General features: G+C 40.9%; 2 protein-coding genes and 1 non-coding gene across 4 annotated transcripts in view; 2 read left to right on the top strand and 1 right to left on the bottom strand.

Annotated features, from left to right (window-relative positions):
• Window positions 1-3,075: 3,075 nt before the first annotated feature.
• Window positions 3,076-41,349, top strand: Cops4 (COP9 signalosome subunit 4). Of its 2 annotated transcripts, XM_070012246.1 has the most exons (10): window positions 3,093-3,308; window positions 13,436-13,515; window positions 16,584-16,735; window positions 17,636-17,739; window positions 22,385-22,538; window positions 22,713-22,863; window positions 32,160-32,330; window positions 33,936-34,051; window positions 37,172-37,256; window positions 40,861-41,349. In XM_070012246.1, exons 1-10 carry the CDS (start codon window positions 3,235-3,237, stop codon window positions 40,992-40,994), a joined length of 1,221 nt encoding a protein of 406 aa, XP_069868347.1. In that variant the 5' UTR covers window positions 3,093-3,234; the 3' UTR covers window positions 40,995-41,349. The 2 variants fall into 2 exon arrangements, with proteins under 2 accessions (XP_069868348.1, XP_069868347.1); XM_070012247.1 differs by lacking the exon at window positions 37,172-37,256 and having other exon boundaries at window positions 3,076-3,308.
• On the top strand, window positions 23,474-23,554 carry Trnaa-ugc (transfer RNA alanine (anticodon UGC)). Its single transcript has one exon. It is a non-coding gene; the product is annotated as a tRNA-Ala (tRNA).
• Window positions 41,350-44,482: 3,133 nt separating the features above from the next.
• The window catches only part of Plac8 (placenta associated 8), a 21,739-nt gene continuing 5,273 nt past the window's right edge, over window positions 44,483-60,948 (bottom strand). The window contains exons 2-5 of the mRNA XM_070012909.1: window positions 52,012-52,155; window positions 49,115-49,239; window positions 46,276-46,392; window positions 44,483-44,747 (exon numbers count right to left, since the gene is read on the bottom strand). Of these exons, the coding sequence (XP_069869010.1) occupies window positions 46,288-46,392; window positions 49,115-49,239; window positions 52,012-52,126 (345 nt within the window). The 5' untranslated portion in view covers window positions 52,127-52,155 and the 3' untranslated portion in view covers window positions 44,483-44,747; window positions 46,276-46,287. The remainder of the gene's footprint in view (window positions 44,748-46,275; window positions 46,393-49,114; window positions 49,240-52,011; window positions 52,156-60,948) is intronic.

Below are 60,948 nucleotides of genomic sequence, written 5' to 3'. Positions count from 1 at the left end.
CAAAGCCAGCCTGGGCAGGAAAGTCAGTGAGACTCTTATCTCCAATAAATCACCAGAAAACCAGAAGTGACACTGTGGCTTAAGTGGTAAAAAGCTAGCCTTGAGCTGAAGAGCTCAGGGCTGAAGAGCTCTGCGCCCAGGCCCAGAGTTCAAGCCCCACAAACGACTGAAAAAAAAAAAGGAAGAAAGTATCTGGGCATGAAGGAGCACATCTGTAACCTCAGCACTCTGGACGCTGAGACAGGAAGATTGCAAGGTCAAAGCTAGCCTGGGATAATGAGACACTGTGTCAAAAAGCAGAAGGTATAATTCATAGTAGCTGTAATGTGCACATAATATCAGTGTAGTATAATCATAAAAAAATGGGAAAGCTAAGTGTGGTGGTAAATATCTGTAGTCCAGTACAGAATGGGGGTGGGGGAAGGTAAGTGACAGGAGGAAAGAGATTATCAGAACATATTTCCTCTTTTTACAGTAATTACACTGGTGGTAGTAGTATATTTATATTGTTATTCTGAGGCTGTTGTGTATGTGATAATGTGGGATGAATGATTAATTATGAGATATTCTGATTTTATAATTCCTTACATATTTGTGAGCCAAAGTACCTAGTGGGGAAATAAGAAAATACAAGTGGCCGGGCGCTGGTGGCTCATGCCTGTAATCCTAGCTACTCAAGAGGCTGAGACCTGAGGATCACAGTTCAAAGCCAGCCGGGGCAGGAAAGTCCGTGAGACTCTTATCTCCAATAAACCACTAGAAAACTGGAAGTGGCACTGTGGCTCAAACGGTAGAGCGCTCGCCTTGACCTGAAAAGCACAGGGACAGCGCCCAAGTCCATAGCTCAAGACCGACAAAAAAAAAAAAAAAAAAAAAAAAAGCTTTGGTGGCTCTCTAGAAGTATCATTTCCCACTAAAAGGAACAAGGGTTTCCTGAGAAGTGACTGATTCTGGTTCCAGGCTAGAAAATACACTTGGTAAGTCTTGAATAGACTTAAAAAAATAACAGTAGCAGCATTTGAAATCAGTGTAGAGTAAGGATAAATGTATAGAAAACAGCTGAATTAGTAATTACATTATTTTTCCTTCTATAGCAAGGTGCATTTCAGTTGGCACAGTAGACATAGAGTATGTACTAGAAAAGAGGTTTCTTTGCCTATTTATAGGGAAGCTGTAAGGATAGAAAACATCTACTAATAATTGGAGGGTCCTGGGCAAGGAAATTATTTTATTGGACTAGAGTTTAGTGAGCAAATTTATAGTCCAAATAGACAACTGTGACATGCTTATTAATTTCTTGTGTACAAGAATGAGTTGGGGGTTTATTAACATGATGATTTTGATTTAGTAGGTCTGGGTTAGGAGTGACAGTTTTACATACTTAAAAAAAAGTGCAGGTAACAGTGGCTCAACACTGTAATCCTAGCTATTCTGGAGACTTAGATCTGAAAATCTCAGTTCCAAGCAGACCAGGCAGGAAAATCCATGAAATTCTTATCTCCAATTACTGTTAGATGTGGAGCTGTAGCTCTAATGGTAGAGTGCTGCTAGCCTTGAGGGAAAAAAAGCTCAGGGACAGTGTTTGAGCCATGAGTTCAAGCCCCAGTACTGGCACCAAAAATAAATTTAAAAAATAAAAAATAAAAAGATAAGATTTGTTCACTTCTTTTTCTTTAACTTTTTTATTAGTGTATACTGATCATACAAAAGGGTTCACCATGTTATCTCACACAGGCATATATTTTACTTTCATTAGATTAACATCCTTAATTGTTCTTTCTTTTCCCCAATCCCTCCAACCACCACCTATTTTTCCATTTTCTTTTTTTGGTTGTTGTTGGGAATTGAACTCTGGGCCTGTAATCTTAGCTATTCAGGGCAGATAAATTCAAGAGATTAATCTCCAATTAACCAGGAAAAGGCTGGAAATCGAGACGTGTCTAAATCAGTAGAGCACCAACTTTGAGTAAGGGAGTCAATTGAGAGTGTAAGTCTCTTGAGTCCAAGCCCTAGAAGCAATGCATACACATACACACAAAAATCCCTACCAGGGCCTGGGAAGGTGGCTCAGTGGTGGAGTGCTTGCTTTGTATGCATGAGGCCCTGGGTTTGATTCCTCAGCACCACAGAAGCAGAAAAAAGCCAGAAGTGGCGCTGTGGCTCAAGTGGTAGGGTGCCAGCCTTGAGCTGAAGAGCTGAGGGACAGCGCCCAGGCCCAGAGTTCAGGCCCCCCCAACTGACAAAAACCCAAACCAAAACCCTACCATGATTCTCCCACTCCTGTCTAAACCCATCCTACCCACTTCAAGTTTACTTGTTCAAGTTTCAGGTATGTATATATACATATGTATATATATATATATATATGTATATATACATACACACACACATCCTGCTCTGGCAGGAAGATCCATGAGACTCATTTCCAATTAACCACCAAAACCCCGGAAGTAGAGCTGTGGCTCAAGTGGTAGGGCACCAGCCTTGAACAAAATGTTCAGGGGCAGCGCCCAGGCCCCGAGTTCAAGCTCCCAGGACCTGCACACACACACACACACACACACACACAGCCAAAAACCCCAACTCTATTCTAGAAAAGGAACAACAACAACAACAAAAGGCTACTCCTGAAGGGTACAGGAGTAATGAATACAACCAAGTATAAGGGTAACATGATTTTTTACTTTGTCATTTAAATAAACCTAAGGACCACATATTGTAAACAGCTGGACAAAATGGAATGTATGATTAGCCCTTAAAAGGGCATATCCGGCATTAACAAAAGGAAATGGATTGTGGTGAACTGGAAATAAGAACAACGGGTTCTCCACCATCGGTCGTCTGTACAGTGCTTTGAAAGAACCAAGAACAGGGTACCGCAGACCTAGGACCCGGAACTTAAGTCAACGCAGTAGTTTGCCCCACCCGGCCTTCATTGAAGTTGCACGCGTGGCGCACTACCTCGAAGTTCTTCACCCAATCACAAGTCGGAGCGTGAGAGCGCAGCCTGCGGGAGAGACGAGGGCGGGCCCGGGCTGTGAAGCGAGGAATTTCCCGTCACTCAGCCTTGGGGGAGGAGCTCGCTCCAGCTTCCTCCCCCGGCGCTCTGGCCCACAAAGACGGTACTCTCTGGTATCTCGGGTTCCCTCTGGCTGCGCTCCGGAGGACCACACGCCACTCGTTTTCTTTGGGGCTGCCAGAGGCCCCCGCAGCCGTGGCTGAGCTGGAAGAAAGATGGCGGCAGCCGTGCGGCAGGATTTGGCCCAGCTCATGAATTCCAGCGGCTCTCATAAAGATCTGGCGGGCAAGTGAGTATGTTTCCCGGGAGCACACGAGGTAGCGAGGTGGGCCGAGAGGCGGCAGCTGTGTTCTCCTTGCGGTGACCGAGGTTTCGGCCGGGAGGCTGGGAACGGGCCCGGCGACCCGAGGGGGCGGGCCTGAAATCGACAGCCGTGCCTAATGGGGAGCCGCGGAAAATGAGAGGGGGCCGAGTGCGGGGCCCCGGAAGGCCTGGGAAGATGTCAGCGTGTCTAGTCCTTGAGAACATCCTTCCTGGTTCCTTTGGCTGCTGGAAGCGTGGCCAAGAGAGACGTTTGCTCCTTGGGGCCTTCGCCGCCCTCCCCAGTGTCTCTTCTCATCGCTGGTCAGTCTCTCACATCGAATCTGATCCCTCTTTATCCCGGACTCCTCCGCCTTGGATGGAGGGAGATGGATATTATGAAACCTTAGTGCAGAGGGTGCATCAAGAGCTGATGGCTTCTCAGGGTTAACAGGGGCTGAGGAGGTATGACTCCTGTCAGGTTGTCCAGAACTGTTCGTACATCTTCATCTGTGGGGTCCTTGTGTTTTGGACATTCTCACTCCAGCACCAACTCTAAAGTAGGATGTATGGGCAGAATGTCTTCATATCATGGATCAGAATGTCTAGAACAGTGATGTTTGCAGGAATCAGAACTGCTTAGGAATTTTGTTGAAGTCTGTGTAGAACGCTTAGGTAGACTCCCAAGTTAAAATTAGGACACAAACCTGTCCACCAAGCCGTTGTTGAGCTGTTTTAACCTTAGGCAGGTGGATGGAGAGATATTGTCCATTTTCTCTTTGTAGATTTCGCAGCATTGCTCTTTTGTAATGACATGCTTAAATGACCTGTTTAAAGTGTGTCTCTCAAGTTAATCCTGATATTTACATCCTAACATTTAAGATCACTTTGAACAAATTGAGGGGACACACTTGCTCTAACCTGAACATTTAAATCGTGAATGTGCTGTATATAGGTTGTGCTCCCTTTTCTCTGGTGATAAATGTCTATTTTTATTGTATCTAAATTATCAGTATGTATTGTCTTTTTTCAGTGTTTTTCTGCTCAGCAAAATGGAGATAACAATAGGACTTTCTTATAATTGTCTGAGGACAAAAATCAGTGTGTGTGTACTTACCACACTTGCATCAGTACCATTCTTGGCATGTAGAAAATGCCATAAAATTGTTATTACTATTAGTCAGTAAATACTTATTCCATAGGTTGGCAGTAAGTTGAATTTGTCTTCATAGCTCAGTCCTTTCTGCATGTATTTTTTATAGATTCGGGTGTAAATAAAAATAGCTTATGTAGGGGCTGGGAAGGTGGCTCAGTGGTAGAGCTCTTGCCTTGCATGCATGATGCCCTGGGTTTGATTCCTCAGCACCACATAAGCAAACAGCAAAAAGCCGGAAGTGGCGCTGTGGCTCAAGTGGTAGAGTGCTAGCCTTGAGCTGAAGAGCTGAGGGACAGCGCCCAGGCCTAGGGTTCAGGCCCCACGACCGGACACCCCCCCCCAAAAAAAAAAAAGCTTATGTATTTCCCCATATATTTTTATTACGTTGAAGAAAATTAAGGGCATTAGTTATCAGAAGAGATACAACTTTTCAAGCCTTTGCAGCATTCTGAAACTTCAGCTGCTATTTACTTTTCAACTCTGAATTAGAAATGGACAATGGTATGTACAAACAGTCATCCCCTGCTATACTGCGGTTCACTTATTGCCGCTTCACAGTATCGAGGGTTAAAAGAAAAAAAAAAACCAAAAATGCAAATACTGATGCCTCCCCTATCATGGAAGTTATGTTCTAGAGACCCATCATAGATGAAAACCTGCGAAGTAGTAGTGTTAGGTATTTGTCCCTTGCCATATCGCGGTTCGCTTATTGATACTTTGGGGGTTTTCACTTGTCTCGGAGGTCTCTACAGGTGAGGGATCACTGTATTTTTCTGTAATTGTTTGCTAAACAAAATACCTAATGGTTTAAAACTACTACTATTAGGATTTTATAAGTTGACTGGGCTGTTTTGCTGATCTTGTCTGGATTCAGTCATGGCAGCTCACCTGGGAACTGGGGCTCTGTTCATATCTGGCTGTTGGCTCAATCTCCTAGTTGTTGTCTCTGTTTCCTACTCTCTCTTTAGTGGCAAAGTGACATTGTAAAGGCACACAGAGGAAGGTGTGTTCATTGGATGCCATTACTGTAACAGTTTGCCCCATGGGTTTTTGTTACAATTAAATAAAATGGTTTGCTTGGTAACTGATAGCCAGTGCAATGTTAGCTAGTAACTCCCGCAAAGATGGCTTTCTTTCAAGTCTCAGTTTTGCCTTCAGGTATTTCTATTTGTATCTGTATGAAAATGAGTTGTCTTACAAATGTATTTGTCTTACATTTGAACCCAGACGGGACTACTCTAAAAAAGCCCTTTCTTTTGTTGGTTGTGGGGCTCCTGGGTGCTGTCTCTGTGCTCTTCACCTCAAGGCAAGCACTCTACCATTTGAGCCACAGTGCTACTTCAGTTTTGTGGTGGTTAATTGGGGATAAGAATCTCACAGAATTTCCTCTCTGGGCTGGCTTTGAACCACAATCCTCACTTCTCAGCCTCCTGAGTAGCTATGATTACAGGCATAAGCCACCTGTGCCTGGCTTAAAAAGCTCATTTTGAACCCATCAGATTACATTATTAGTCTTGTTAAAACTGAATTGGGGCTAGGGGCCTGTGGTTTATGCCTCTAATCCAAGCTACTTAGGAGACTGAGATCTGAGGATTGTCAAAAGCCAGCCCAGGCAGGAAAGTCTGTGAGCCTTTTTTTTTTTTTTTGGTCGGTGGTGGGGCTTGAACTCTGGCCTTGGGAGCTGTCCTTTCGCTCTACCGCTTAAGCCACACCGCCACTTCTGGTTTTCTAGTGCTTCATTGGAGATGAGAGTTTCACGGAGGGCTGGGAAGGTGGCTCAGTGGTAGAGCGCTTGCCTTGCATGCATGAGGCCCTGGGTTCGATTCCTCAGCGCCACGTAAACAAAAAGAAAAAAATCCGGAAGTGGCGCTGTGGCTTAAGTGGTAGAGCGCTAGCCTTGAGCTGAAGAGCTGAGGGACAGTGCCCAGGCCCAGAGTTCAGGCCCCATGACCGGACCCCCCTCCCCCCCCCAAAAAAAAAAGAGTCTCACGGACTTTCTGCCCGGGCTGGCTTTGAACCACGATCCTCAGGTCTCAGCCTCCTGAGTAGCTAGGATTACAGGTGTGAGCCACTGGCGCCCAGCTGTGAGACTCTTATCTCCACTAAACTACCAAAAAAGCTAGGAGTGGAGCTGTGGCTGGAGCTCTAGCTTTGAGCTTAAAGAAGCTTAGGGACAGTGCCCAGGCTCCGAGTTCAAACTCCAGGACCAGCACACACATACAAAAAGAAATGAATTGGGCAGGAGGCTCTAACTTGGGATCACAGTTTGAAGCCAGCAGAAGCAGAAAAGTCTATGAGACTCTTTATCTCCTAAAGCCAGAAGAGGAGCTGTGGCTCAGGTGATAGAGCACAACCTTTGAGGGAAAAAACCTGTTGAGAGAGTTAGGCCCTGAGTTTTATCCTTGGTACCAACACAAAAAACCAAATCAGAACAAACAAGCAAAAAACTAAAATAATCCCCCCCCCCAAAATCTGAATTGGAAGTGCTTTCCAATAGCTGAATTAATACTGATGTATAAAATTGGTAAGAAATTGTCCATTAAGCTTGTTGCCAGGGGCTTACAACTGTAATCTAGCTACCCAGAAGGTTGAGATATGATAATTGAGGTTTAAAGTCTGAAAGACCCCATCTCTAATTGACCAGCAAAAGCTGGGCTGGAGATGTGTCTTAAGTAGTAGAGCACCTGCTGTGAGCAAAAAAGCTGGGCCAGAGCACGGGACCCTAACTTCAAGGTATACTGTAATATTCCACCCCCCCAAAAGGAAAAAAATTGTGTAAAATACATTTTTTTTGCAAATTTGGTGGGCTGTTTTTTTGCCTATAACATGCATTAGGTTTATTATTTTATGTAAGGCTTATGAAGAGAATGAGAACCTTGAGAAAGGTTGTTGTGATTAACTGTTGTGATAGCCTGTCTTACTTAGCTAAAACCTTTTTTGTTTTTCAAGATCAGTTAAGATTTTACTTCCTCCAGGAAGCTATTTCACACCCTCATTCATGCCCATTCATACATAGGACCTGGTTAATTGCCCTTCCTATGCCCAATGGTATTCTAAATTTACCTGCACATATACTTGATTATTTTGCCTGTTTGTTTATGACCTTGACTAGAATGTGAATTTTTTTCCCCCTTAAGAATTTCTTTGAGGGAAGATGTAAAACAATGAATTATAGATGTTTGTTTAGTTAATCATAGGGAAATATGACCTTTTCCCACATCTTCCCAGTTCTGTGGTATGAGGAGTACTATAAGCCTTCACAATATAAACATTTCATTTTACAAGAAGCTGTTAGTAATGATAAACTTCTGAGATGTCTTTGCTTGTTAAGAGAGCTGTTTTTAGCTGGGCACCTGTAATTCTAGCTACTCGAAGTGGAAATCTTGAGGATCACAGTTCAAAGCCAGTCCAGGCAAATCTGAGAGACTTATCTCCAATTAACCATCAAAAAGCCAAAAATGGAGCTGTGGCTCAAGTGGTAAAGCATTAGTTTTGCCCACAAAAGCTCAGGGACAGTGCCCAGGTCCTGAATTCAAGCCTCAGGATTGGCATGCGTACACACACACACATGTACACAAATTTAAGGAACAGCTTCCAGGACCAGAATTCAAGCCTCAGTACTAGAACAAGAAATAAAAAAGCTGCTTTTCAAAAAAAAAAAAAACCAAACAAAAAAACAAACAAAAAATAGAATACACCATTCAACAGAGGTAGAGTTTAGATTTTAATTTTCTAGTAATACAGTGAAACAGAACTGTCACAAATGGAGACTACACACCCATCTATAATGGAAGATCAGACTGTACAACTTTGGGGCTGGGGGTTTAGCTCAGCAGAAGGGTGCCCGCCTGGCAAGCGCAAGGCCCTGGGTTCGGTCCTTAGCCCTGGAAAAAAAGACTGTACAACTTCAAACTTCCTTTATAACCCAGTATCTCTGGTTCATACTCATCTCTGTTAATACTCGTATCTACATTTGTAGAGTAAATGTTGATAACACTTAGAGTTTCCTGTGAGCCAAGCACATTACTTATATTTTAGGGTACTTAACAAGTAGATACTATTTACATTGCATATGAAAAAACTGTAATACTAAGATATTTGCTGACACCATATATGCCTGTCTCAAGGCCCCAAACTGTAAACATAATTACCTTTTAGCCTCACCTTATTTTCACTAAACTGAACTACATATTGCTTGCAAAGTTCCTTTTCCCAATCTTTCTCATTGCCTCTAAATTGAAATATTTAGAATCTTTAATGATCAAGAAATTACTTGAGAAAGTGGTGCTATGGCTCAAGTGGTAGACTGGCAGCCTTGAGTCAAAGATTTTGAGAATTCAAGCTGTAGTACTGGCATAGACAGACAGACAGACAGACAGACACACACACACACACACACACACAGAACTCTTTCAATAGCACTTGTTTTTAATTTTTGGCAGCTTTATTCTGATGTGTATAGATGGGTTATCTGTCAGTTAGCTTTCTGCTGTGAAGTAAACTACTCCAAAACCTAGCAGCTTGAAACAGTAGTCATTTATTTAGTGCACAAATCTGGAGGTTGGCAGTTTGGATTGAACTCAAATGGATTATTCTCTGCCTCTAATGGTCATGTTTCCTCATGGACTTCCATATGTATCTGTAGTCAGCTGCAAGCCAGATGGACAGTTTTGCTTTAGTAGGTTGGCTGGCTAGGTGGTTGGGCTATATGGTTCAGTCATTAAGTGCCAGGATTTTCCCCCCCCCACAACAAGATCCCAAAGAAAAGACATATTCTATGCCTCTTGGAGGTCTAGGCTCAGAATTGGTACTTTACTTCTGTTGTATTCTATTTGTCAAACAAACTTTGAGCTAAAGAGTAAGAGAAATATACTCTTTATGTGAAGAGCCAGAAAGTCACATCTCAAAAGAGACAAAAAACTTTGGCCTCTTTTTGTAATTATTCTACCAAGTTAACCCAGTTAGGTAGGCTTCATTGAGTTTCTTGGGTCAAAGGATTTTTTTTTTTTTTTTTTTGCTGGTCATGTGGCATTAACTCTGGGCCTGGGTGCTATTCAGCTCAAGGCTAGCACCCTAGCACTTGAACCACAGTGCTACTTCTGGCTTTTTCTGCTTATGTGGTGCTGAGAAATCAAACCCTGGGCCTCATGCATGCAAGGCAAGCACTCTACCACTGAGCCATCTTCCCAGCCCAGGTCAAAGGATTTTTATTCTTTCAATGATCCTGAGAAATGTTCAGCTACATATTTTAAAATACTGCCTCTGTCTCGTTCGTTCTTCTCTAGGTTCCAACTAAATCTCCGTTATGTCTTTTGTTCTGTCTTGTAATATTTTTTCACTTCAGTGCTTTACTCCAGAGAGGTTTTCCCATACTGGCTTTCTAGTTTATTCTCTCATTAACTTTGTCTAATCTGCTGTCAAGTACTCAGTTGAGTTTGTAAGTTTGGTTATATTTATTTGGTTCTTTCATTTATTTCTGATGGTTCTTTTTCCCAAAGAAGCTCTTGATGAAACATAAAGGCTTGTGTGAACACAACAAGCATAATTTTCACATATAGTGTTTTTGATAATAGTAGCATCTGAAGGCCTGGTTGTTGCTATTGTCTGTTGCTTTTGTTGATTCTGCCTCATGTTGTCATGTACCTGTTAACCTTTAGTGCGCAAATGATTAAAAAAGAAATTATTTCTAGAAGTAATTGGAGACCTAAGATTCTATGATTCAAAGAGAATTTTTATTTCCTTCTACCAGGCACCTAAGGATGCTCAGGCTAGGACAAAGGTTTCAATGCTTATTTGATTGTTTAGATATCCTTGGACAGAATGTGTAACCTTTCAAAGTGCTTGTTTCCTGCTTTGGCAGGTAAGGAACTCCTACTGATCCAGCTCTAGTAGTCTTCCAGAAATTCTACTTTTCTTTCAGTGCTTCCAGCTAGCTCTTCCCCAGAGAGCCCCAAAACAGCTCTGCTCCTTTCCTCACCACAAGTGCCACTCAATCTTTCAGGTGTCTTGGACCATCAGTAGATGTCTTCAGGCAGAAGAGAGAGTATGCAATATTTCACCTAAAGGAATTTTCTGATTTAACCCTAGAAAAGAAAAAGGAAAGATGAGAGCCAGGCTCCGGTGGCTCACACCTGTAATCCTAGTTACTCAGGAGGCTGAGATCTGGGAATCATGGTTCAATGCCAGCCTAGACAAGAAAGTCTGTGACACTCTTCCTTCCAATCAACCCCCAGGAAACTGGATGTGGCGCTATGCCTCAAAGTGTTAAGAGTGCTTGCATTGAGTGAAAAAGCTCAAGGAGGGGCTGGGAAGATGGCTCAGTGGTAGAGCGCTTGCCTTGCATGCTCGAGGCCCTGGGTTCTATTCCTCAGCACCACATAAGCAAAAAGAAAAAGCCGGAAGTGGCGCTGTGGCTCAAGTGGTAGAGTGCTAGCCTTGAGCTGAAGAGCTGAGGGACAGCGCCCAGGCCCAGAGTTCAGGCCCCACGACCGGACCCCACCCCCCCCCCAAAAAAAAAGCTCAAGGACAGTGCCCCAGACCCTGACCAAAAAATTAAAAAAAAGATGAGAGAAGCCAGGCGCTGGTGGCTCACGCCTGTAATCCTAGCTATTCAGGAGGCTGAGATCTGAGGATTGCGGTTCAAAGCCAGCCCGGGCAGGAGAGACCGTGAGTCTCCTATCTCCAATAAACCACCAGAAAACCGGAAGTGGTGCTGTAGCTCAAGTAGTAGAGCGCTCACCTTGAGCTGAAGAGCTGAGGGACAGCGCCCAGGCCCAGAGTTCAAGCCCCACGACTGAAAAAAAAAAAAGATGAGAGAAAACTTTCCAGTTTTATCCCTTTTAAGACTGTCACATTTGTCAATATTAATAGTTTAAAAGTTTAATATTAACTTGCTTTCTGAGAATCATTTGTGTCTTTTGGAATTTGCTATCTTTTCTGTCAGCATACTTGCTTCATTGTTACTTTGCAAACATATATAATGAAGATGGTGAGAATTTTGGATGAATTGAGAATAACTGTTGAATGGTGGTAGCTTGGGGTATATGCCCTACAAAATACATAATTCTGAATGAGCTCAGAATTTTATTTTGTATAATTTTTTTCTTGGTTAAATCCAAATGCCTTTCTGTAATATCAGTGCTATTAGCATTATCAAGTGCATCTCATTGATGTTTTTTTTTTTTTGCAATTTTTTATTGTGATTAAGTGATTACATAAATTTCACAGTATTGTGGGATAGTGATAGTTAAAGTCACAATCACATTTTAACCTTCACAAGGCAAATTGTCTTTATCGTGGTCTATAAAGTTTATGAGTTCTATGAGCTTTGACAATACAGTTATTTCTTCCACAACCGGTGATATGTACATTTCTTCCCTTTTGCTTAGTGTCAGCTGTTCCCACTTTCCTGCTCATTCCCTCCCTCCCATCACTGCCATGGGGTTGCTTAGTTCCTTTTGATCAATGTCCATTGCAGCTGATGGGTCCTGTTGTTGTATATTTTCCTATTTCTTTCTGTTTCTCTGTCCTCTTCTAGTTTCCCTCTGATGTGCATATATATATACCATATATGGGGTCAGCAGCATAGGGTCATTTAGTAATGATTTGACCAGATGAGTGGAGATCCTTTGTGTCTGGAGTCGTTTACTTTGTTGTATCACCTTACATTTTGGATTTAACATCCACTTATCAGGGAGACCATGTGCCCTTTATCTCTTTGTTCTTGGCTTACCTCACTCAATATGATTTCTTCTAGTTCCATCCATTTCCCTGCGAATGCCATTATTTTGTCCTTTCTAATGGCTGCATAATATTCCATTGTGTATGGATAACACAATTTTTGGATCCATTCATCTGTGGTGGGGCATCTTGGTTGTTTCCATATTCTTGGCTATTGTGAACAGTGCTGCAATAAGGATGGAGGTACACGTATCCTTGTATATTGATTCCTGTTGTTCAGGATAGATGCCTAGGAGTGGTATGGCTGGGAATAGGGACTCATTGATGTTTTTAAAAAGCGTGCTTAAAACCAGAAGAGATGAAGCATAAAATGTTTTAACTCTCATGTATTGACTCAATGTAAGAAATAAGTTGTTACCTGTGTTAACCAATATTGTTGAATATTTTCATGCTTATGATGGGCTGACTGCTGTTTGAGGTATTGTATATATCACAGAGACAAAACAGACAATAAACCTCTGTCTTGTAGTAGCTTGTGTTTTAGGAAGGAATTTGCTGTGGCTTGGTAATTGTTGCTCATCCTTTTCAGAATACTAGTTTGAATCTTCTGCAGCTATGGCTATTAGGTAGAATAGTGATTAGAACTGAGTACAAATAAAGAATAAATAGTTGCTGTCAAATAACATCAAGAGTGCTCTATCAGTGTGTTTGGCTTGGTGAGTTTATTATGTACGCATGAGACAAGCTCTGTCTCTGTAGCCTAATGAACAGCATCTTATTGTGGATGACCCTAGAATCATTTAGCCTGCAAGGAGAAAAGGCTTTTGGATCACCTCAAATAACATTCTTGTGCATCTTAAATCTTGTGCATCTCAGTTGAAGGGAAATGTAATTTATCTCTTAAGACACATGAAAGAAAATAGACTCTTTAGTTCAAATTTCAAACTAAAACTTTTAAGAAGTAGCACCTGAGATTTAGATATGTAGAGATACAGATTTACTTATGATGGACGTAAAAAGTTAAGTTGAACATACCATACTAAAAACTATTAAATAGCATGTTTCTTAGGATTATAGTCCATGTGGTGAACTAGAAACTTAAAAAAAAAATGATCTCCCATAAAGAAAACCACAGACTACTAGAGCAGTATGAGAGAAATCAGGGCAAAGGAAAGTTCATAAGTATACATCAAAATTAGCATTAGGAATGAGTAAATAAAATTCAGAATTTACATTAGGAATTGTACTCTCTGTAAATGATTTTATTTGTATTATTTTAGGTATCGTCAGATCCTAGAAAAAGCCATTCAGTTATCTGGAGCAGAACAACTAGAAGCTTTGAAAGCTTTTGTGGAAGCAAGTAAGTAGAATGAAATTCTATGTTTGTACTCTAAGCCTGAGCCAGTACATGCAAATTTTCCTAAGCCTCGTTTTACATCAAATTATCAGTGTGAAATGTTTGTTGAGATTGATTCTAGAATTTAAACTGCATCACTTGGTTATTTTTCAATAAATTGTCTTCAGGATTATTGTTCTTTATAAATGAATCCTAGGATTTTTGTAAGGTTTTGATGTAGTAACTGATGAACAGCAAAATAGCATAATTTAAAGAGAATGATCCTGATATGCTATTTTGTGATGTTATTTAATAAGCCCATTGTGCCTCCTTTTCTCATCTCCCAAAATAGGCATTTGATATTTATCATGTAGAATTGTTGGGACATTAAATGTTAAAAACATAATGAAGTACTTAGAATAGCACCTAGCATAAAGTGAGTGCTGTGTGTTTGCTGATTTTTTTTTTTTTTTGTTTTGGTCATGGGGCTTGAACTCTGGGCCTAGGTGCTGTCTTTGAGCTCTTCAGCTTAAGGCAAGCGCTCTACCACGTGAGCCACAGTGCCACTTCTGGTTTTCTGGTGGTTTATTGGAGATAAGAGTCTCAAGGACTTTCCTACCAGGGCTGGCTTTGAACTGCAGTCCTCACATCTCAGCCTCCTGAGTAGCTCGGATTACAGGCATGAGCCACTGGTGCCTGGCATGCTTGCTGATGTTAATGTTAAGAATGGGCTTTTGAATGGGGAACCAAAAGTTTTCATTCAAGAAACTTTTCTTCCTAACTTCAAATATTTCTAGTTATTTTGAAAATTATTCAGAATTTAGGCTGTGATATTGACACTTGATGGTGTCTTGCAGTTGAGTATATTCTCATGTACATTTCTTTGTCACATAGACTCCTTTTTATAATCCTGTGACTAGACAATATAGTTATAAATATCCCTGTGTACATTGTAAAATGTACCTAGGGATTAAGTAATCTCTCTGCCCTTTAAGAGTATGTAGCTAAGCTGGGTGCCGGTGGCTCATGCCTATAATCTTAGCTACTCAGGAGGCTGAGATCTGTGGATCACAGTTCAAAGCCAGCCCGGGCAGGAAAGTCCATGAGACTCTTATCTCCAATAAACCACCAGAAAACCAGAAGTGGCGCTGTGGCTCAAGGGGTAGAGTGCTCGCCTGGAGCTGAAGAGCTAAGGGACAGCACCTAAGCCCAGAGTTCAAGCCCTAGGACTGACCAAAAAAAGAGTATGTAGCTGGTTATTGGCAGAGCCGAGACTCTGATTTTTTGTCCTTAACTTTCTTTTCTTTTCTTTTTTTTTTTTTGGGGGGGGGGTCCAGTCATGGGGCCTGAACTCTGGGCCTGGGCGCTGTCCCTCAGCTCTACCACTTGAGCCACAGTGCCACTTCTGGCTTTTTTCTTTTTGCTTATGTGGTACTGAGGAATTGAACCCAGGGCCTCATGCATGCAAGGCAAGCGCTCTACCACTGAGCCACCTTCCCAGCCCTTTCTTTTCTAGTACTAAATGTGTAGTAATTTCTTTCTGTTAGCAGTGCTTACTAGCAAATGTAACGAAACTTTTCTTAGTCACATCCAATATTATTCAGTAATAAATGCCCATTAGTATATTGTAAACTAATTAATTATAAGAACTAAATTATTGCCTAAAGAATCAGGGCCAGGGGCTGGAAAGGATTCAGTGGTAGAGTGCTTGCCTTGCGTGCATGAGCCCCTGGATTCGATTTCTCAGCACCACATAAGCAGAAAAAGCCAGAAGTGTCACTGTGGCTCAAGTGGTAGAGCACTGGCCTTGAGCTGAAGAACTGAGGGACAGCTCTCAGGCCCAGAATTCAGGCCCCACGAACAACAAAAATAAATAAATAAATAAAAGAATCAGGGCCAGCAATATAAGATAATCAAGCAGTGGTTTCAGAAAAACAGGTTGGAATTACTTTATTAAGAATATTATCCTGTTGTACGAAGAAAATAATGTTTTTTGTAATCTTTATATAAAATTTAAGTACAATGACGCTCCAAGAGAAGCAGTCTGCTTTGAAAATTGGTTCAGTCTACTGAGCAACTTTTGAATCAGTTATTTGCAGCATAACTTCTGCTTTAAAACTTGAAAATTTTATTTAAGCAGTACTTCACAATCACGATGCATTTAAAAAGGTCTAGGAGGGCTGGGGATGTAGCTTATTTGAGTCCTTAGGTTTACTCTTCAGCACTATTAAAAAATACAATTACAGTATTACTAATAAGTGATGTTTGTTAAGTGTAACATGCCAGGTATTGTTCAAAATACTTTGTGCATATTACTGCATTTCTTCACAACATTTTTAGGAGGTAAGTGATAATATCCTCATCCTTACAGATAAACTAACAAGAACACAGAAAGCTCTGAGGTCATATAATAAGACAGGCTTTAGAGCTTTCTTTGTTAATCATGTACAGTGATAAAGTTGATATATCTAGTACTGACTTGAATTTTTTCTGTATATTTGTGCCAGTACTGGAGTTTGAACTAGGGCCTTTAAACTCTTGCTTAGCATTTCCTCTCAAGGCTGGCCACTCTACTATTTGAGCCATACCTCCACTTTCAGCTTTTTACTGGTTAGAGCTAAGAATCTGAAGAAATTGTCTGCCCAGGTTGGCTAGTGATAAAGGCATAAGCCACCAGTGCCTGACTGAAATTGTTTTTATTAAGAAATACAAATGGCATACCTATGCTGGTAATATTTTAATTTAGCTCTTTTAACTTTTTTTCTTCTTCAGGTTCATCTTGAAGCTGTATGATACATAAACACATAAAAATATAGGTGTTTCTGTGTCTTAGTAGAAAAATGGAGAGAAAGGAAAAGTATATACTATTCATTTTTTTCCCAACCATTTCTCTTTGGTATTTTTTATCATTTTGTTGTAGTACTTAAGAGCCTAAGGAAACTATAACATAAAATGATAATATATAGAAATCCCTGAATAATGCTTTGAAGACTGTCCTAATATGGATTGGCTTTAGTATTAATTTCAAATAAAGATTGATTGCTTAATGAAAATTTATGTTACTCATGTTTTCTTCTTTCTTTTAAAACAAGTGGTAAATGAGAATGTCAGTCTTGTCATCTCGCGACAGTTGCTAACTGATTTCTGCACACATCTCCCTAACCTGCCTGACAGCACAGCCAAAGAAATCTATCATTTCACCTTGGAAAAGATCCAGCCTAGAGTCATTTCATTTGAGGAGCAGGTAAAAATTTAGAGCAGTGGATTTTAATTGAAATTGTAGAAATTATTTTTAGAGTCTGATGTTACTAAATTCTTAAAGGCGATGATACAATTTTTCTTTTTATTAATATATTTTTTATTATTTTTAGTTGTACAAAGGAGTTGCTATTCAACAAAGCAGTTTATGAATCAGTGCATTTTGATCAGTGTCACTCCTTTTATCATTCTCCCTATCCCTTCCAACCCTACTCCTTTCCTCAATTTTTTTTAATTCTGTAGGATATAAATTGAATTTTATAATTGCATTCTCCCAAATTTCACTATAAAACAGTATGCCCAACCGTATTCTATGTTGTAAAATCAAATAAATATTGGATGTTGCAACTCAGGCTATTATGTTTGTTTATGTATTAAAATTTGATTTTTTTGGGCTGGAAAGGTGGCTCAGTGGTAGAGCGCTTGCCTTGCATGCATGAGGCCCTGGGTTCGATTCCTCAGTACCACATAAGCAAAAAAGAAAAAAGCCGGAAGTGGCGCTGTGGCCCAAGTGGTAGAGTGCTAGCCTTGAGCTGAATAGCTGAGGGACAGTGCCCAGGCCCAGAGTTCAAGCCCCATGACCGGACCCCCCCCCCAAAAAAAAAAAAAAGAAAATTGGATTTTATCAACCAAGTATTATTCATTAGATGAGTAAAATTGTTAATGAGGCTGACAACATAGGAAGTGGCATCATAATCTCTGAAGTAATATTAAAGAAAATTAACATTTAAACTAAAGTGTTGGCATTATTCATATTGCAGAAACATTGTTTTGATATTCTGTGAAAGCAAAATTCATTGCCACAGTAATTTAACTTATCATGTAATTATTGTAATTAGTTACTATGTCAGTTAAAATAACTTAAAATATATACCTACTATTCCAGGTTGCTTCCATAAGACAGCATCTTGCATCTATATATGAGAAAGAAGAAGACTGGAGAAATGCGGCCCAAGTGTTGGTGGGAATTCCTTTGGAAACAGGACAAAAGTATAGTAAATAGTGGATATTTGACGAATATATATATATATATATATATATATATATATAATTGTTCATTTTTACTTTTCCTTATTCTAATCTAGCAAGTAGATGATTTAGTAAGTACATTTTATGATATGTTAGAAGTGCTACACAGAAAAGTAATTCGAAATAAGCCGGGCATGGTGGTACATGACTGTTATCCTAGCCCTCAGGGGGCTGAGGCAGGAGCATTGTGAATTTAACAGAAGCCTGTGCCACACAGTGAATTCCAGAGCTGCCTGAGCTACATAGTGAGATGAGGAAAGGAGGAAGGGAGGGAGTAAGAGAGGAGGGAAGGGGAAGGAGAAGGGAAAAATAAGAATAAGACCTATATATAATTAAATGTAGTGATTGGGATGGTGTGTTGATTCTCAAAGACATCATATTCTTAAAAGATGTAGAAGAGGTTGAGGAATGGCTGTGAACTGTGAGGGTAGAGTAAGTTAAGAGAGAATGGAAGAAGAATGGGAGATACTAAGTGTAGACAACTCTTCAGGGGAAATTCTCAAAAAAGGCAGAAAAGAAACAAAAGTACAAGATGAAAATAGAGGTTAGGATAAGAAGTGATTGTTTTTGTTTTGTGATCCAGAGGAAAGCAAACATTTAATACTAAGGAGCCTAGGGAAGGATTCCTGCGATAAAAGGGGAAGGAATTGAGTATAGGGACAGGTTTAGGTAGGGCACAGATAGTGGGTGCTGGGTTCCTCAGTTTTCACTATTGACATTTTAGACTGGGTAATGCTTGTTGAGAGGGCTGTTTTGTGTGTTATAGGAGGGTTAGCAGCATCTGTGCCTTTGCTACTTTGGCATAGCCAATAGTACCGTCATTCCTAGTTGTGACAGTTGCTCCTGCTCCCTGGAGGGCCAGGTTGCCCTAGTGATGCACAGTAATAGCTGGGCCTACATCATGGGATGCAGATGTTAATGCTATGGTGGGGCTTGGGCAGTGCTCTCTGATGACTTTGTGATTCTTAGTGAAAAACAGTGAGGTGTAGACAAAGAGGGGAGCTGTGACACTGAGAAGAGACAGGGTTGGGACTTGGGATAAATAGACACTTTTTGCTTTAAAAAATTATTCTAATCATGAAAGTAGGAGATTAATAGAATTAAAATGAAAAAATTCAGAACATTGTAATGCTATATAATAGTTCATGTAGCGTTGAGTTATGAATTGAAAAACTACAAAATATTAATGATAAATGATACATGCAAAAACTTGAATTTTTATAAAACCCTCCCATGCTCTACTCCGGCCCTCCCCTCCGAAAAAAATAGTAAAGAATTCTTTTTTTTTTTTTGGTTGGGGGATTTGAACTCAGGGCCTAGGTGCTGTGCCTGGTTTATGAGTGGTTAATTGGATATAAGAGTCTCATGGGGACTTTTCTGCCTGGCTAGCTTCAAACTGCAGTTCTCAGATCTCAGCCTCCTGACTAGGATTACAGGCATGAGCCACTGGTGCCTGGCAAAAGTAAAGAATTCTAAAGTTGAAGTCAAATGGATTATAAACTCTTAGTTCCACTTTTTTTGTAAATCAAAAGAATTAATTTTCTGTGGCTTATTCTTTGATTATATGAGTTTTGAATTATGTGAGTTATGCATTTGTTGCATAAAATATGACCACTGGGGGAGAAGAAAATGAAAACTAGAATCTCACTACCCATTACAATATCTATTTTATTTATTTATTAATTAATTTAATGTGTGTGTGTGTGTGTGTGTGTGTGTGTGTGTGTGTGTGTGTGTGTGTGTGTGTGTGTGTGTGTGTGTGTGTGTGTGTGTGTGTGTGTGTGTGTGTGTGTGTGTGTGTGTGTGTGTGTGTGTGTGTGTGTGTGTTTGCCATTCCTGGGGTTTGTACTCAGGGTCTGGGCACTGTCTCTGTGCTGCTTTTTGTTTAAGGGTAGTGCCACTTGCATCTTTTTCTGAGTAATTTATTGGAGACAAGAGGCTCACAGACTTTCCTGCCTGGACTGGCTTTGAACTACAGTCCTCAGATCTCAGTTTCCTGAGTACTAGGATCATAGGTGTGAGCCATTAGTGCTTGACTGCTGTTAATATTTTGATATATTAACAGAGGTACATTTTACTTGAATGGGAGAAATATATTTTAATGGTGTGTTATATACTGTTTAATCCTGCTTTTTCTGTTTTTATTTTTGTTTTGGGCAAGGGATGGTTTATGAGATAGGCTTCACTCTACAGCCCAGATTGCCTTGGAACTTGCTGTGTAGTCCAGGTGGGCCTTGCCCATGTGATCCTTTGCCTTCCAAGTGCTAGGATTATAGGCATATACCACCACTTCCAGCTCCTTTTTATTTTTTTCTTCTTTTGTGGTACTAGGGTTGGAATGCAGGACACTTGATAAGGTAGGTACTCCACCATTTGAGCTATGACCCCAGTGTTTTTTTGCTTTTAGTTATTTTTCAGGTATGACCTCATATTTTTGCCCAGAATGACTTCATACTGCAATCCTCCCATCTATACCCTTGTGCATAGCTGGGGTCATAGGCATGTACCACAAAGTCTGGCTTATTGATTTAGATGGGAGTCTCACTTTTTCTCCTGAGTATTCAAACTGTGATCCATTTGATTGCTGTTGACTCCCAAGTAGCTAGAATTACAAGCATGAGCCACTGTTTCTTGTCTCTCACTCACTTCAAAAAAAAAAAACAACAAAAAAAACAGTGACCATGAGCACCTAATAACAATTACAGCTGCATAGTATTCCAAACTTTTTTTGTGTGATAGTACCTGGGTTTGAACTGAGAACCTTGCACTCTTGCTTGGCTTTGTCATTCAAAGCTGGTATTCTACCACTTGACTTTTCTGCCCTGGCTGGCTTCAAACTGCAGTCCTCTAGGTCTTTGCCTCCTGAGTAGGTAGGATTATAGATATCTGTGCCAGGTTGTATTCCAGCTCTTTTATGCACCACATCATGATTGCCATAAAATACCATATAAGTGATTTCCTTTTTTTTTTTTTTGTTGGTCATGGGGCTTGAACTCTGGGCCTGAATGCTGTCCCTCAGCTCTTCAGTTCAAGGCGAGTGTTCTACCACTTGAGCCACTATGCCACTTCTGATTTTTGAGTGGTTATTGAAGAGAAGAGTCTCACAGACTTTCCTACCTGGGCTGGCTTTGAACTTCAATCCTCAGATCTCAGCCTCCTGAGTAGCTAGGATTATAGGCATGAGTCACCAGCACCCAGCTTGATTTCCATTGTTTTCCTATTGTAGATTCTGATAAATAACTATAAATTAATGTTCTTACACATACATATGTAGGCACATCATTGTTTATCTTCTTAGGATTTATTATTTGTAGGTAAATATAGTGAGTGGGTTAAAGGCATACATAATTTAAAGAACTGAAGAGACTATTATAAAGTATAGTGCCAGATTGTTCTCTTGGAAGCTTTTTTTTTCCCCTTAATAACTTGGTTGGAGAGAATGCCACCAGATTGTTTTCTTGAAGTTTGTGCTTTGCTTAATAACTTTAGGGTGATTATATACCACTAGTCCCTAAAATAGAGCAGATGCTTTTATTTTTTTTATTTTTATTTTATTTTTTTATTGTGAAAATACTGTACAGAGGGGTTACAATTACATGGGCAAGATAATGAGTACATTTCTTATCAAGCATTGTAGCCTCCTCCTTTGTTTCCCCTTGAGCAGATGCTTTTAAAAGAGCTTTGGGGCTGAGATGTACTTCAGTACCTCAGTGGCAGAATGCTTGCCTAGCAAGCATTATATGCTGGGTTCAATCCTCAATACTAAAAAAGAAATGACCAGGAAAAAAATACATTAAAAAAAAACAAAAGCTGGGCACTGGTAGCTCATGCCTGTAACCTAGCTACTCAGGAGGCTAAGATCTGAGAATTGCAGTTAGAAGCCATCTCAGGCAGGAAAGGCTGTGAGACTCTTTTTTTTTTTTTTTTTTTTTTTGGCCAGTCATGGGGCTTGAACTCAAGGGAGTGTCCCTGAACTCTTTTGCAAGGCTAGCACTCTACCATTTGAGTCACAGCACCACTCTGGCCTTTTCTGTTTGTGTGGTCTGAAGAATGGAACCCAGGGCTTCATGCATGCTAGGCAAACACTACCACTAAGCCACATTCCCAGCCCTCTATGAGACTCTTATCTCCAATAAACTACTCAAAAAAGTCAGAGGTGGTGCTGTGACTCAAGTGGTAGAGCACTAGCCTTGAAGCTCAGGGACAGCACTCAGGCCCAGCCCCAGGACTGGCAAAAAAAAAAAAAGCTTTAGCATATGAGATTGCTTGAGGACTAGAAGATATAATGAGGTCAGTGATTGTAAAAATAATAGAAGTTTAGTAAAATGCTTAATTTCATTATATGAACATTATATTCATATAATTATATGAATATATATGTGTATATGATGTATGTATATAATATATAATGTATATATAATGTGTGTACATATTATATGATATATATGTATATTATATATGTATATATAATATATATTCATATATTGTAATTATATGAATATAATGAACATTATATGACTATATTAGGAAAATGTAATATTTTTTAAATTCTAGAAGTTCTCTTGATAAACTATTGATTCATTTTGTGTTTTCTGCTGTATCCTAGACAGTACAATGTAGATTATAAACTGGAGACTTACCTGAAGATTGCTAGGCTATATCTGGAGGATGATGATCCTGTTCAGGCAGAGGCTTACATAAATCGAGCATCATTGCTTCAGAATGAATCAACCAATGAACAGTTGCAGATACATTATAAGGTTTGGAGCTAGTTTGGACTTAATTTTGTATTGGTGAATCATATCATGCCAAAATGTTCCAGAATGTCTGATATGTGCTTTCATATCTTAGTAATTCTCTTTGTTTTTTGCCTTCTCTCTGGTCTTTTTTTCCATTTTATTTTTTTCCCTAATCGGATCATTTTTCTTCTATAGGTATGTTATGCACGTGTTCTTGATTATAGAAGAAAATTCATTGAAGCTGCACAAAGGTACAATGAGCTCTCTTACAAGACAATAGTCCACGAAAGTGAAAGACTAGAGGCCTTAAAACATGCTTTGCACTGTACCATCTTAGCATCAGCAGGTAAACATGTAATTTGTACTTAAATGAAGTTGGTTATCTTTGTCTAATAACTTTAGGATGATTACTATTGAAAAATTTAGTAAAGAACTATTCTTATTCTTCTAGCTGAGATTACAGGTATCAGCTATCATACCTGAACTGAAATCATAACTTTTGTTCCTGTCCTTCAGGGGCTTATGACTTTCTTATAATCCAAAATGTATTTAGTCTATACATAAGTAAGAGTCACCAAAATCTTACTAGTTTCAACCATTGTCTAAAATTTCTGGTTCATCAGGCTGCAGGTTGCTTATGCCTATAATCCTAGCTAATTTAGGAGGCAGTGATGAGGAGGATTTTGATTTGAGGCCACCCCTGGCAAAAGTTTACAAAATCCTGTCTCAACCAGTAGCTAGGTCTAGTAGAGTGTGCTTATCATACCAGCTATGGTAGAGGCTGGGATAGGGACCAGCCTTGGCAAAAAAGGTTTTCCGTAGCCCTTCTTAAGCAGGGTATGGTGGTGCACACCTGTCATCATCCCAGCTACTGAAGGAAGCATAAACAAATGGATCACAGTATACATTGGCCTGGAAAAAAGTGAGACTTTAATTCTAAAATAACCAGAGCAGGGGCTAGGAAGGTGGCTCAGTGGTAGAGCGCTTGCCTTGCATGCATGAGGCCCTGGGTTCGATTCCCCAGCACCACATAAGCAAAAAGAAAAAAAGCCAAAAGTGGCGCTGTGGCTCAAGTGGTAGACCGCTAGCCTTGAGCTGAAGAGCTGAGGGACAGCGCCCAGGCCCAGAGTTCATGCCCCACAACTGGACCTCCCCCTCCCCCCCAAAAAAAAAAACAGAGCAAAAAGGGATGGAAGTTAAACTCAAGTGGTAGAGTGAAGTCCTGAGTCAGACTCCTGTACTACCAAAAATAAAAATAAAAAAATCCAAGTTCAAGGCCTTATTTGAAACTCAAGGCAGACCCTTAGCTGTGAGCCCGTGTAAAATCAGAAGATGATGATGTAATTCCAAAATACAATTAGTCAGAGTGAACATTCCCATTCTAAAAGGCAAGAATAGGGGAGTATCAAGGAAGGACCAAAGCAAGACTTCAGCCCTAGTAGAGTAAAATTACGTCCTGTTACTCCATATCTGGCTGCCAGGGTACACAGTTGTGTGATGTAAGCATGAGCACCAAAGGACTTGAATAGCCTGCCATATGCAGCTCAAAGGTCTCTCTTGGGTTGACTCTGCATACTGCCTGTCATTTTCTTCCCACATTCCTGCCATCTCAAATTCCTTGGTTCTCCACTGCATCCTCAGCTTTTCTCTAGCTTCATGTATCATTATTCAGGGCTTGCCTGCAAGGAATCCAACTTTGTTACACATTTTCTAGCCTCCTAGGCTTTCTTTGAAATCTGATTGGAATTCTCCATAGTCCCTATCAAACCAGCATCATGTGGATGATGCCAACATCTGCTGCTAACTCAAGCAGTAGCTAGATCCAGACCTAGGTGGCTGAGCATGGTGAAATGGATCTAGGGGGAAGTAACTTCAGATGTGGTCCTTGGTCAGCAGCATACGCCTGTGACTCAAGGGAATGTCTTTTTTTTTAATTGTAAAGATACTGTACAAAGGGGTTACAGTTACATGAGTAAGGTAATGAGTACATTTCCTATGAAGCATTGTTACCCCCTCCTTTTTTTTCCCCCTGCTATCCCTTCCCTCTCCAGGTCCTCCCCCTCCCCAAGTTGTAAAGTTCATTTTCAACATAGTGTCTTGTACATCTTATTGTTACAGTGAGTCAACCTGTATCCTTGTTTCAGCATTTTGTTATTTCCCTTCCCCTCCCCAAATAAGAAAAATACATATACAAGATGCAGGGCAGGGCTGGGAAGGTGGCTCAGTGGTAGAGCGCTTGCCTTGCATGCATGAGGCCCTGGGTTCGATTCCTCAGCACCACATAAACAAAAAGAAAAAAGCTGGAAGTGGTGCTATGGCTCAAGTGGTAGAGCGCTAGCCTTGAGCTGAAGAGCTGAGGGACAGCGCCCAGGCCCAGAGTTCAGGCCCCACAACCGGATCCCCCCCCTCCCCAAAAAAAGATGCAGGGCACCATAATCAAATACAATGGAAATGAGTTATACCATGGGGGAAGAACATACAAAAGAAACAAAATCATAGTACATTAAAAACAACAGTGACAAAGATAAACCCTCTGTGTCCCTATCTTGGGGTTCATTTCACTTAGCATCATCTCATATGGTCATATGTACATAGCTTTTGACCTTTTCTGCTTGTCTGGTAAGATTATCCTAGATGTATACTAGTTATTGTAAATAAGGGAAACCATGGGACCTATGTTTCTTTGGGTCTGGCTTACTTCACTTAATATAATTTTTTTCCAAATCTTTCCATTTCCTAACAAATGGGCAGTGTCATTCTTTCTGTTCGAGGCATAAAATTCCATTGTGTATGTGCATATGTGTGTGTGTGTGTGTCTATATATATATACATATATATATATATATATATATATACATACATATACATATATATATATATATCACATTTTCTTGATCCATACATCTACTGAGGAGCATCTTTGTTGGTTGTTTCCATATCTTAGCTATGGTGTATAATGCTGCGGTAAACATAGTTGTGCTGATAGTTTTAGTATGGCCTTGTTTGTGATCATTTGGGTAAACGTCCAGAAGTGGGATTTCGTCATAGAGGAGCTCTATGTGTAGTCTTTTGAGGAACCTCCATAATGCCTTCCAAAATGGTTGAACTCCTAGCAACAATGCAGTAGAGTTCCCTTTTGGCCACATCTCCTCCAGCATCTGTTGTTATGAGATTTCTTGATTATAACCATTCTAACTGGGGTAAGGTAGAATCTCAATGTTGTTTTGATTTGCATTTCTTTTATGGCCAGAGAAGTTGAACATTTCTTCATGCGTCTATTGGCCATTCTTATTTCTTCTCAGAGAAGTCTCTCTTTAAGTCGTTAGCTCACTTATTAACGGGGCAATCGTTTCTTTGAGAATTTGTTTTTGGAGGATTTAATTTTTTGAGTTCTAAGTATATGTTAGATATGAGGCCATTGTCCATTGTATGGCTAGTGAAGATCTTCTCCCAATCCATGGGCTTTCTGTTGATCTTGCTAGCTATGTTCTTGAAAATTTTGGCCTGTGCCAAGGAGCCTTAGAATTTCTCCTGTTCCTTCCTGTTATGTTTTCAGGGTGTCTGCTTTTACCTCGAGGTCTTTTATCCATTTGGAGTTGATTCTGGTGCATGGTGATATATAAGGATCAAACTTTAGTTTTCTACAGGTGTTTAACCAATTTTGACAGCACTATTTACTAAAGAGGCTGTCTTTCTTCCATTCTATTTTTTTAGCTCCCTTATCGAAGATTAGGTGGCTGTAGGTCTGTGGATTCATTTCTGGGTCTTTAGTTTTATTCCATTGATCTTCAGGTCTGTTCTCAAGGAAAAGTCTTTAAAAGAAGAAAAAAAACACTTTAATTGTACAAAGGGATTGCCAGTTACCAAAGCAGTTTATAAATACAGTGCATCTTGATCAAGGGAAAGTCTTTTAAGTGAATTTACACATTTACATTCTTGTGGTTGCAAGACCCATCAGATAAGCGGCATCTCTGATCTCTGAGAATTATCCTAGTGGAAAGGACTTACTTAGCTTAATGGCCATAACCTGAATGAATCCTGGGCTGTGTTGAAATTTTCTCAGCCAATTCATTAGTCTGTCATTACTTTGAAATTTATTCAACATCTTAGCACTTGGTCAAAATGTGGAGAGTTTTTTACCCCCATGGTCTTTAGTCCAGTTTCCAGTAGCTTCCTCCTCCCCATCTGAAACCTCATTATTGTTGATATTTAGTCCTCTGACCTCTCACCACAGCTGTTCATGAAGCATTCTCAGGCTTTTCTAGCTTTCATCTCCAGACTTATTCAGATTGCTTCTACAGACCAGTTCCAAAGGCTCCTGAACCTCATATCCCTGCAGTCAGAGCAGTGACGCCACTCTTGCTACCGTGTTTCTGTGTTTGTTAGTTACTGGTTGCTTTATGGTGGATAAGAGGCAACAGGGAGGTGCAGGACAAGACACAGTCCCAAGAACACGTCCCCTAGTGACCTACTTCTCTGGCTGAGACTTCCTCTCCTAAAGTTTCTTCCATCTCCCAAAATAGTGTCCCCAGCTGAGGACCATGTATTCAACACGTGAACATTTAGGTTGTATTTCATATTCAAATCGTAACAGATAGCATATGTACAATTTGGTCACTTACTTTATGTAACTAAATTGTCAGAATTGTTTACATGTCACTACATATATTTTGGTTTTCTGTTGTCTGGCAAGATATACTATAAATATAGTATATCTTGACCAGTGTGACCCCTTTCAACCTTTTCACTCATCCCTCCCCTACTACCCCCTTCTCTCATTCTTATTTTTGTGGGATATACATTGGATTCTTATCTCTATTCCTCCCTATTCATTAGTCTACTCCTTTGGCTTTATCTTAATATATTTTGTCAGTTACAGACAATGCCTATGTAAAGGTCCCAAGGTTCAGAATTTTAACTGTTGAGAGAGTATACATTGAGCTACACACTACACTACACATTGTAATATCAGTTACTCAGGAAGTAGAAGCAGAATGTAAAGTTTGAGGCAAGCCTGGGTAAATGTAGCAAGATCCTGGCTCCAAAAAACAAAAATAAAAGAACCATAGGTGCGGCTCAAATGCAGGACTTGCCTGGCATGCCTGTGTTCCTGAGTGCAGTCCTTAGAGATGTTCATGAATACCTCATTTCTCACACAGGTGCTACCAGATTTTTTTTTGTCTTTGCCAGTCTGTTATCTCACTTTAGTTTATTTATTACACATTTAGTTTGTAATGAATCCACATTTAATATATAATATACATTTATTTTGTAATGAATGGTCTTTGAGTATCCTTTTATGTTAAAAAAAAAACATTATTGACCAACGTATACTTTTTTTCGGATGAATTATATGCTATGTCCATTGGCCATTTGTAGAGTTTTTTTGTTCTTTTTTCAGTGCCATAGAAAAGCTCATGATGAAAGTATTTTTTCCCAATTTGTTGCCTATTTTAGCCTTTATGGCATGCAGAAACATAAATTAATAGTCTTTATTTGTTCTGGGGATTCAAAATAAGTCCTCACACTAAGCATTTGTATTACCACTGAGCTACAAACCCAGTCCCTATTTTTTATTCTGTCATATTTTATTTTGTCATTTAAATTAGTGTGTGTGTGTGTGTGTGTGTATGTGTGTGTGCATGTGTACACGTGCGTGCGTGCCAGCTAGTCCTGGGGCTTGGCCCTGTCTCTGAACTTTTTTGCTCAAGTCTTGTCTTCTACCACTTGAACCACAGCTCCATTTCCAGCTTTTTGGTGGTTAAGAGTCTCACAGACTTTGCTGCCCTAGCTGGCTTTTAACCTCAATCCTTATATCTCAGCCTCCTGAGTAGCAAGTATTATAGGCATATGAGTCAGCAGTGCCCAACCATATATATATATATTTTTTTTTTTGTGGCAGTTGTAGGGTTTGAGCTCAGGCCCTGGGTGCTGTCCCTGGGCTCTTTTGTTCAAGGCTAGCACTCTACCACTTTGAGCCACAGTGCCACTTCCTGTTTTCTGGTGATTAATTGGAGATAAGAGTCTCATGGGCTTTCCGGCCTGGGCTGGCTTTGAACCATGATCCTCAGATCTCAGCCTCCTAAGTAGCTAGGATTACAGGCATGAGCCACTGGTGCCTTAGCCATATTTTAATTTTTGTTTGTGATACTAGAGATTTAAAAAAGAAAAAACAGTTCGTCAGACAAATTTGAAACAAAGGATATTCTATCCAATTTTCTTGAACTCTTCCAAAGACAGTATTTTGCCAGGAATAGCAATTCAAGCCTGTAACCCTAAGCTACTTGGGAAATAGAGGATCATAGTTTGAAACTAGCCCAGTCCAAAAAACAGACAAGCAAACAGTTTATGAGCTATTCAGCTGAGATAACGGGTGTGAACTACTGTGCCTTGCTGCTTACCTGATTTAATTTTAAGTATTTCCTGTGAATTGGAAGTTGGTTAGCTAAAGGCTAGACTAGATTCAGGTTAAAAAAAATCTCTCCAGGGGCTGGGAAGTTGGCTCAGTGGTAGAGCGCTTGCCTTGCATGCCTGAGGCCCTGGGTTCGATTCCTCAGCACCACATAAGCAAAAAGAAAAAAGCCGGAAGTGGCGCTGTGGCTCAAGTGGTAGAGCACTGGCCTTGAGCTGAAGAGCTGAGGGACAGTGCTCAGGCCCAGAGTTCAGGCCCCACAACCGGACCAAAAAAAAAAAAAAATCTCTCCAGAATGCCTCAATTATGTCCATGTAATTTCATCGTCTCACAGCAGAGGGCGCAAGAGCAGGTTTTCACTTTTTTGTGCTTCGATTGGTCATTTGGCTTAAGCTAGACTCCATTGTAAAGGCACGTTTTTCTCTTTGCATCTTCTCTATAATCTTTAGGGTTCTGCTTTGATAACCTACAAAAATCTTATTTCTTTTCACATAATTTGGTACCCATTAATAATTTTTCCTTAGATCTCTTAATTGTGTTATATATTCCAGTGATAATTTGCCAGTTCTATTCCTAAGCATGAGCTTTATCACCTTTTGTATAACAATGAACTTTTTTGTTTATTTTTCAACTTGTAATTTATGTATTTAAAAGTGTACATATGAGTAATATGTAGTTGGATAAACTTTCACAAACAAAACATCCCTTTTTACCAGCTTTCAGAACAAGAAACAGAATACTCAGAGCACCTCTGTGAAGAACAATCTAGTCCTTAGTTTTACATACATGAACTCATACAGTACATTTATTCCTGTCTTGCTTCTTGATGAAATTTACCCATATTGTTATGTCTTGTACTTTATTTTCATTGTTGCATAACATTTCATTGTATGAACACTGCTAGTAAGAATAGAATTGCTAAGAATACTTCTGTATATTTGACTTGGGTTTTCATTTATTGAGTGTTATAATAAGTTGAAGTAATCCTTTTTAATGTTCAGCTTGTCTCAAATAGGACTAGGTCATATCTTTTTTACAAGGCTCTATTAGTCTTTGAATATTTTCTTGCATTTTAGAATAAAAAGATGCTTTACTGAAACACAAATTGACTTAGGGGGATGGAGTCTAAAAGGAGGGGTGCAAACAAGTGGAACAGGAATGGTGGGCAAATACAACCATTCTACTCAGTGTACATATGTGGAGACTGAACTAGGACACTTGAGAAGAGGACTGGGTTGGGATAGATGTGAGGGAAAGGGAAAATAATAGAAGTGACTGATCAAGATGTATTGTTATGTTAAATTGGAGCCCCTTTATACAACTATTTGAAGAAAACAAATTTTTTTAAAAAGATGCTTCATCATGCTGAAGCCTTAGGTTCAGTCCCTAGAATAAAAAAGAAAAGTGGTAGCCTGGTGCCATTGGCTCACGCCTGTAATCCTAGCTACTCAAGAGACTGAGATCTGAGGATCACAGTTCAAAGCCAGCCCAGGAAAATCTTTTCTCTAATAAACCACTAGAAAAGCAGAAGTGGCACAGTGGCTCAAGTGGTAGAGCACTCACCTTGACCTGAAGAGCACAGGGACAGCACCCAAGCCCAGAGTTCAAGCCCCACGACCGGCCAAAAAAAAAAGTGGTGGACATCAAGCCTATACTCTTTCCTCTTTGAACCTCAATCCTCAGATCTCAGCCTTTTGAGTATCTAGGGTTACAGGTGTGAGCCAGTGGTGCTGAGCTCTTCTTTTAATGGAATTTTGGCACTAGGAATGCTCACAGCTACTAGATCTCATTGTTGTTAGGTTCTTTTCTCCTACAGACTTGGGAATATTTTTAAAAGCAAAAGATTTATTGGTAGTATTTTTTCCATTAGTTAAATATTTTTATATCATCAGTTACATGAATGTTCTTGAAACTAAAACTTGAAACTGAATATTGAGTCCAGTAGAGTGCCACTCCTGGAGCTGGACTTCAGGGCCTCGCACTCTCACTGGCTCAAGGCTGACGTGCTACCACTTGAGCCATTCTTCCACTTGAGTAATGTTTATGAGAGAAATATTCATCTTCTGTAGATTTTTGTCTTTAGACAAGATCTGACTGTGTTGCCAGATTGTCCTTAAACTAGTAATTCTTCCTTAGTCTCCTAATTGCTGAGATTAGAGTCATGAGTGACCACTAGAGGCTTATAAATCATTTTCTTATATTAAGAATGTAATGGATGTTCATTGCAGACATACAAATAATCAGAAATAACAAAATACAGTCAGTCACCTATGATTCCAGACTTAGACTATTTTGATCTCTATCCTGGTTTTTACATATGAATATTCAGTCATTGCATTTTCTGCAGATTCAGTGTTTATGAGTCTACCTACTCACTAAAATATATCTTAAACCAACCTCAAAGACAGTGCTTATAGTGCTTTCATTGTCATTTGCAGTCATTAGCAAGTGTGCAAAACAACTGAGATTATTTCTAGCTGAGATTGAACTAGTAGAATCTCTTTTTGTTTCAGTTTTCAAACTAGCATCAAGTTTTCTCTTGTTTTTTACTTAGTATTGCACTTTTATGCTCTATATCTGTGGTTTTGTTGTTTAAAACCCGCCATACAGTTGAAAACCTCCTGTGTTCTATTATTATTATTATTATTATTATTATTATTATTATTATTATTATTATTATTATTATTATTATTTGTGGTGCTGTGGCTGTAACCAGGGCCTTGCTTATGCTAGGCAAGCACTCTCATACTGAGTGACATCCTCGCCCCTCTAATGTTCTTAAGTACAGAGATATGCATTACATAGAAAATAGTACAGAGATGTACATTACATAGAAAATACATGTGTTAGATAAGCTTCCATTTAGGCAGAGTCACAGTACTGACTATATTGTGTGTGTAAGTGTGTGTGTGTGTGTGTGTCTGTCTGTGTGTCTGTGTTTATGTCTATGTCTGTGTCTGTGTGCTGAATCAACAGTATGTATGAAGACATATGAAGACACATGAAGACATAAAGTTATAGATTAATTGGCTGTCAAAACTTAAGGCTACTGGGAACCAAACCTGTATTTCCTGTAGAATCAACAGTTGACTGTTCACTAATTTAGTGGTGGCAGCAACTTCATTGAACATAGCCACCATGGTTCATGAGAATTGCAAAACTGGGGTCATAAAAGGTGATGATTTCTGATTAAAGAAACATTGTAAAAGATTTGACCTATGTTTCTGCAGGACAGCAACGTTCTCGGATGCTGGCTACTCTGTTTAAGGATGAAAGGTGCCAGCAACTGGCTGCATATGGGATTCTAGAGAAAATGTACCTAGATAGGATCATCAGAGGAAACCAACTTCAAGAATTTGCTGCCATGCTGATGCCTCACCAGAAAGCAACTACAGCTGATGGTAATGACGTGTCATACTCATATGTGGTGTTAAATATTTAGGAACACACTACAGGAGAGGTTATAGAATTGGAAACAGCTTGCTGTCTTAGAATTCTCTTTTACACTCTGTTTTCACGAAGAATAATATATTGACTGTAGGTAATGGCATACACAGATAAGGATACCTGGTGTATTTTTAAATGGTCCTTACTGGAGAGCATTTTGTGAAATAATGCATTTTTTTGAAACTTGATGGAGCAAAAAGATTATAGACTATCTTTATAATGCCTGATTTAATAAAACTTTAAACTTTCTTGAACATACTAAATTTAAGATGTTTATAAAATGCCCAAGTAAAGATGTTACTTCAATAGTTTTGGCTGTATGAGTCTGAGTTCAGAAAAGATTTAGAATAGAGGACTGGATTTGATGATGGTCATCAGCATATTCATGCTTATTGGGATAATGTTGGAAGAAAGAAAAGGTGAAGGTACAAAATTGAGCTCTTTCATTTTAGGGTAAGGAACAAAGGAAGGCTAAGAATTAGGAGTGAAAGGGTAAAGGTGGAAAATCCTGGGTGAAGGCTGTTAATGTAGCTTAGCAGTAGAATGTTTGCTTAGCATGCATGAGGTCCTGGGTTCAATTCTCAGCATCATCAATGAAAGGGGACAAGGAGTGAGAATTTATGAGAAGGAAGGATTCTCAGTATGCCCTTGAAGTATCATTAAATATACCTTGTCATAGTATGTGGACCGTAGTAAGTGCTCACTAGGAATATTGTACAAGAATTCTCTAACCCCTTCAGGATGGGTCATAAGTCCTGAACTTTATCTGGTGATATATTTCCCTCCTTCCCTCCCTCCCTCCCTCCCTCCCTCCCTCCCTTTCTTTCTTCTTAATTTCTTTTCTTTTTTTTTTTTTTTTAAACTGGTCCTTGTCCTTGAAAACTCAGGGCACTGTCTCTGAGTCTCTCTGTGTGCAAGGCTAGTGCTCTACCACTTGAGCCACAGCACCACTTCTGGCTTTTTCCATTTATGTGGTGCTGAGGAATTGAATCCAGAGCTTCATGCATGCTAGGCAAGCACTCTACCACTAAGCCACGTTCCAAGCTCATGTATTTCCTTTCTTAAATGAGGATTCTGTGCATGATTTTTGAGGAGAGTTAGCTGATTATATCTTTTGGACATTTGTCACATTTACCTCAAAAAAAGGTGTTTGTTGGAGTGACCAAAAGATGGAAGAGCAGGGATTTTATTGAGTTTATGGAACTGGTTGCTTGATTGTTGTACTTCAGTTTGCTAATAAAAGTTTATGTTTATAGCAGGAAAAGAAAAGTTAATGATTTTGATAGCTAGCCTGAAGAAGCTAAGCCCAACCCAAAGAGTTGTATGTATTCACTTAGTATAGTTCCTTACTAATCACTCATTTCTTAAATACTTTTTTAATCTTTAATTGGATGTGACCCAAACTGTCAAGCAATTTTGGTTACTTTTAATATGTTGGTTAGAAGAATAAAGATGATGGTTATGTGTTATTGTATATCTAGACATTTTCAGGAAAAGATACATCTTTTTAAATTATGAAACTTGTTTCAAACTTGTAATAATTTTATTTTTATTTAAAGGTTCTAGTATCTTGGACAGAGCTGTTATTGAACACAATTTGTTGTCTGCAAGCAAACTATATAATAATATTACCTTTGAAGAACTTGGAGCTCTTTTAGAGATTCCTGCTGCTAAGGTATTTTCTTGACTCATATACATACAGGGAAGTTAGGACCTCAACCTACCGAAAGTGATAAGAGAATCTCTTATCACTACAATAGATGTAATTGACAACTACAATAGAAATTACTCAGCAAAAGGCTCAAGTAAATGGAAATTATTGAAATAACAAAATACTACTGTAATAAATTACCTTAGTATTCTTGGATTTTTTTTTTTTTAACGGCACTAGGATTTGAAGTCAGGGTCTTGAGCTTGTTAGGAAAGTTCTATACTCATGGAACCATACTTTCAGCCACTGTTTTGGGTTTTAAAAATTTTTTTTTTGGGGGGTCCGGTTGTGGGCCTGAACTCTGGGCCTGGGTGCTGTCCCTCAGCTCTTCAGCTCAAGGCTAGTGCTCTACCACTTGAGCCACAGTGCCACTTCTGGCTTTTTTCTTTTTGCTTATGTGGTGCTGAGGAATTGAACCTAGGGCCTCATGCATGCAAGGCAAGCGCTCTACCACTGAGCCACCTTCCCAGCCCCTGTTTTGGGTTTTTTAAATAGTGTTTTGTGACAAAGTTTTCTAGAATGAAATTCTTTTTTTCTCTTTTTTTTTTTTGGTCAGTTGTGGGGCTTGAACTCTGGGCTTGGGCGCTGTCCCTGCGCTCTTCAGCTCAAGGCGAGTGCTCTACCGCTTGAGCCATAGTGCCCGGTTTTCTGGTGGTTTATTAGAGATAAGAGTCTCATGGACTTTCCTACCTGGCTTGGTTTTGAACCGCAATCCTCAGATCTCAGCTTCCTGAGTAGCTAGGATTACAGGCGTGAGTCACTGGCGCCCAGCTAGAATGAAATTCTTTTAGGAGTTCCAAGGTTATGATATTTATTTCATATGTATATCTTTGTTGGGCTGTGAAGGTAGCTCAATAGTAGAGTGCTTGCCTCACATGCTTGAGGCCCTGGGTTTGATTCCTCAGTACCACAAAAACAGAAAAAGCCAGAAGTGGCGCTGTGGCTCAAGTGGTAGAGTGCTAGCCTTGAGCTGAAGAGCTCAGGGACGGGGTCTAGGCCCAGAGTTCAAGCCCCACAACCAACCAAAAAAAAACAAGAATATCTTTGTTTACCATCTGTTTGTCTACTTTGTAGTGATTCCTGATTTCTGCTATTTTAGATCTTTGTTGTTGCTGTTTGTTGTATAGCTCAAGTTGGCCTTTAGCCTTGAATCCTCCTGCCTCAGCCTCCTTATAAGTGCCAGAATTAGAGGTACATTACACCATACCTGGAAGACATTTTAGATTTTGATACATACCTTATATCTTCTTTTTTCATACCTAGACAGACTCAAAGGTTAAACATTTTATCTCCGTAGGAGAATGACTGTTATTATAAGCCCCTACTATTCTGTTTAACTTCTGTGTTTGGAAGTACCAATCTAGAAGGTATTTCAACTATCACTTATCAAGCGTTCTCTTAATTTTAGTAATACTAAAAGTAATCAAGCTTACTTTTACCTTACTTGCCAACCTTAAGGTCAGGCGGTTATGGGTCATATCCTCTTGTATCTGTTTGTGAAATTTTAATTCATTATTTTCTAACAATTTCCTGCACAGTACAGTAGAGAAAGTAGGTAAGTTTGGAAACCACGATTTCTGTTACCATTTATAAGCTGCTTCCTGCTAAGATTGTGAGGTATTGTGAATATACTAGTAATAAGTACTCATGGTAGTCATACGTCTTCAGGAGCTAGATAGAGAGCTTTTTGTTTCTCTTTAATTTTTTAAATTCTTTCAGTTTCCTTTTGAATTTGAGTATTCCTCCTTTACTTTTTCACTAAAATACTACCTTGTTTGGATGCATGTATGGAAATAGCACAATGAAATGCAGTCATACCATTAATATATATTATAAACAGAAGGGATGATAAAAAGAATTTTGGTGTTGGGCATGGTGGCATATGCCTGTATTCTGAGCACCTTGGAAGCCAAGCAAGATGATGAGTTCAAGGTCAGCCTATGTTACAGAAGTGAGACCTTGTCTCAAAAAAAAGAGTTTGGAAACAGTAAATGTGGAAATTGAAGTGAAATAAAAGTTTGGGTTTCGGTTGACTCCTTTTTTTGTTGTTGTTGTTGTTTGGTCCTGGGGCTTGAACTCAGGGTCTGGATGCCATTTCTTAGCTTTTTTGCTCAAGGCTAGCATTCCACTTGAGCCACAGCTTGGTTTCTGGCTTTTTAGCTGGTTAATTGGAGATAAGAATCTCACAGACTTTCCTGCCTGGGCTGTCATCAAAACCACAATCACATCTCAGCTTCCTAAATTGCTAGGATTCCTAGATGTGAGTGACCAGTACCTCTCTGACTGATTTTTTTAGCTATAGATTCCAGTAAGTAGAAGAAAAAGATATTTTTTTACTTTGAGTTTTGATCAGAGATTAAAAAGTGGTCAACAGGCTTCTTCCCTTAAAGCTCATATCAAAAAAGCAAAACAATAGCAAAAAAAGTTAAGTTCTAGTGGCTCATAACTTGTCATAGCTACTCAAGAGATTGAGACCTAGAAGAATCAGGTTCAAAGCCAGCCCAAGAACATTCAGTGAACATATGTGAAAATAGAGCTGGCTAAATTGAGGGTATGGGTGGGATGTGAAAGATGGGGAAAAATGATGAAAGAGGTGACATGGATCAAGATGCATTGTACTCATAGACTAGCATGTTGATCCGAACCCTTTGTACAACTACCTAAGGACTAAAGAAGACTCCATCTCCAGTTAACCAGTGGAAAGTAGATTGGAAGCATGGCTCAAGTGGTAGAGTGGCAGTTGGGCAAGCCAGTCTAGCAAGCCCTGAATACAAGCCTTAGTACCAGGAAAAGGGAAAAAAAAAACCCCAAACCCCAAAACAATTAAAGCAATGGATTACACCCAGAAAGAATAAGAAAATAGATTTACAAGTGGTATTCATCTAATGATGACAAATGAACACATATGTGCAAGTAACATAATTTAAGTTCTGTTTTTTATTTACTTTTTAAAATAGTAATGTTTTTCACTTTATTTATTGTTTATATGGTACCCGGAATCAAACCCAGGGCCTTATGCATGCTGAGCAAAAACTCTACCACTAAGCCACATTCCCAGACCTGTTTTTTATTGTTTTTTTAAAGGCAGAAAAAATAGCATCTCAAATGATAACGGAAGGACGTATGAATGGATTTATTGACCAGATTGATGGAATAGTTCATTTTGAAAGTAAGTTTTGTGTATTTTTTTTCTAATGGGATGGCAATAAACTATTATGTATTTATTACTAAAATATGTCGATTTCTTTTGACTCTGAATTTTACTACTAGAGTGAACTTATTTCCAAAGGAACTTTTTTTTTCTTTCTATTTATGTGGTACTGAGGAATGGAACCCAGGGCTTCATGCATGCTAGGCAAGCACTCTATCCTTAAGCCACATTCCTAGCCCTCCAAAGGAAATATTTTAAGATAATTTAAAAAAGTTAATTTATCAATCTACTTAACGCAACATTTTGTAAACTGAGGAAAAACTTAAAACTTGAATTGTATCAGTTTTCTCTTTTCCCTATGAAACATTTACTGGGCTCATACCATGTATCAGGCATGTGGAAATAACAGCTGCATTTCCTATTATCAGCTCGTTACACTAATGGAAGCAGGCAAGGAAGTGTCTCTTGGTATTCTCATTGTCTGACCTTTTCATCTCCCCACTCCCATCTCTGTTACATCCGGAACCTTTCTGTACCCAGAACTGTTGCACCTGTAAAATTTTAATTGGAAATACTTTACTCTTTCACTCTGTTTCTAGGATCTGTTTCAGTTATTCCCACTTATAGCTCTCCCCTCACCACATGGGAGCTGCTGGTCCATTAATTCTTCTATTTACTTCCAGTCAGTGCAGCCCTTTTTTGTCTTTTCTATTTAACTTGGATTTATGATCCATCAGTTCAGTTACTTTTTTTTTTTTCCTACAAATACCCTATAATATTAACTTGCCTGTTGACTTTTTTTTTTTGGTGATACTAAAGTTTTGAGCTCAGCACTTCATTTTACTACTTGAGCTATGCTCCCAGCCATCCCTTTTACTCTCTCTCTCTCTCTCTTTCCTTCCTTCTTTCTTTCTTTCTTTCTTTCTTTTTCTTTCTCTTCCCTCCCTCCCTCCCTCCCTCCCTCCCTCCCTCCCTCCCTTCCTTCCTCCCTTCCTTCCTTCCTTCCTTCCTTCCTTCCTTCCTTCCTTCCTTCCTTCCTTCCTTCCTTCCTTCCTTCCTTCCTTCCTTCCTTTTTTGTCGGTTGTGGGGCTTGAACTCTGGACTTGGCACTGTCCCTCAGCTCTTCAGCTCAAGGCTAGAACTCTACCACTTCAGTCATAGCGCCACTTTCAGTTTTCTGAGTGGTTTATTGGAGATATTGGCCTTTCCTGCCCAGGCTGGCTTTGAACCTCGATCCTCAAATCTCAATCTCCTGAGTAGCTAGGATTACAGGCATGAGCCACCAACGCTGGGCTTCCCCTCCCCTCCCCTCCCCTCCCCTCCCCTCCCCTCCCCTCCCCTCCCCTCCCCTCCCCTCCCTTCCCCTCCCCTTCCCTTCCTCTCTTCTTCTCCCCCCCCCCACCCCCTGCACTCATAGGTCCCCCTGCACTCACAGGGTTTTGGGCTTTTGTCCCTACTGGCCTGGATCTTGATCCTCTATACCTCCTGCATAGCCGAATAGCTGAGATCACAGATGCAGGCCACCATGCTCAACTTTGTTAGGGGAGAAGTGGTTCTCAATAACTTTCTGCCTCTGCTGACCTCAAACTCTAATTGTCCACTTCCAAAGTAGCAGGTGTGTGTCATCACATAGGATTCTTGTTGACTTTTTATTACAGCTGTTCAATGAACCTTTACTTCAAATGAACCCATTCTCTGTATTTTCCATGCCTGCTCCAGAATCAGGCAACAAACACATAGTACTATTAAATCCAAGGTCTGAGATGCTTATTAGTACCTGAGAATCATGATACATTTTCCTACTTTATTCTTTTTTTTGCTCTGCAGTTGTACTTCAGATCTGACTCTTGGCTTTTTTCCTCAACAAAACCCCTTGTTTTTTATTTCACAAATCTTTTTTTAAAAGTCTATTAGTGTGCTACTCTTGATCAGATTTATAAACCTTAAAATTTACATACAGATTTAAATCACTTTTTCTCCCCACTTGTTATACTAGAAGTGGCTTCCATTTCCTGATCCATTCTTTCAGTTGTTCTTTAGAATTCCTTGTCTAGCCTCTTCTCTAACTTACCTACCAAGAAAATACTGCATTAGGAACCTGAATTTAGTAATTTTTGTCTGTTTTCATCCTTTCATAGTCTATTGACTTTTTTTGATCAATATTTAAACACATATAAGTCTCTCCCTCTGGAAAAAAAAATCTTTATCTTTCAGGCTTCACTTGAACTTTCCAACAAAATTAATAGCATTGATCATGCCTTCCTATCTCCTCCTACTCTCCCACCCCCTGCCTTTTCTATTTTTGTTAATACTGGGTATTGAACTTAGCGCCTGAAACTTGCTAGGCAAACACTCTATCCATTGAGCCCTTTTTGCATTGATTATTTTCTAGGTAAGGTCTCACTTTGCACTGGAATTATCCTGAGTTGTGATCCTCCTACTTGTGTTTCTCCTTGTTGCTAGGAGTGACAGGCATGCGTCAGTGCATCCAGCCATTTGTTGAGGAGTGTCTAGCTAACTTATGTGTGTTCTGGTTGGCCTCAAACCACAATCCCCTGATCTGTACCTCCCACGTAGCTTACCTTGGCTTATTCTCAAACAGCAGTTTTTCCATATCGACTATTTTTATTTTTATTTATTTATTTTTTTTTTTTGTTGGTTGTGGGGCCTGAACTCTGGGCCTGGGCGCTGTCCCTCAGCTCTTCAGCTCAAGGCTAGCGCTCTACCACCTGAGCCACAGCACCACTTCCGGCTTTTTTTCTTTTTGCTTATGTGGTGCTGAGGAATCGCACCCAGGGCCTCAGGCATGCAAGGCAAGCGCTCTACCACTGAGCCACCTTCCCAGCCCAAGCCATATCGACTTTAATACTGTTGTCCTTTTTCTAAAACAAAGCAGAAAAGAGATTCTCTTCGGGATTTCATTAAATGAGACTTCTTCCAATTTTTCATTTCGAGCTACACACAGCTGTTTATAAAGAAAACCCTGGTGAATTCAGGATGATAGTTTGGGTGGTGGTTATGGTTTTTTGTTGGTTTGTTGGTTTGGTTTGGTTTTTGTTGTTTTGCAGAGGCGGCCTTGAATGTGTAGCTACACTTTCTTTTCCAATAGGAGGAAGTGTTTTATGAATCACTGAACATGGCTGTTTCTTTGTGATAGTCATTGTGGTTAAGATTGTTGGTTTTAATTTTGTTTTAAAGAGTAGTAATAACATTTATCTGTGTATGTGATTTTATATCTTCTACTAGTGTGAGTTCTCAATTACTGCTTGATTCTATGTTTTTAGCCACGATTTATTTATTTATTTATTTATTTTTTTGTCGGTCATGGGGCTTGAACTCTGGGCCTGGGTGTTGCCCCCTGAGCTCTTCAGCTCAAGGCTAGTGCTCTACCACTTGAGCCACAGCGCCACTTCTGGCTTTTTCTGTTTATGTGGTGCTGAGGAATCAAACCCAGGGCCTCATGAATGTGAGGCAAGCACTCTACCATTGAGCCACCTTCCCAGCCCCTAGCCATGATTTTTTTAAATAAACTTTTAAAACTTAATATTACTAATTTCTCACATTTGTTCTGCCTACAAAGGAGTAATCTCAGTTTTACCCATTCTTTTCTTTTCACCCATAGCCCGAGAAGCCCTGCCAACATGGGACAAACAGATCCAATCACTTTGTTTCCAAGTGAATAACCTTCTGGAGAAAATTAGTCAGACAGCACCAGAATGGACAGCACAAGCCATGGAGGCCCAGATGGCCCAGTGAATCCTTGAGGAACTTGTGTGCACACTACGTCCTTTCCATGTTGTGCAGATTGATTCCACTGTCCCTCTGAAGCATTTGCATCATGACCTTACACATTTCAGTCCCTTTTATGCTGGATTCCATTTAAAGAAGATAATAGAACAAAAAGTCCAAGCATTTAAACATGTAGTTCCCATATATTCAGGGTCTGGTATCAAGCTAACTCAGATGTTTTGAAAGCTTTTTCTTTAAACAGAGGTGAAATATCTGTGACTAAGAAGTTTGGGATTTGTGATAACTTTGTAGTCATGTAAAACTTAAGTGCTCTGTGCTTCTCCAAATGTGGTTATTCTAATAAATGGAGAAATGAGCCAAATAAAAGTAGTACTTCGTTTTTAATTAGTGGTGTTTTTTTTACTTTTTCCCTTCAACTTAGGAGATCTTGATTTATATCATATACTACAAATACAAAGATATGTTATAAAAGCTGTTTTCCAGGCATTCAAAGAATCAGCCAAGGAACAGGTTTAATTCTTGGAGTTGAGTTGCATTCTGTGCCGGGGCTACAGAGGGAGCTCTTCCTTTAGCAGAGACAAGTCAGAGAAGACTTCCCCAGAGGGTTAGTACAGCTGAGCTTCTGCAGCAGGAGGATCCAGTGCTAGCCTGGAATAGAAAGGCCTTGTCTTGAAGAGGGTAAGGGGAATGGCCTGCCCCGTAAGGGAAGCTAGTTCACCTGAGCCTTAGCTGACCTAGAAGAGAGGTGGACAGTTCCAACCTCCTTTAAGGCTTTTTATTTCATATGAGAGGCGGAAAAGCAAACACTTCAAAAGGCCACAGCTCAGGGATTAAAACCTAACTATAAAAGACAGACAATCACAAAATTACAAAATGCTTCCCGTATTACTTAATACCACATAAGTAGATTATGTCTGAGATCTAGAAGTCAGTCCCACCCCTAAGAAGGATTGTTTTTTTCTGGTCCTGGCACTGGAACTTGACCTGGGAGCTGCCCCTGAGCTTTTGTGCTCAATGCTAGTGCTACCACTTGAGCCACAGCTCCATTGTTGCCTTTTTGTGGTTAATTGGAGATAAGAGTCTCACAGACTTTCCTACCCTGGCTGGCTTCAAACTGCAATCCTTATATCTCGGCCTCCTGAGTAGCTAGGATTGCAGATGTGAGTCACCAGTCCCCAGCTAAGAAGGAAATCTTTTTTTTTGGGGGGGGGGAGAATCCGGTCATGGGGCCTGAACTTTGGGCCTGGGCGCTGTCCTTCAGCTCTTCAGCTCAAGGCTAGCGCTCTACCACTTGAGCCACAGTACCACTTCCGGCTTTTTTCTTTTTGCTTATGTGGTGCTGAGAAATCGAACCCAGGGCCTCATGCATGCAAGGCAAGCGCTCTACCACTGAGCCACCTTCCCAGCCCAAGAAGGAAATCTTAAAAGAGTTAGTTATGTAAGTCAGGTAAAGAGTACAACATTACATTGCTTTCTTTCTTTCTTTCTTTCTTTCTTTTTTTCTTTCTAGTACATTACATTTCTTTCTTTCTTTCTTTCTTTCTTTCCTTCCTTTCTTTCCCTTCCTTCCTTCCTTCCTTCCTTCCTTCCTTCCTTCCTTCCTTCCTTCCTTCCTTCCTTCCTTCCTTCCTTCCTTCCTTCCTTCCTTCCTTTCTTTCTTTCTTTTCTTTCTTTCTTTCTTTCTTTCTTTCTTTCTTTCTTTCTTTCTTTCTTTCTTTCTTTCTTTCTTTCTTTCTTTCTTTCTTTCTTTCTTTCTTTCTTTCTTTCTTTCTTTCTTTCTTTCTTTCTTTCTTTCTTTCTTTCTTTTTTTCCGTTCCTGGTGCTTGAACTCAGGGGCTCGGCACTGTCCCTGAGCTTTTGATCAAGGCTAGCACTCTACCACTTGAGTCAGTGCTACTTTGGGCATTTTCTGTTTATATGGTACTAAGGAATCCAACCCAGGGCTTCATGCATGCTAGGTAAGTGCTCTACCACTAAGCCACATTCCCAGCCCAAGAGTACATTTCTTTTCAGACAATGTCACCTCTTCCCTTGCTCCTTCCCAGTTGTTCCCCATCCACAGTTGTATAGTTCATTTTCAACATAATGGCCAATAAGAACCACTGCTACATTTGTCCACCTTTTGTCCCTCCACTTTTGTGTCCCCCAGAAGGAAACCTAAAAGAACCAATTTTCCCCTTATCCCCCCTCCCATGAAGAGAAAAAGCAAGGAAACAAAGACTCAATGATAGCAGACAAATGCAGTCTGGCTCCTACCCAGATTAACATAAAGCCTCATACTTACAGCCTAATTGTTATGTCTGGTTTTCAACTACAAAGTTACCATGTAGGTCAAAAGACAAGAAAACATTGGGGAAGATATATCAGAATCAGACTAAGGTGTAGGAGTGTTGGAATGGTGGAACTAAGAATTTAAAACATCTATGATTGACATGCTAATAGTAGACTATGGGTAAGAATGGATAATGTAAGCAGAGATTCTAGAAATGCTAGGAGCAAGACCAATTCCTGAAAGCTGACAGGCAGAGCTGGTGCCCCCACATGCAGCAGCTTCACAGCTTGCTAGAGCTCACTAACCCTGGATGCAGCTACTCATTGCAAAAGGACTGGAATGGATAGATGTTAAGGGGGCGGAGGCAGGGGGGTGGGGGTTGGTCTAAGTGCTGTGGGCCAGGATAGTGACACACACACACACACACACACACACACACACACACACACACACACACACACACACACACACACACACACACACACACACACACACACACACACACACACACACACACACACACACACACACACACACACACACACACACACGACCACTATGATCATTCTGCTGGGAGGGGGTGGAGGTGGCACCATGGAGGAATTCTTGGCTTGATTCTCACCCTCTAGGGACTTGGAGTAATGGAGGGATAGATGACAACACTGGCCTTCCACAGAGCTTATTTCTAGTTCCTGGTTACAGTGTTAGACTTGGAGCTAAGGTAGTCTGATCCCTGATCCCCTCATCTACTTAGGCAATTGCTTGCAACACTGGCTGTCTTCTGTGGCACCCTCAGATCCGTCTTTGCTCTTGCAGGTTTTGCTACTCCATCTCCACCCTATGGTAGCCAGGAAGCATGAGCTGGTCTTCAACTTCACTGTAGGCTAACATTTCATTAATACAAAACAAAACCTATCTCTCTGCCAGTGGTTCCTGTGAACCAAGAGAAGGTGAACTTTGAGTGACTGGTCAGAATCACATCACAATTCACACAAGAGAAGAAATGGGAGCTCTCAGGGGATGGCTGAACTGGTAGAGTGCTGGCCGATCAAGACCCTGAGTTCAAACAGATGGAATTATTTTGATACGATGTGATCAAGGAAAGTTTCCTGAAACTCTTAACAAACCAGGTGGAGTTTTTTGATATGATATGATCAAGGAAGTGCCACCCATTTTGATAGCTAATTTTCTGCACACTCCCAGGGATGGAGCTGACAAAGCAAAAATGAAAACAGTTTTATTAGTAAAGTCTTTTATTTGGCTCATAGTTTAATATAAGGAATTAGAAACTAGAAAATTTGATAATATGGGCAAAGGGATCTCAGCAGAGAGCTAAGGGGCAACATCCACTTGAAAATTTTTTACTTTTTAAAATACCATCATATGAAATATATCCACCCCACTTCAGTAAAAAAAGATGGAGAAGTCAAATCCTCAGGTTAAAGAGATGGTTTCTGGTTTTAATTTCTTTGATAAAAGCTCTTCACCTGTAATGACACAAAGAATAGCTTTGAACTTTAATCAGTCTGTTTTTGATCTATGCATATATACATTATTTTATATAAAGAGGCATGTAGGGACTGTGCCTTTATCTGTTTTGGTCTTTAATAAAATATTAAATTTGTTTATTTTGTCTCAGTCCTGGGGCTTGCACCAGAGCCTAGGTACTGTCCCTGAGCTTTTTTTGTTCAAGGCTAGCAGTCTACTGCTTGAGCCACAGCTCCACTTCCAGTTTTCTGGTGGTTAGTTGGAGATAAGCATTTCATAGACTTTCTTGCCTGGGCTGCCTTAGAACTGCGATCATCAGATTTCAGTCTCCCGAGTAGCTAGTATTACAGGCATGAGCCATCAGTGCCCAGCAATAATAAACTTCAGAATTATTTTAGATTTTCAGAAAAGTTGTAAAGCTAGTCCAGAGGATTCCCAAATACAATGCACTCAATTTTCCTGTTGGTTAGCACCAAACATTACTAAGGTAGATTTGTTACAACTGATAAGCCAATATTAATATGTTATTAATCAACCCATACTTTAACCAGATTTCTCACATTTTACCAGAAGTTGTTTTTCTGTCCTAGATACCATAAAATATTTGTCATATTTCCTTAGTGTTATCTAAGCCCTCAAACATTTTCTTGTTTTTGCTGACCATGACAGTTTTGAGGAAAACAGGCAAAAAATTTGTAGACTGCCTCAGTTTAGGTTTGTCTGATGTGTTACTCAGGTTAGACTGGACTTCTTACAAAGAAAGGGTGTCTGCTTAAACATTTGGAGTTCTGTATGAGAGATTGTACCATAATCCTGCTATTTCTTTGCACTCAAAATTACAAATTTCATACACAGAGTTTTTCCAAATTTCAACTTTTATTCAATTACTTTTTCATTTTATTTTAGTCAGTTTATACTCATATGTATATATATATATATATATATATAAATTATTCAGTATGGCTGCAGAGACTTTTTTGTTTTCATTTTTTGGTGCTAGTACTGAGGTTTGAACTCAGGGCCTTATGGCTCTCACTTGGATTTTTCTCTCAAGGCTGGTGCTCTAGCATTTCCACCACCACTTCCACAGCTCCACTTCCAGCTTTTTGCTACTTAATTGGAGATGAATTTCTCCCTGTTGGCTTCAATCTGTGATCCTCAGATCTCAGCCTCCTGAGTAGCTAGGATTATAGGTGTGAGTCTTTTTTATTATTATTTTTTTAATTTTTAAGGTGATGTACAGAGGAGTGTTTTGTAAGTTCTTCATTAATAGACTAATGCAATTATGAGAAGTTTCAAAAATATACCAGATTCACTACCCATTTATTTGTGAAAATATGGCTGACAATACAGAGCTATGTTCTTCATAAGAAGAAATCAGAATCAATCTTTTCTTAAGATAGCCCTTTAGGAGATTTAGAGAATTTCTATTACTGAACTATTATTCCAAATAATAAATAGTTTACAAAGCCCCTTGTTCCCAAACTCCCCAGATTCCAGGAGGATAAAAAGTTTGCTTGGACTCACCATGAATCTTTTTTAGAAGGCGTTCATTGCCCTCCTTCTGTTGATATCTCTCTTTATTTGGCAAAGAGAACAAACCGGACAGCAAAGGGTTGCCATGTAGTCATTGCAAATGGACCCCTATTTGAAGTTATGAAAGAAATGTGAATGGAAAGTACAATTGTATTTCAATACAACATTTAAACAGCTGGGCATAGTGGTTCATGCCCATAATCCCAAGCAGTCAAGAGCCTGAGGCAAGATAATCTGAAGTTTGATGTCAGCCTGGGCAACATAGCAAGTTCAAGGCCAGCATAAACTATATAGGGAGATACTGTCTCCAAAACACAAAAACAAACAATGGTACAAAAGAAAAAGAAAAACAAGGCTGTGGATGTAGCTCAGTGATAAGAGTGCTTGCCTAGCACGTAGAAGGTCTAGGTGTGACCCTAGCACTCCTCCCTTCCCCAACACACAAAGTAAAATACACCTATGTGGAATTAACACTGGTGGATTTTTATGCATCCAAAGGCACTGTGTCTTTGGCTTCACTGTGGATAGATATATTCAGGAAAACATTAATTGATTTTTTTTCCATATAACTGTTAACTCTTTTAGGACAAAAAATGTTTTCTTAGACTTTTGTCATTCTGAGAATATAAGAGTATATCCAAGCAAGCTATCAGGTATGATGGTAGCATAAAGCGTGTCAGGGGCTAGACTCTCAAAGCTGTCCCCACCCTTTCTCCAGAAGCTTCTATTTCAAAGCAGGCAGTTCAAAGTTCAGAGAGAAATTTCATCCGGAACAAGAGAGGAGGCTTCCCGTGTGGACTTCCTGTGTTGAATATGTTGGAAAGAGATTTAGAAAGACAACAAAGAATTTGAGGTTAAACTACTACTGAAAAAAAAAACTGTTTCAAATCACAGGAGAAACAAAATTTAGGAAAAGTAATCATATTCACCACATGAGTTGGATCTGAAGTTGAATAAAGCATGTATAAAGATCGTAATATAAATATCAGATATGGCTCATAATATAGGTATCAGATATGGAATTAACTAAAGTAGGTAGATGGGGTGGGGTAGGAGAGGGAGTCTATGTGTCATGGGGAATGAGAAGGAAACATTAAAATTTTATTTTCTACGGTGGAAAGTCAACAAACTGAGAAGTCAAGAAGTAGCAATACAGACGTGATTGTGCGTGTGTGTGGATGTGTGTGCTTCTGCGTGCTTACATGTAGTGATATCGGGGCTTGAACTCAGTGCCTGGACTTAGCTTTTTCATTCAAGGCTGGTATGCTATCACTTGAGCCAGAACTCTCTTATGGTCTTCAGGTGATAAATCGGAGATAAGAGGTATATGGAATTTACTGCATGGGCTAGCTTTGAACCTCAATCTTCAGATGTCAGATTCTAAAGTAACTAGGATTAACAGTTGTGACACACACATGCCAGCACCTAGCACAACTCTGATTTGATTCATAGGACAACACCCTGAAAAAGATGCTCTAGATTTGAGCTGTAATTTCTTCCTGGATCTCCAACCTATTGGCTAGCCTCCATAACTACATCAACCCAATTCCTTAAAATACTTCTTCCGCTTTCTCTCCTTTTTTTCCCTCTTCTTCCTTCTTTCCTTCTCCTTCCCTTCCTCTCTTTCCATCTCCTCTCTCTCTAATAAAGAGAGGCATAAATATGTATACACATGTAGAGACATATGTATCTCTCTCTATTTCTATACACATATCTGTATATTTCTATAGAAATATATATCTGTATGTATATACAATTGGTGCTAGTACTGGAGTTTGAACTCAGGGCTTTATGCTCTTACTTGGCTTTTTCACTTAAGGCTGATGCTCTACCACTTAAGACACAGCTCCACTTCCAGCTACATATTATATCTGAAGCATATTATATATATGGCAGACTACATATTATATATACTCTCTCTATATATATCAATATATTTCTACATATCTATATAATTTCTATATGATACATAAATAAATGTGTATGTATGCATACACGTATGTATACACACTCATTCTGTTGGTCATTCCTCTATAGACTCCTGACTAACATTCTTCCATTAAATAAAGCGAAGTAGGTGTAGTGGAAGGCACTGCATGGACAACTGAATAGTATGCAGACTCTATTGCTAAGCACTTCTCGCTTTTTGCTTGTTCATTGGAGATAAGAGTCTCAAGGACTTTTCTGCCTGGCTACTTTTTTTTACCATGGACCTCAGAGCTCAGCCTTGTGAATTGATAGGATTACAGGTGTGGGCCATCAGTGTCTGGCTCTTGGTAATAATCCTCCTGCAATTTGTATCTTAGACATTGCAAATATGAGAGTTACTTATTTTCAATTATCTTCAGCAGAAACCTGGAAGGTTTTATATAACTGGAGAATCTGCAGCTACAACTGAACACAGGATTGCTAGTCCTAGGCTCTCCAGGCAAATTCACACAATGGGTTCCATTCAGTGGCCTCCTTCTCTACAATTATTCTTTATATTTGAAAGTTATTTGTGGCTGAGAAGGTGGCTTAGTGGTAGAGTGCTTGCCTACCATGCATGAAGCTCTGGGTGTGATTCCTCAGTATCACATACACAGAAAAAGCCAGAAGTGGAGCTGTGGCTGAAGTGGTAGAGTGATATAACCTTGAGCAAAAGAAGTTCAGCGACAGTGCCCAGGCCATGAATTCAAGCCCCAGGGCTGGCGCGCATGCGCGCACACACACACACACACACACACACACACACACACACACACACACACACACACACACAAAGAAAGCTATTTGACTGACAGGATTAGGATTATTGTATTTAAACAATAGGGGACGGTAAGAGACTTACAGGGATCCCATATCTGGTTCGATAGAGAGTCCTCATTGCCACAGTTGTTCCACACAGACAGCATTCATTCATGTCAGCTGCAACCTGACATCCAAGGCACATAAAGCAAAATGTGCCACAGAGACCTGGACACATGAAAAGCAAGGGTACAAATTACTCCCCTTTGCCTACACTGGCTGAACGTTTGTTCACTTCCGTGACTCACAGTGCACATTATGGTTGCCAAGTACATCTTCAGACTTTGCATCAGCTCTTCCCTCAGTTTAGAAGTGACTGAATATTGGAAAGGAGATCATTCTATCTACAGTAGTGCCTTCATGCATTGATTCATGATTCACTGAATCACTGAAATCACTGATTTGGTGAATTGATTCACTGAAACCTTGTCATTTCTAGACTTTTTCCTCAGTACCAGCAATGCCTTCTACTGAAGTCTGGGCTGGCTTCAAACTACAATCCATAGATCTCAGCCTCCTGAGTAGCTAGGATTACAGGTATGAGCCACCAGTGCCTAGCCAGAAAGATACTCTTTTTTTAGTCGGTCATGAGGTTTGAACTCTGAGCCTGGGTGCTGTCCCTTAGCTCTTCAGCTCAAGGCTAGTACTTTATCACTTGAGCCACAGAGCCACTTCTGGTTTTCTGGTAGTTTATTGGAGATAAGAGCTGCACAGACTTTCCTGCACGTGCTGGCTTTGAATTGTGATCTTCAGATCTCAGCTTCCTAAGTAGCTAGGATTACAGGTGAGAGCCACCAGCACTCCATCAGAAAGATCTTATAAAAAGAAAAAAATTAGAGAGACAGAGACATTTTTCCCAACAACAAGCTAATTGCCTTTAAACTTCTTCATTTTTTGGGGGGAGGGGGTCCGGTCGTGGGGCCTGAACTCTGGGCCTGGGCGCTGTCTCTCAGCTCTTCAGCTCAAGGCTAGCACTCTACCACTTGAGCCACAGCGCCACTTCCGGCTTTTCCTTTTCTTTTTGCTTATGTGGTGCTGAGGAATCAAACCTAGGGCCTCATGCATGCAAGGCAAGCACTCTACCACTGAGCCACCTTCCCAGCCCCTAAACTTCTTCATTTTCAAGCATGCAGAAACTAGGGATAAACACTATCCTCCGTGTACTATATCCAATCTAATGCAAATGAATAGTTTCTTGAATGCCAGTGGCTTACATCTTTACAGATGTACAGATGTAGCTACTCACTCAGGAGGCTGAAATCTGAGGATTGAGATTTAAAGCCAGCCCTGGATGGAAAGTTCATGAAATTCTTATCTAAACAGTAAAAAACTGGAAGTGGAGTTGTGGCTCAAATAGTAGAGTGTCAGCCTTGAACAAAAAAGCTAAGGGATAGCCACCAAGCCCTGAGTTCAAGCCCCAGGACTAGCATGCACACAGACCACACACACACACACACACACACACACACACACACACACACACACACACACACACACACACACACACACACACACACACATACTGTTTAACCTATATACAACAAAACCAGTCTTTTAAAAATCAAGTTAAGGGCTGGTAATGTGGCTTATTGGTAGAGTGCTTGCCTAGCAAGCATGAAGCCCTGGGTTTGATTCCACATAAAAAAGCCTGAAGTGAGCCGTCAACGATGAAGATAAGGCAGAAAGATCACAAGTTTGAGGCCAGCCTGGGCTACACCTTTCCTTCCTCATATAACTGTACTGTACAATATTTTTACAATAAAAAACATTTAAAAAAAAAGGCCCAAAGTTGTGCTGTTGCTCAAGTTGTAGTGCTAGCCTTGAGCAAAAGAAGCTCAGGGACAGTGCCCAGGCCTGAGTTCAAGACCCAGGACTGGCAAAAAAAACAAATAAATATAATAAAATAAAAATAAAGTTAAGCCAGGTGCTGGTGGCTAACATCTGTAATTCTAGCTACTCAGGAGGCTGAGTTCTGAGGACTGAAGTTCAAAGCTAGCCTGGACAAGGAAGTCCATGACACTCTTTTTTTTTTTTTTTTGTCGGTCGTGGGGCTTGAACTCTGGGCCTGAGCGCTGTCCCTCAGCTCTTCAGCTCAAGGCGAGCACTCTACCACTTGAGCTACAGCGCCACTTCCGGTTTTCTGGTGGTTTATTGGAGATAGGAGTCTCACGGTCTCTCCTGCCCGGGCTGGCTTTGAACCGCGATCCTCAGATCTCAGCCTCCTGAGTAGCTAGGATTACAGGCGTGAGCCACCAGCGCCCGGCTTGTCCATGACACTCTTATCTCCAATTAACCACCAGAAAACCAGAAGTAGCGCTGTGGCTCAAAGTGGTAGAGCATTAGCCTTGAGCTAAAGAGGGCAGGGACAGTGCCCAGGACCAGAGTTCAAGCCCCATTGACTGACCAAAAAAAAAAAAAATCAAGTTAAACTCTAAATATTTCATTAATGTACAATCTATTTGTAATTAGAATCAATTAGCCCTTTCATTGTTATCTTAAGTCTAGCTCTTATTTTAGGTATAAAACTATTCTTTGATAGGTCAGAGCAGAATTAATTTACAATCAGTACTGAGCCTTTTTGGTTAAAAAATACCATATAGCTGGGAAGGTGGCTCAGTGGTAGAGCGCTTGCCTTGCATGCCTGAGGCCCTGGATTCGATTCCTCAGCACCACATAAGCAAAAGAAAAAAAGCCGGAAGTGGCGCTGTGGCTCAGGTGGTAGAGCGCTAGCCTTGAGCTGAATTGCTGAGGGACAGCGCCCAGGCCCAGAGTTCAGGCCCCACGACCGGACCCCCCCCCAAAAAAAAAAAAAACAACTAAAAATACCATATATTACTTGCTATGCAAAGTACCTATAAATAGTCAACTTTTGCTGCAAAGTATGTGGATATTGATAAGCAACCTACCTATAAATTAGGGGGACACTTTTCCCATACTTACAGACTCCGCAGTCACTGAAGCAATCACACATGCTTGTCTGCCAGTTTGAGTTTTGGGGTGCACGAACAAATCCAGGCTGAGTTACAATAACCGCTGCTGGCACCTGAGCTTGCATTCTCAACACAAAGTCTTAAAAGCAATGGTCTGAAAAAGGGGATGTTGACATTAGTGGGCCCCCCAGGCTTTCTTGTAAGGTACTTTTTGAGACACTATGCACTCTCTGCTGGCCCAGGAGGCAACAGAGGTGATGTTGCTTGGTGATTTGTGAAAGGCACTAATTTCTGTCTCTACCCTTGAGAGAACAGACACTCTCAGGGGAAAGGGCTTCACTAAACTGGTAAGGTAAATAGGGTGACAGGGTGAAGGGAGGGGTTGTTCATGTGCTATATTTAGATGGGTACCTGTTAGCCATGAGACAGGGAAACAATCACAATACTGGAGAGAGGTTAAAATTAGTAGCTGTGGAAAATGGCCTGTTTCTCTCTCCCTCTGTCTCTCTGTCTCTCTCTCTGTCTCTCTGTCTCTCTCTCTCTCTCTCACTCTCTCTCTCTCTCTCTCTTTCTCTGTCTCTGTATGTCTCTTTCTTTCTCTCATGTAAGTCTTGGGGCTTGAACCTAGGGACTGTGTGCTGTCTCTGAACTTTTTTGCTCAAGGTTTGCACTCTACCACTTGAGCCACAGCTCCACTGCCAGCTTTTTGGTGGTTAATTGGGACAGAAGAGTCTCATGAACTTTCCTTGTCAGGCTGCCTTTAAAAAAGTATCCTCAGATCTCCTGATTAGCTAGGATTACACATATGAGCCAGCAGCAGCTGCTTGAAAATAGCTTTTTCTAAAAGTCACACCTTCCTTAGTTCTCCTGTATGGAGAAGTCCTCTGGTTCCTTTATTATGTGCCCTCTGTTTTGGACTTGTTTCTGATCAGCAGTCCTCTCTGATCTTCTGCATCCAGGCTACGCCATCATTTCAGATTTACTAGGAGCCTGTATTTGCTTGTCAGTTCTGGGTTGGCAGATCCTGCTTGTGAACTACAGCAAAGGTTTATTATTTATCTATTTATTTTGAGGAAAGATCTTGCTATATAGCTCAGGCTGGCCTCAAACTCACAATCCTTCCTTAGCCTCTGAAATGCTGGACTTATAACCATGCACCACCATAGTTGGGCCAGCAAAGTTATGGGTTTTTTTAATTGTGAAAATACCATACAGAGGAGTACAATTACATGTGCAAGGTAATGAGTACATTTCTTATCAAGCATTGTTGCCTTCTCCTTTGTTTCCCCTTACCATCCCTTCCTTCCCCTCTCCCCCTATACCCCCCACCCTGCACCAAAGTTGTAAAGTTCATTTTTCGACATAGCATCTTGTACATCTCATTGTTGCAATGGGTCCACCTGTATCCCTATTTAAACAATTTGTTTTTTTTTCCTTCCCCTCCACAAGTTATACCAACATCAAATACAGTGAAAACAGGGGTTATACCATGGGGGAGGGACATAAAAACAACAAAGAAATAATCTTATAAATATGTTAGAAACAATAGCAAGATAGAAACAACCATTTGAGTCCTTAACTTGGAGTTCATTTTGCCTAACATCAACTTATCTGACCATTTCTGCTTGTCTCAGACATATACTAGTTATTGCAAATAAGGGAAACCATGGGACTGATGTTTCTTTGGGCCTGGCTTACTTCACTTTATTTAATTTTTTCCAAGTCTTTCCATTTCCTAACAAATGGGGGCAGTGTCATTCTTTCTGATGGAGGCATAGAATTCCATTGTGTATATATACCACATTTTCTTGATCCATTCATCTACTGAGGGGCATCTGGGTTGGTTCCATATCTTAGCTATGGTAAATAATGCAGCAATAAACATAGTTATGCTGGTGGTTTTAGTATGGTCTTGTTTGTGATCATTTGGGTAAACGCCCAAAAGTGGGATTGCTGGGTCATAGGGAAGCTCTATGTGGAGTCTTTTGAGGAACCTCCATACTGCTTTCCAAAGTGGTTGAGCAAGTTTACACTCCCACCAACAATGCAGTAGGGTTCCCTTCTGTCCACATCCCTTCCAGCATCTGTTGTTATTAGAGTTGTTGATTCCAGCCATTCTCACTGGGGTGAGGTGATATCTCAATGTTGTTTTGATTTGCATTTCTTTTATGGATAGGGAGGTTGAGCATTTCTTCATGTGTCTATTGGCCATCCTTCTTTCCTCTTCAAGCAACTGGGCACTCACTGGTGGCTCATGCCTATAATCCTAGCTATTCACCAGGCTGAGTACTGAGGAACATGGTTCAAAGCCAGCCCAAGCAGACAAATTTGAGAGACTCTTATCTCCAGTTAACCAGCAAAAAGCCAGAAGTGAAGGTAACAGAGTAGTAGAGCACTAGCCTTGAGCAAAAATGCTAACACATACCAGCCAAGTCCTGAGTTCAAGACAGAAAAAAAAAAAAAGAATCAAGAAGGTATTAAGGAAGATGGCCATAATGGCATAGCAATGGCATTTCCTTTGATGGGTTCCATGCATAATTGTTGGCAAGAAGACCATGAAACACTGAGGTTGACACTGCCCACTCACCCTTCACAGCAGCTCAGCTATGTCTTTGTTGAGTTGATAAGAAAATCTAAAATGGAGGCTTGGGAAATTTGAATCTCAAAATTCAAATCCTTTTTAGTGCCTCTTTCTCTTTTGCTTCTCACCCTTAGCCCTACTTCCTCATTACATTACCTGGAGCATGGGATCATTACTGGTTTGTGGTGAATTGAGAAAAGGCCTCTTTTCATATCTCCTTGTTTGTTGTTTGTTTGTTTTGGTTTTGAACCAGAGCAGGTGGTCTATCATTTGACCCAGGCCTCCAGCCCTTTTGCACTGGTTCTTTTGGAGATAAAATTTCACTTTATACTTAGATCTGCTTAGACTGTGATCTTCCTATTTGTGCTTCCTTTTGTTGCTACGATGATATAGACACACTATAGTGCCCAGCCATCATAGGTGGAGGTGGAATACCATGAAATTTTATATTCAACTGGACTTAAACTATGATCTTCTGTTCTCCACCTCCAAACTATCTTGAGCTACTGTACCTGGCTCATATTTTCTTTAGCATCCAGCTCAATGTTTGACTAATTGACATATTGACATTATTGACATATTGAATGAAGCACTTATAATATGCTTATACATTTCCACTTAAGCACTCAACATAGAAGTACTAAAGAAGAACCCAAAATATTAAAACTGCAGTGTCTCTAGACATTCTAACAATGTAATTATACTGTTTGCTTTCTAATATTTCCCCCCCTTAGGGATAACACTTTTCACATCTGTAAAACTGCTTCCTTTCTTTCTATTTTCATAATTTGATGCTTCCTTTCAAGGTTTAGCTGCATAGTAATATCTGCTAGGCTAGTAGTTTGCCTTGAATGAAAAAAGAGAGATGAGTACAAGAACTGATAATGACCTTAAATACTTTTAAGAATGATCTTAAAATCCAGCCACTGGTGACTGTCATCCTAGCTACTCAGGGGGCTGAGATTTGAGGATCACAGTTCGAAGCCAGCCTGGGTAGAAAAGTCCATCAGACTGTTACCATCAAAAAGCCAGAAGTAGAGGTGTGGGTCAAGTGGTACAGCACCAACCTTGAGCAGAAAAGGCCAAGGACAGCATCCAGGTTCTGAGTTCTCAGCAGTATTCCTCCCCCACCCCACCCCCCCCCCCCCCGGCCCAAAGCTAGTAGACATTTTTCTGCATACAACTGGAAGTGAATTGTGTGAGGTAGCCTCAATTTGAGGCTATAATTTGAACATGTCTAAATCTGTTCACATCCCATTGTAGCTGATTACAAACCCATCAGACCCCTGCTCCTGTGAGTCCTCGCAAATCAGCTGCATGCACACATTGCTCAGTTACTTGGGGGGGGGGAATCAGAAGGAATGAGAGGCTTAAAATGCTCTTTAACATATTTGTATCCGTTTAATATTGACACTATTGTAAATAACTCTAGATAGTTCTCTTTCTACTATTAAGTGTAGTGTATGCAAACACGATGTGTTTTTTTTTTTGGGGGGGGGTCTGGTTGTGGGGCCTGAACTCTGGGCCTGGGCGTTGTCCCTCAGCTCTTCAGCTCAAGGCTAGTGATCTACCACTTGAGTAATTTTAATGTGACTGGGTGAAAATCTTCACAAAACTTATGAACACACATGTTGGAGACCCAAAGATGAGCAACACTACATAGTACGAAGTTCAGTTTGCACTGTATGTCCAGCCACGCCAGGAGGCTGATGTAGGAGGATCTGTCACGTAAGCCCAGAAGTTCAGGGCCCATCTGGGTAATGTACAGGGACATTGTCTTTTGTGAAATGCATGTTTTGTTGTTGTTGTTGTTTTTGGGGTTTGAACTCAGGGCCTCAGGCTCTAATTTGGCTTTCTTGCACAAGCCTGGCACTCTACCTCTCGTGCCACAGCTCCACTTCTGGCTTTTAGCTGGTTAGTTGGAGATTCAAGTCTCACTGACTTTTTAGTCCTGGCTGTTTTCAAACTTCCGTCTTCAGATCTCAGCTTTCTGCGTATCTAGGATTAGAGCGTGAGCCACCTGTGCTTTAGTCCCAGGACTCGTACATATGTAAATGGAAATATGTATATGCATTCGAAACAGACATTCCTTGCTGTGTGCACTGAGAGGGCCTAGAAATCATCAAAGTCTGTATCAGTAAGCACACCTTGTGCACAAATCTTGGTTAAAAGAATCAGTGTTCACTGGAAATATGGCTGATTCCAGGGCCTGAGATTGCAGGCAAGGATATGGGTAAGATGCCTGGAACATCCTGTGTTACCAAAAATAAAAAGGAACAAAGACACGTCAGAAGGAAGTCTGTGCTAAACTAGACGTCTCTACTGATGGTCACATGTAGAGGACTGAAAAAACAAAATAATATTAATGGGTTATCTATCCTTCTTTTCTCCCTCCCTCCCTTTCTTTTCTTTTCTTTTCTATCTTTTTTATTTTTTTTGTCAGTTGTGGGACCTGAACTCTGGGCCTAGGCGCTGTCCCTGAGCTCTTCAGCTCAAGGCTAGTGCTCTACCACTTGAGCCACAGCATCACTTCCGGCTTTTTCTGCTGTACAGAGGGGTTACAGTTACATGAGTAAGGTAATGAGTACATTTCCTGTTGAGCATTGTTATCCCTCCTTTGTTTTCCCCCTACCATCCTGTCTCTCCCCACCTCCCCAGCTCCTCCCTCCCACCCTCCCCCAAGTTGTAAAGTTTGTTTTCAACACAGTATCTTGTACATCTCATTGCTACAATGGGTCAACCTGTATCCTTGTTTCAGCATTTTATTTCCCTTCCCCTCCCCAAATTAGAAAATTGTATATACAAGATGCAGGGCACTGGAATGAAATACAGTGAAAACAGGGTTTATACCATGAGCAAAGAACATACAAAGGAAACAAAAAAATCACCTAGTACATTAAAAACAACAGTGACAAAGATAAAACCTCTGTGTCCCTATCTTGGGGTTCATTTCACTTAGGATCATCTATATGGTCATATGTACATAGCTTTTGACCTTTTCTGCTTGTCTGGTAAGATTATCCTAGATATATAGTTATTGCAAATAAGAGAAACCATGGGACCTATGTTTCTTTGGGTCTGGCTTACTTTACTTAATATAATTTTTTCCAAGTCTTTCTATTTCTTCCTTCCTTCCTTCCTTCCTTCCTTCCTTCCTTCCTTCCTTCCTTCCTTCCTTCCTTTCTTTCTCTCCTCCCCCTTCTTCCCCCTCCCCCTCCTCCCCTCCCCCTCCCCCTCCCCCTCCCCCTCCCCCTCCTCCTCCTCCTCCTCCTCCTGCTTTCTCAAGACTGGCACCCTACTACTTGAGCTACCAGACCACTTCTGGCTTTTTTGGTAGTTAATTCGGGTTTTGGGGCTGTGTCTGGAACTCTCGAGTCGGTTAGGATTACTAGTGTGAGTCACCGGTGCCAGGCTGAGCCAGACTTTCTAACCAGTAACTTTTCTTTCCATTCAAGAACTCAGAGCATGCCGAGACCTATGGATGACAGTCTGCCCTCCCCTAGGAAAGTAGGACGCCTGGAACTTCTATGTACCCTGGTCCCCTTCTATCTGATAGGTTTTCCCCAAATCCTTGTAAAGGTTTCGCACTTGCAACTCCTAAGAAAAATGGCTCCCCCCTCGCCCGACGCTTTCCAAACGGTGCCAGTAAAGCTCTTTCTTTCCGCATTTCCCTGTCTCTGTATGATCAGGCTTTGTGGGGGTGTAGGGGTGCCACGCCGTAGAAAGAGCCGGTGTTTGCTGGGTTGTGGCCTGGCCAAAGTTGGGCTACTGCGGAATGCTGGTGTGTTTATCTTAATCCACCCGGGTCTCAGCCGTTCAGTCAGAGGTTGCAGCTTCTGTGGTACTACTGTTCCATGCAGGAAGACACACTTAAGATCTGCCAGCAATACCGAAGTCTGGAGCTGCTGGCTGGGGACCAGCTGGTCCGTTTGCCCTGTCACTGGCTGCTGGGCTCTTTCTCAGGACAGTCATTAGGAAGGCGTGCGCTCACATTTACATAAGATCTGTAGGTTAACACTGTGTTCACATTCATTTCTGGGGTTCTTCAGGCCATGGGTGTGCTGGCACCTGGCTGGGGGGGGGGGTGGAGGGGATGGGGGTCTGGGCCAAGGCCCGAGGACGTGACGGACAGCCGCTGCCCGAGAGGTACCCCCCAGACACCCCCGTTCTGCCTGCGGCACGCTTTGATGTCCCCAGCAGTCACCAGACCTCATTGGCCTCGGAGTTCTCAGAGCCACCGGGACAGAGTGTTCCCGGTGGGACCGTCAGCCCGCACTCCCGCAGAGGCGGCGGCACCCTGCGGTGGAAGGGGGGGGTCAGCGGGGCGCGGGCTGAGGCTGCGGGACAGCGGGCCGGGCCGGGCAGCCCCGAGCACCCGCAGGCGGATCCGCACGGATCACTGCCCGCTGCCCGGCTCCAGCTGCCCGGCCCGACCCCCGGAGCCGCGATCGCCAGGCGAACGTTTGGAAAAATGAGTGTGAAGGTGGCTCAGTGGGAGAGTGCTTGCCTGGCATGCATGAGGCCCTGGGTTCGATTCCTCAGCACCACATAAGCAGAAAAAGCCAGAAGTGGCGCTGTGGCTCAAGTGGTAGAGTGCTAGCCTTGAGCTGAAGAGCTGAGGGACAGCATCCAGGCCCAGAGTGCAGACCCCAGGACCAGATCCCCCCCACCCCCTCAAAATGAGTTTTCCTCCGATGTGGTGAGGCTGAGCTTGGAGAAGCGATCATGCCCTGGGTTTGAATGCTCGCCAGAGGGGCTTAGACGCTGCTCAGGTGTGCACGCCCACCCTGCCAGCCCCCCTCCAACCCCCCTCCCCCCTCAAAGCTGGTGCTCTACCACTTGAGCCACAGCTCCACTTCTGGCTTTTGCTGGTTAACTGGAGATGCGGACTTTTCCTGCCAAGGCTGGTTTTGATCTCAGCCTCCTGAGTAGCTAGGATTATAAGGGAGTCCCCAGTGCCCCTGAATTTTAATGCAAAACAACCACAGCTCTGAATACCATCATTCATTCCCAGGAACTAGGAAGTAAAGAAACTGCAAGAATTCAGTTTTCAGCCGGGCGCTGGTGGCTCACGCCTGTAATCCTAGCTACTCAGGAGGCTGAGATCTGAGGATCGCGGTTCGAAGCAAAGTCCGTGAAACTTTTATCTCCAATTTACCACCAGAAAACTGGAAGTGGTGCTGTGGCTCAAGGGGTAGAGTGCTAGCCTTGAAAGAAAAATCTCAGAGACAGCACCCTGTTCAAGCTCTAGGATGAAAGAGAAAGAGGAATTCAGTAATCTTTGCTCAATCCTTATTACAATAATTAACTTGGTTTGAGGAACAAGGAAGTTAAGAAATGGCCAGAATTCAGTTTTCCTTTTTCTTTCACAATAATTATTGTGGGTTGACAACTTAAATTTCAAACACTCAGCTACAGATGGGATGGAAATTCAACGGCCCTTTCAGAGTTCCACCCAATCCAGAGCCCTGGCGTTCCCTACCTCCCAAACTCCAGCACTAAAATAATAGGAATCATATTTTGGATGATGTATTTTGATTGGCTAATTGTGTGTGTGTGTGTGTGTGTGTGTGTGTGTTCCTGGGCTTGAACTTAAAGACCTGGGTGCTGTCCCTGAACTCTACCACTTGAGTCACAGCTCTACTTCTGTAAAGCCAATTCAGAAATCCTTACCCAGAAGACCACCAGAGACCGTCACCAATGTAAAAGCAAAGGAGTCTTCATTGCAAGCTCAAGCTTGGTTCCCCGCGTACATGGCAGCAGCCCATGACACTGAGAGGCTCTGAGCCCAGGGTTACAACACTTTTTATACATTTTTTAGGGAAGACAGAGGCTTTGCATACATCATGACTTCTTGTAACAAATGACTACAAACTGTGGGAAAATCATAAAACAACTCTACAGTATGATTGGTGTACTACAAAGTGGGAAAGGACCAGAAACAAATTGTTGGTTAGATCAAGGGGGCTGACGTACTTTAAACTGGTTGGCTTGCACCACAGGGGAGTCTCAAGAGGATAGGTGCTAAACTGCAGGGTGTCTAGTTTAGATAATGGTCACCAGACCCCAGGAGGGGCTGTTCTGGAATTTCAGATATCTCAACATACTGTCTTAAGAAAACAGCATCCATGGTTTTGAGAATTGTTTGTGCAAGGCTTGCTGTCCTAATTTCTAGCATTGGGGCTGAAGTGGGTCAAGGGTTAAGTTGCAGAACTGAGATGGGGGTCTTAAGTGAAATGGAGTTGCTTAGGTTCCTCACTTCCAGCTTTCTAAGTGGTTAATTGGAGATACGAGTCTCACAAATTTCTTGCCCAGGCTGGCTTTGAACTGTGATCCTCAGATCTTAGCCTTCTGAGTAGCCAGGAT

The sequence above is a fragment of the Dipodomys merriami genome, unplaced genomic scaffold, assembly GCF_024711535.1.
Source record: "Dipodomys merriami isolate MVZ:Mamm:240054 unplaced genomic scaffold, mDipMer1.0.p SCAF_9, whole genome shotgun sequence".
In the NCBI taxonomy this organism is placed as follows: domain Eukaryota; kingdom Metazoa; phylum Chordata; class Mammalia; order Rodentia; family Heteromyidae; genus Dipodomys; species Dipodomys merriami.
This window is presented reverse-complemented; position numbering and strand designations above follow the sequence as displayed.

Coding starts and splice junctions, on each gene's coding strand:
- Cops4 (XM_070012246.1), top strand. CDS start 3,235: ATGGCGGCAGCCGTGCGGCAGGATTTGGCCCAGCTCATGAATTCCAGC. Junction 22,539..22,712: donor AGTTGCAGATACATTATAAG/GTTTGGAGCTAG, acceptor TTTCTTCTATAG/GTATGTTATGCACGTGTTCT. Junction 32,331..33,935: donor GAAAGCAACTACAGCTGATG/GTAATGACGTGT, acceptor TTTTATTTAAAG/GTTCTAGTATCTTGGACAGA.